This window comes from Salvia splendens, chromosome 5 (genome assembly GCF_004379255.2).
Source record: "Salvia splendens isolate huo1 chromosome 5, SspV2, whole genome shotgun sequence".
In the NCBI taxonomy this organism is placed as follows: Eukaryota; Viridiplantae; Streptophyta; class Magnoliopsida; order Lamiales; family Lamiaceae; genus Salvia; species Salvia splendens.
Window position 1 is genome coordinate 34,762,804 of NC_056036.1, and position 68,889 is coordinate 34,831,692.

At 40.0% G+C, this 68,889-nt stretch overlaps 9 protein-coding genes and 1 pseudogene across 10 annotated transcripts; 7 read left to right on the forward strand and 3 right to left on the reverse strand.

Annotated features, from left to right (window-relative positions):
• The first annotated feature begins 5,348 nt into the window (after nucleotides 1-5,348).
• LOC121802942 lies at nucleotides 5,349-6,079 on the forward strand. The gene has a single exon (XM_042202636.1). The coding sequence runs from the start codon at nucleotides 5,444-5,446 to the stop codon at nucleotides 5,975-5,977; it is 534 nt and encodes a 177-aa protein (XP_042058570.1). The 5' UTR covers nucleotides 5,349-5,443; the 3' UTR covers nucleotides 5,978-6,079.
• A 1,811-nt stretch (nucleotides 6,080-7,890) lies between these two features.
• On the forward strand, nucleotides 7,891-11,188 carry LOC121801811 (alkaline/neutral invertase A, mitochondrial-like). Its single transcript, XM_042201227.1, has 6 exons — nucleotides 7,891-8,695; nucleotides 9,167-9,326; nucleotides 9,493-9,704; nucleotides 9,901-10,394; nucleotides 10,488-10,536; nucleotides 10,626-11,188. The coding sequence occupies exons 1-6, from the start codon at nucleotides 8,009-8,011 to the stop codon at nucleotides 10,950-10,952; spliced, it is 1,929 nt and encodes a 642-aa protein (XP_042057161.1). The 5' UTR covers nucleotides 7,891-8,008; the 3' UTR covers nucleotides 10,953-11,188.
• Nucleotides 11,189-15,860: 4,672 nt separating this feature from the next.
• On the forward strand, nucleotides 15,861-18,499 carry LOC121802993 (putative pentatricopeptide repeat-containing protein At1g56570). The gene is made up of 2 exons (XM_042202692.1): nucleotides 15,861-16,516; nucleotides 16,609-18,499. The coding sequence occupies exons 1-2, from the start codon at nucleotides 15,929-15,931 to the stop codon at nucleotides 17,809-17,811; spliced, it is 1,791 nt and encodes a 596-aa protein (XP_042058626.1). The 5' UTR covers nucleotides 15,861-15,928; the 3' UTR covers nucleotides 17,812-18,499.
• A 3,139-nt stretch (nucleotides 18,500-21,638) lies between these two features.
• LOC121802707 (pentatricopeptide repeat-containing protein At3g62890-like) lies at nucleotides 21,639-24,454 on the reverse strand. The gene has a single exon (XM_042202385.1). The coding sequence runs from the start codon at nucleotides 24,311-24,313 to the stop codon at nucleotides 21,923-21,925; it is 2,391 nt and encodes a 796-aa protein (XP_042058319.1). The 5' UTR covers nucleotides 24,314-24,454; the 3' UTR covers nucleotides 21,639-21,922.
• A 364-nt stretch (nucleotides 24,455-24,818) lies between these two features.
• Nucleotides 24,819-31,140, reverse strand: LOC121802965 (AP-3 complex subunit mu-like). 2 transcript variants are annotated; one of them, XM_042202662.1, is made up of 8 exons: nucleotides 30,788-31,140; nucleotides 30,196-30,281; nucleotides 29,943-30,053; nucleotides 27,993-28,082; nucleotides 26,435-26,682; nucleotides 25,725-25,934; nucleotides 25,441-25,648; nucleotides 24,819-25,276 (listed from the first exon to the last, which is right to left on the reverse strand). In XM_042202662.1, the coding sequence occupies exons 1-8, from the start codon at nucleotides 30,870-30,872 to the stop codon at nucleotides 25,031-25,033; spliced, it is 1,284 nt and encodes a 427-aa protein (XP_042058596.1). In that variant the 5' UTR covers nucleotides 30,873-31,140; the 3' UTR covers nucleotides 24,819-25,030. The 2 variants fall into 2 exon arrangements, with proteins under 2 accessions (XP_042058596.1, XP_042058597.1); XM_042202663.1 differs by having other exon boundaries at nucleotides 30,182-30,281.
• Nucleotides 31,141-31,288: 148 nt separating this feature from the next.
• Nucleotides 31,289-34,774, forward strand: LOC121805567 (Golgi apparatus membrane protein-like protein ECHIDNA). Its single transcript, XM_042205474.1, has 6 exons — nucleotides 31,289-31,446; nucleotides 33,232-33,288; nucleotides 33,393-33,596; nucleotides 33,681-33,740; nucleotides 34,021-34,147; nucleotides 34,480-34,774. The coding sequence occupies exons 1-6, from the start codon at nucleotides 31,432-31,434 to the stop codon at nucleotides 34,566-34,568; spliced, it is 552 nt and encodes a 183-aa protein (XP_042061408.1). The 5' UTR covers nucleotides 31,289-31,431; the 3' UTR covers nucleotides 34,569-34,774.
• A 439-nt stretch (nucleotides 34,775-35,213) lies between these two features.
• On the forward strand, nucleotides 35,214-37,348 carry LOC121805733 (chloroplast stem-loop binding protein of 41 kDa b, chloroplastic-like). Its single transcript, XM_042205711.1, has 10 exons — nucleotides 35,214-35,374; nucleotides 35,575-35,709; nucleotides 35,789-35,875; nucleotides 35,947-36,037; nucleotides 36,124-36,178; nucleotides 36,257-36,317; nucleotides 36,394-36,615; nucleotides 36,707-36,823; nucleotides 36,911-37,000; nucleotides 37,073-37,348. The coding sequence occupies exons 1-10, from the start codon at nucleotides 35,273-35,275 to the stop codon at nucleotides 37,250-37,252; spliced, it is 1,140 nt and encodes a 379-aa protein (XP_042061645.1). The 5' UTR covers nucleotides 35,214-35,272; the 3' UTR covers nucleotides 37,253-37,348.
• Nucleotides 37,275-38,384, reverse strand: LOC121805734 (annotated as a pseudogene).
• Nucleotides 38,385-48,699: 10,315 nt separating this feature from the next.
• On the forward strand, nucleotides 48,700-50,777 carry LOC121804177 (galactinol synthase 2-like). Its single transcript, XM_042203710.1, has 3 exons — nucleotides 48,700-49,064; nucleotides 49,336-49,623; nucleotides 50,448-50,777. Exons 1-3 carry the CDS (start codon nucleotides 48,729-48,731, stop codon nucleotides 50,775-50,777), a joined length of 954 nt encoding a protein of 317 aa, XP_042059644.1. The 5' UTR covers nucleotides 48,700-48,728.
• A 2,131-nt stretch (nucleotides 50,778-52,908) lies between these two features.
• On the forward strand, nucleotides 52,909-54,620 carry LOC121804178 (galactinol synthase 2-like). Its single transcript, XM_042203711.1, has 3 exons — nucleotides 52,909-53,244; nucleotides 53,334-53,621; nucleotides 54,378-54,620. Exons 1-3 carry the CDS (start codon nucleotides 52,909-52,911, stop codon nucleotides 54,618-54,620), a joined length of 867 nt encoding a protein of 288 aa, XP_042059645.1.
• The last annotated feature ends 14,269 nt before the right edge of the window (nucleotides 54,621-68,889 follow it).

A 68,889-nucleotide genomic window follows, 5' to 3' on the forward strand; every position in this document is an offset into this window, starting at 1 on the left:
ATACTTATATATACAAGAATTTGTAAACTGAAATGCTTACCCATTTTAATTATCATATCCTTTATTATATTTTTTATGTATTTGTTTAATATTTTTGTATTTTACATTAACGTAAATATCTAATGTGATAAAATATTAATATAAATATAAAACATATAGTATGATATAAAAGAAACATATATATACAATAATACGTAAGATAACAAAACTATGCTTATAGAGAAAGAAAAAAAAAGATTGACTTAATTCATGCAACATTAATTGAATTTTAATATTATTATTTTTTATCTACAAATGAAATCTTAAATGTATTGCAAAATTCAACTAATAATTTATTATATCTTACATTGTTTGAGTTTTGATTTAATATAGAATTCTAATGAAATTATTGTTTGATTAAATATATAGTAGTATATATTTTAATTTACTTGAGTCTATTATCATAAAAAAATAAATAGATCAAACATCGAATTATTCTCATCAAATGATTTTGTCTGTAAAAGAGATCCTATGATCACATTAGTGTTTGATTAAATATATTTTTTACTATAGTTGATATTTACTGCAAAATAAATGAATTAATTAGTAAATTAAAAGCAATACTAAGGATGTTAGTCTTGACTGAGATCTAATGTTGAAAAATGATAAATCAGTTACTGATTTGATTAAATATTTTGTTAATTTGTAAATTATTCTCATCCAACTATTTAGTTTATAAGAAAAAATACTTATGACATTAGTCTCTATTTAGATTTAATGTTGCAAAATATATAGATCAGTTAGTGACCTGATTAAATAATTTTTTTAATATGCTCGAGATATAATATTTCAAAATTCAATTAACGATTTATTCTTATCCAATATTTTTGACTTATGGCATTATTATTTGATTTATTAATTTATTTAATTTACTTGAAGTTCTAATTAAAATATCATAAAAAATAAATAGATGAAATAATGAATTATTCTCATTTAACCATAATTTCTATAAAAGAAATCCTCTGATATTAGTGATTGATTAAATAGTTCTTATAAAAAGGTTGAGACTTGAGATCTAGTGTTGCAGAGTACGTAGATCAATTAGTGAATTAGTCCTATCTAATCATTTGGTTTGTAATATAAATAGTAGTAGTACTCATATTAGTCCTGATTCAGATCTAATAGTGCAAAATAGATTGGTCTAGTAATTTGATTAAATGATTTTTTAATGTGCTCGAGATCTAATATTGTAAAATTCAATTAGTGATCGAAGATCCTTTTCATTTTTTTTTACAAATTTTATATTCTTGTTTAAACACTCAAATAATACTCATTCCATTACAAAAAATATGCATTTTGGGTTTGTCACGGGTTCTAATGCAAAATTGGTAAAGTAAGAGGGATGTAGAAAGAAACAATAATTAAAGTATTGTTGGTGGAGAACGAGTCACGCCTCATAAGAGAGAAAATAGTTTCCAAATTTAGAAAGTACATATTATCGAGAGGGGGACTAAAAAAGAAAGAATTCACATTCTTGTGAGAAAGAGGGAGTATAAGTTTAATTAAATCAATAACTTAACATACTTTAATTACGACATCACAAATTAATTTTAGAATAAGTTGATTAGACTTGAGTATTTAACAAAAATAAATTTTTTAGAAAATAAAATTAAAATATTAACAAAAAAGTATAAAGTGTCAGATAAAATAAATTATAAACGAAAAAGAATATATACTTGAAGATATTGTAATAGGATTGTATAAGTATTTTAGCTTATAAATCTAATTGAATTTTAAAATATATTTGAGTGTTTAAATTTAAAAAGTGTACCATAGTAAAAATAATTATATCATAAAAAATAAAATAAATATATATAGTAATATTAAAAATGCAAAGAAATAAATATGTTGCATATTTGTTGGTATACTTTTTTATAAGCTTATAAATCTAAGTGAATTTTAAAATATATTTGAGTGAGTTTAAACTAAAAAGTGTTCCATAATGAAAATAATATCATAAAAAATATATATACATAATACCAAAATTAAGATATCACTAAAAATGAAAAGAAATAAACACGTTGCAAATTTTCTGGCATATTAAACTTATTGTTTAAAATTTGTCTATTGAAGATTTACTTTTTATTGGAACTATGAACGTGTAATTAATGCATAGCTTTTATTCAAATTTCAAAATTAAGAAGAGAGGGGATTCTTAGTTCTGATTTAATTAAACGAAAACAAAGAGAGGGTTAGAAAAGTCTTTTTAACTTGTCCACTAACTACCATTAATACTTTAATATATAATTAATATGTTAAATTACTTATATAATCTTGTGTGGTTGACTATAATATGGTTGTTTTGCATCACTCTTAAGAAAATTGAGGAGTTTTCCGGAAAAGAATTCTCCCAAATTAAGGAGCCATAAATGTGTACAGCAGTGCTAAACCGTCTATGTATTTATATATCATCCACCGTCACAGAATTTATGACAAAGTTTATGGAAAAAATGAACAGTTTACAGCTATAGAAAAACGACAACGTTTCAATATAATGAATTTAAACTTGCCCACAGTTAGATACGAGCCGACAAATATTGACTTTCTTGCCACGTTAATTAGACATTAATTCTGCAACTAATCTTCTAACTACCTTCATAATTAAGCAAAAATTACGAAATAAAAAAAAATTGAATTTACACAGTAAAATGGATAAATTGCGTACGTGTAGTGGAAAATTGTGATTTCTTTTCAAGGTGTCTTATGTAAAGACATGTTTATCCTCCCGCGGATGAGAAAAAAAAATTACTACTTCATCCGTCCCATAAAGATTGTCTCATTTCCTTTTCACACTCGTTTTACAAAAATAATAATAAATAATTAAAGTAGAGAGATAGTAAAGTAAAAAAAAGAATAACGTAGAGAATAATCTTACCTATATTATTCTTTCTCTTATTTTACTTTTTTCAACTTTACCTATTTATTATTATTTTTGTAAAACGAGTGCAAAAATATGAACTGGGACAATCTTTCTGGGACAGAGGGAGTATTAAGGTAAAGGTGAGGGTATTCTTCTAATGATTAATCCCGGCTTCTCCTCTTAGCCATGTTAAAAATTCATTTCAGACTCGGAGTTACAAGTGAGTGAGAAGATCCAAAACATAGCAATAATAGCAAATACCAACTACCCTCTAATGCATTTATCCAAATTAATAGAGAGAAGCATCAAACAAACACAGAAAAACCAAGGGAAAAGGAGCATCTCAACACATAGGAAGATACTGGCCAACAAGTACCTTACCCTTCGGTCCAACTTCTAAGGGTGTCCACAATAAGACGGACACCCCAATAGCCCTGCCCCAGTTTTTGTTCATAGCCCCAGTTTTTTTGTCCATAGCCCTAAAATTTTGTTTCCGCCCACTATAGTGGACACTTCCAATAACCCCTTAATTTTATAATCAATTTTCATTTTAAAATGTTTTTATCAATTGTTTGTATATTTTAAGTCAATTAGAATTAAAATTATCAGGCTGAAAATTACTCAAAAAACACATAATTTAATTAAAAAAATTAAAACCAAAGACCAATCTTGTTTATTAGCTTTTTAAATAGTACTAAATGGGTTAGACCAAATCATTTTAATTGGAGTAACTTGATCAAATTAATCAAAACCCATTTAAAAAAGCCCAATGCAATTCATATAAGCCCAATGCAATTGACCAAATTAATCATAAATTGGAGTCATCTTCTTCCTCGCGAGTATCTTCTTCCTCGCGGCTTCAGATTTGATCTGCATTTTTTAATTTAATTGAATTAAAAAAAATAAAAAATTCACCGACCCCCCCGCGCCGGACACCGCTGCACTATAGCAGCCCCGCCTATTCGCCGCGTGCCCCGCCTATTCGCCGCGTCCGCCCCGGAGTCGCCGCGTCCTCGCCCCAAACTCGCCGAATGCGCGTCCGCCGCCTACCGCCCCCATCTCCTCGTCCACCCTGGGGGCGAACATCTCCTCTACTATGGACCGCTCCGAGATCGCCGCGAGGCGCGGCTATAGCCGCGCCTAACCATTGTGGACACTCTAAGGTCACTCAAGTTGTTGGTGAAGGACTCTGTTTGGGTGGTGAAACTCGGACACCAACTTTTAATACACAATACTCCATCCGTCCGCCATTAGGAGTCTCATTTCTTGGCGATACGAGTTTTAAGAAATGTTAAGAAAAGTGGGTGGAAAAAAGTTAGTGGAATATGAATCCCACTTGTATATATTAGTTTTAAATAAAATGTGAGTGGAATGAGTTAGTGGAAGATGAGACTCTATTACCATTCACGGTAAAAGTGAACCGGGACTCCTATTCGCGGACGAACTACAATGAAAAAAAAAGGGACTCCTATTCGCGGACGAAGAGAGTATATCTTAGGCGTCAAATAAGTTTTTCTTGTTAACTTGATCAACGGAGTATTCTCCAAGAGATAAAAACCGTTATACTGCATTAAACATTATTTGTGTACGTACTGTTCTCATTTAATCCATGTTTATATACTCCCTCAGTCCGCCATTAGGAGTTCCGTTGACTTTTCTGTATTCGTTTTATAAAAATGATAATAAATAGTTAAATTGTAAAGTAAGAGAGAGAATAATACAGAGAAGAGCCTCAAACATATACTCTCTTCGTTCCACAAGAGTATACACCCATGTTTTTAGTCCGTCCTACAAGAGTATGCACTTTCTAATTTAAAAAACTTTTTTTCGTATCTAATGAGGTGAGACTCATTCTCCACTAATAATACTTTAATTACTTTTTCTTTCTATCTCTCTGTACTTTACCAATTGTGCATTAAAAACTCGTGTCTAATCAAAAGTGCATACTTTTGTAGGATGAAGGGAGTATTAATTTCACAAATTACATACAAACAAAAGCTTGATTTTATCCATTTTATTAAATAATTTCAAATTCATACATAAAAGAACAAACTAAACTTTAATGTTTATGTCATTTATCAAGGTATTAAAAAATAAATAACAATGAGAGCAGTGCTTATCGATGATACTCATATTTAGCAATATTTTTTCTAAAATGTGTAGTATATTATATATGTGTACATACGTGTATGTGTTTTTTGTTTAATAGCTGCCTAATCTATGCATAAACTTGAACTATGTGTGTATTACTAACTATCTTGTACTTACCCTTTTGTTGAAGAAATATGTACGTACCCTGGCCTTATTAATTCATGATCTCGTGTTAGCTATTTGATAATAGGTACATCTAAACCATAAAGTAGTTGGTAGGTATTGATAATATACATACAATTAATGCACCATGATAATGTATACTACACCACAATGAAGCTAAGCCATCCCTCCATCCATCTATATAACAGCTCAGCTACGTACCCCTTCATCTATCAACTGCATTCATTCATTCATTTACAAAACAAAATAAACAAGACAGTTAGAGAGAAGATGTCTCTAGTGACAGACGCGATCAGAGCGGCGGCGTCGGAGATGTACCACGGCGACGAAATCTGCAGGGAGAAATCGAAGCAGCTGCTGACGGAGATGGGGCTGCCCAACGGGCTTCTGCCGCTCAAGGACATCGTGGAAGTCGGGTACGTGAAGGAGACTGGCTTCGTGTGGCTGATTCAGAAGAACAAGTGCGAGCACCGCTTCGAGAAGATCGGGAAGCCAGTCCAGTACGCCATGGAGGTCACCGCCTACATCGAGCCCAACCGGATCACCAAGCTCACCGGCGTCAAGGCCAAGGAGCTCCTGCTCTGGGTCATGCTTAGGGAGATCTACGTCGACGTTCCTCCCACCGGCAAGATCACCTTCAAGACCCCCACTGGCCTCTTCCGCACTTATCCCGTCGACGCCTTCCAGCTTCAAGACGACGACAACAACCACAACAACAAGAACGAGAACGAGATCGAGAAGAAGCCCGCGATTAATGGACTCAAGGAGGAGCCCAAACCGGCCGTGGAAATCAAGGAGGTTTGAATCTGATTAGTGTCACAACTCAAAATATATTGTGACTTGTGCTAATTAATATGTATGTTAAAATATTACTTTTATATAACATGAATTCTCAATTTTCATATTTTTTTGAATGTGTTGGTTTAATTTATGGAAAATATATTTGTATGGATGTAACGGAAAAATTAACTTTATTCTAACTCCCAAGTCCTAACAAAGACCATGTACCAACTGCCCAATCTAATGACTCAAATTATGCCACGTGGAATTTTGAATATGAGGCACTCTTCTATATGGGTAGTATATACTTACCTGAAATCTCTCAAAGACTCAAACATTGACATATTTTCATCCTCCATATATTTAAACATATCTTCCAAATTAAAAGCTGTGGATGTGTGATTTATTACAACTTAATTGTTATTTTATTCCCTATATATTGATATCTCCGATGCATTAAGATCCACTCCATGCACAATTCGATTTTTGAATTATGTTGAAAAGGTTAAGATCAACAACCTTCATTAATTCCTGTTGCTTTCCTTTTTGTTTCATTTTTAAAATTTGGACAATATTATCCACATAGTTTTTTTCAAACTTCTAATCATCAAGTAGTCTATGCTTTTACATGTTTAATACATATATTATCACTCAAAGTAAGTTAGAAATAGAGAGAAAAAGTCATTTGAGGTAACAAAACTTCGACCTTAGCTTTAGCAACATTATCACTCAAAGTCACTTAATACACAATACTCCATCCGTCCATTATAATTTGCCACCATTTAACTCGACACACATTTTAAGAAATGTAATAGAAAGTGAGTTGAAAAATTAGTGATATATGAGTCATACTTTTATATATTAATTTTATAATAAAATGTGAGTGAAAATGAATTAGTGGAACGTGGAGTGCACTACCAAAAATGGTAGTAAAAGTGAAAGGTGATAAATTTTTAGAGATAGACGAAAATAGAAATAAGTGACAAATTTACATGGACGGATGGAGTAATAATTTTTAGCATATAGGTACAAGTAAATGAAGCAACGCCACCTTTTAGTAAGTAGTATTTGTCTATGATAAGAAATCATTCACAACTAACTACTCTCCACTCAAAGTAATACACAATGATAATTTTAACATGTACGAGTAAATGAGGGCTGAGCCGAGGCAATGCCTAAATTATAATAGCATTAGTAATGGTGATCTATTTCCGGAGCCTATCTCAGAGCCTATTTTCATTTCTTTTTCTTCCGCTTCATGTCGGACATTTTATTGCTGAAGTTCATATCACCGTAGAAAGAAGTAATAAAGTTGAAATTGAGATTGGAAAGGGATGAATGTGAATTGATGGAGAATGAGGTATATATAATGGATTAAAAATTAAATTAAATTTTAAAAATAAAAATAAAAAGTGGATTCGGCCCCATCATTGGCCCGAACCCCCGCAATGGAGGCCCATCGCAGGCCGATATGCCATCGGCTGGGGCGATCACTCGGCGCAGGGGCGGAGGAGTTGGGGGTGGAGATGGGCTCCCTCCCCATAATGGTGACCTATCCGAGCCGATAAGGGGGCCGATCGATCAGCCCTTGCGATCGGCCTCCATTGCTGGTGCTCTAAGTATATGTCCATGATAAAAATCATTCACAACAAACAATTTTCCAATGGTTTCTTTCCAGATTGTAACTAAATTTATTCCTAAATATTAGTGATCTCAACCACCCTTGATTTCTTGGAAAAAAAAAAAAACCATCCTTGATTTCTTTGCCGGTTGTAGCTAAATTTATTCGTAAATATTAGTGATAGAATTTGATTAGAATACAAGAATTGAAAATATGCGTCATAAAAAATGCGACATTAACTGCCGAATTCAGAATTTCCGTATATATATTATATACTTGATACTTCCCTCTTGATATTTGAATCCTCCCTCCGCAATCCCTTCCCCTCTTCCCATTTCTGGAATCCATTCCATTTTCTTTTACTTTTCTTCTAATCCGGATTAACTAAATCGTCTCTCCTCAACATCCCATTAATCTTCCCCACAACGAAAGAAATGGCCACCATTTTCAAATTCAAGAACATGAAGCCATGTTCCAGAATCCTGTCGCCCTCCAAGAACGTGGGCGTCCCTCTTCCCAAATCCTCCAATTTCTCATCCATTCCTAATCACTTCTCCGCTTCCCAATTTCGTAACATTCTTGGTCGGACCCAGAAGCGGAATTCGACATTGTCTTCGACATGGGGCCAATCGAGAATCTTCTCCAGCTCCGGCGGTTTCAATTTCAGCAAGAAGGCGAGGGCCCATTTCGCGGTTGCCAGAGCTGCGCCGCATTTGAGGAATTTCTCGGCGCCGGTGGAGAGGCACGTCAGCGACAAGAAATGCGATCGGATTTACGTGAAGGGAGGCATCAATGTGAAGCCTACGCCGGAGGATGAGGGAGTTGAAGAGGGCAGGGAGAATGTGCGGAAGAATGAGTGCTCGAGGGAGGCGATGCTTGCGGAGGCGGGGAAGGAGGAGACTGATGTGGAGAAGGAGGCTTGGAGGCTGCTGAGGAACGCCATCGTCACGTATTGCGGGAGCCCCGTGGGCACTGTGGCGGCAAATGATCCCGACGACAAGACGCCGCTTAACTACGATCAGGTGTTTATACGTGATTTTGTCCCTTCTGCCTTTGCTTTTTTGCTCAAGGGTGAGGGTGAGATCGTCAAGAACTTCTTGCTTCACACTCTGCAGCTGCAGGTACTCCCTCTTTCTCAATCATCCTGATCGACTCTTTGCAAAAGATGGATTGTGGATTACACTGCATTAGTTGAGTAGCTGATCGTTTGACTTAATCATTGATGTATGTGGCTACTTGATAAAAGAATGTTCCTTATCTTCCCTGGTTTTGTAGCATACTTGATTAATCATTGATGTGGCTACTTTACTGACGTTCCTTCGTTTTCTTATATCATCTTGATCGACTCTTTGCTTTTATTGCATTGTTTTGTGATACTCTACGATGAATCATCAGGACTTACTATATAGAGAAAGATGGATTGTGGATTACACTGCATTTGTTGAGTAGCTAATCTTTTACTACTAGTTTGACTTAATCATTGATGTGGCTACTTGATTCATTTTTCTTTATTGCCTGGTTTTGTAGAATACTTGATTAATCATTGATGTGGCTACTTGATTCATTTTCCTTTATTTCCTCGCTGTTTCAAGAGCTGGGAGAAAACGGTGGATTGCTATAGTCCTGGACAAGGCCTAATGCCAGCAAGTTTTAAAGTTAGATCTGTTGCCGTAGATGATGATAAGTCTCAGGAAGTTCTTGATCCAGATTTTGGGGAGTCGGCTATTGGACGTGTTGCTCCTGTAGATTCTGGTATGCAAGTTGTTTCTTTATTAGGTTCTTTTTCTTCTCTGTTTACTTTACCTGTGTTTAGCAGTGAACCTCAATGACGGATACATTTAAGCTGTTGGCTGAATTTAATGGCTTCATGTTTTAGTTTTCATTTCTGTGATGTTGCAACTGTTTTTAATTTATCTAGGACTCTGGTGGATTATCTTACTACGAGCTTATGGGAAGCTCACGGGGGACTACTCGTTGCAGGAAAGAGTGGATGTCCAGACAGGGATAAAACTTATTATAAACCTCTGTTTGTCAGATGGCTTTGATATGTTTCCTTCTTTACTTGTTACTGATGGTTCCTGTATGATAGATCGTCGAATGGGTATTCATGGTCATCCATTAGAGATTCAAGTAAGTTTGCTGCATATCCTCGTAAGAATTGTTTGTTTCTTAGCAGATTTATTATCTAGTTTATATTGTCAGAATGATAGTTTGTTATGGGATTCTTAAATTTTTTTGGAAGTTTAAGAACGATGAGTTTACTCATCGACTGCAAGTCAACTTTATACAAGTGTCATGAATGATTCATTTTAATTTTATTTTGCAGTCCTTATTTTACTCAGCTCTCCGGTGCTCTCGTGAGATGCTTGAAATAGAGGAGGGATCCATGAATTTGGTGAGGGCCATCAACAATAGACTGAGTGCATTGTCTTTTCACATCAGGGAGTATTATTGGGTCGATCTGAAGAAAATTAATGAGATCTATCGTTATAAGACTGAGGAGTACTCGACCGAAGCCACTAACAAGTTTAATATCTACCCTGATCAAATTCCTCATTGGTTAATGCACTGGATTCCTGAGACGGGCGGTTATCTCATTGGCAACCTGCAGCCGGCTCATATGGATTTTAGGTTCTTCACCCTCGGAAACCTCTGGTCTATCATTTCATCTCTGGGTACTCCAAGACAGAATGAGGCTGTACTGAATCTGATCGAAGCCAAATGGGATGATCTTATTGGTCAAATGCCACTTAAAGTGTGTTACCCTGCAGTCGAGTCAGAGGAGTGGCGAATAATCACTGGAAGCGATCCCAAGAATACGTAAGATCCCATAACTACATTACCATAAATTGCTTTCATGTAGATGTAGTTTTGTAGTATGTATATCTTATAAAATCTGAGTGATTATTGCAGACCTTGGTCGTATCATAATGGTGGATCCTGGCCAACACTTCTATGGCAGGTAAGAATATCTTATATAAAAATGACAGATCATGTGATGCTTAAATGTGTGTTTTGTGGTGTAGTTGATGAATTGATTTGTTTAAGCAGTTCACGCTGGCGTGCATGAAGATGCGTAGGACGGATATGGCGAAGAAGGCTCTGGACATAGTTGAGAAACGGCTTCCTATGGATGGGTGGCCTGAATACTACGACACAAAGAACGGGAAGTTCATAGGGAAGCAGGCGCGGTTGTACCAGACATGGTCTATTGCAGGATACCTGACATCGAAGATGCTGATGGAGAAGCCGGATGCAGCTGCCCTTTTGTTGTGGGAGGAAGACTACGATATTCTCGAAAACTGTGTTTGTGCTGTGAGCAACTCCAACCGGAAGAATTGCTCGCGCATGCTTGCCAAGTCTCAGATTTTGGTCTGATCTATTCTACTTTGGATCAAGAAAACACCATTCATATAATGGTGCTGTGCTGTACTGTACTGTACAGACGATAGGTTAGTAGTTGTTTTTTTACAATTGTGAAATGTTAGAGATGTCAAATGTTGTATACTAATATAGCAAGGAAAATAGGAGAGCCCCATATATTTTGTAATGGTGGCGTGGCCAGGATTAAATTCATATATGAATTTGAGTCACATTTCTCTTTTTTTCCATCATTACTACTTATCTAATTACAAACTGAAAACTAAAAAAATATTTTAAAAAGAAAATATTTCTCTTAGGCTGAATTATTGATGGTAGTAGAAATTATAAAATAGGTTGTGCGTCATGTATTTGGATGAAAGAGAATTATATTATTAAAAAAGTCTTCTAAAGGCGTCTACTTGTTAATTGATAATTACTGCTCCATAGACCATCCACAATGGATGCCCGATCTTACGCCCGATCGCCCGAGATCGAGCGTCCTCGAGCATCCACTATAAGCGCCCGAGCCCGAGCCGTGCGACCGAAAGATTGGTCGTCCCGATCTCTCGCCCGATCCATCGGGCGCCCGATCGGGCATCTATTGCAGCCCCGCGCCTGAGCCCGATCTCTTCGGTTTTTGTGTTTAACTTTTTTTTAATTCTTTAAACCCTAATTAAACCACTATAAATACCCAATCCTCATTCACTTTTCACACACCAATACTTTCTACTCTACTCACTTTATCTTCTCTTTTCTCATTTTTCACACTTTCAAGAATGGATCCGAGTCAATTCCCAAACCTTCATGGTGTCGACGACAATATGCTGATGTTTGGCGGTAGAGGCGGCGCCCGGCCACAAAGACTACCGGGTTGAGACGCCTGAATCTGTAGGGTCCACTTATGTTTCGGACTATGAGTTCGATCCGTTCTTCAACACCGACGCGTATCGGGTTGAGGACATGGTGCCTAGTTGTGGGCAACCTTTTTCCCCCCGAGCCGCCGATGAGGAAGAAGAAGATGGCGGGGAAGGAAAAGGCGCCATCCGTCCCAATCTCACTCCCATCCAACGAGCTCAACGAAGAGTACGCAACAGGGCGTACTGACTATAAGTTGGAGGAGTACGTGAAGGTGGCTTAGTGTTGGGTCGATATATTGGAGGATTCGATATGCGCCAACAACCAGACTTCGTCCAGGATGTGGGATCGCATTGAGGCCAAATACAACGAGGTGAAACGGATTTGGGAGTACAAGCAGACCAAGGTTCAGCTGCGCAAGTGTTGGGATCAGATCAAGCTCCACGTTAACAACTTCTGCTATATTTACAACATGAAAAGGGACCCAAGGGGCAGCGGTGAGAGTATGGAGGATGTCCTCAAGAAGTCGATGTCCGAGTACCATTCTCAGTTCAAGACGTACAATGTTTGGTTGATCTTGAAGGACAAGACGAAGTTCAACGGAGGGATACTGGTTGGATCCTCGGCTGCGAAGCGGACGAAGAACACCGCTAGTGGCGGTTACACGAGCAGCGGCCCATCTCCCGTGTGGATCTGAACGCTGAGCCGGAAGGGAGTTCCGGCACTCCTACGTCTACTTTTAGATGTCTCATTGGTACCAAGGATGCCAAAGCCCAGGCCAAAGGGAAGGCGAAGGCAGCCGCATCTGGATCGGCTCCCCCGCAGGCTGCGCCTCCTCCGTCTGCTCAGCTTATGGCCTCAGCGATCGAGGAGTTCAAAGGTTTTCGCGAGGTGGTTGAGTATAGGTTTATACTTAACGCCCAAAACAACCTTCATCAGGAAACCGATCCGGAAAAACGATAGAGGATTGAGAGGATGATTAAGAATTTGAGCCAGAAGTTAAATTTAGATGACTAGTTAGGTTTTTTTTAAATTCAGTACTCCCTCTGTCCCACTTTAGGAGTCCCGATTGAGTTCGGCACAAGTTTTAAGAAATATAAATGAAAGTTGGTGAAAAAAAGATAGTGGAAAGTGAGTTCTACTTTTTTATATTAGTTTTATAATAAAATGTGAGTGGAAAAAGGTTAGTGGAATGTGGGGCCTAATACCATTTATGGAATATTCCAACCGGGATTCCTAAAGTGGGACACCCAAAAATGGTAAACTGGGATTCCTAAAGTGGGACGGAGGGAACAATTTAGTTTAGCAATGTAGTTTTTTTTGTGGCTAAGTATGATGTAGTTTTTTTTTTTTAATTAAGTAATTGTTTTTTTTTTGCATTTGTGGTGTTTAATATACTCCCTCCGTCCCTTAAAATTTGGCATCATTTGACTCGGCACATGTTTTAAGAAATGTAATAGAAAATGGGTTGAAAAGTTTGTGGCATGTGGGTCCTACTTTTATATATTAGTTTTAAAATAAAATATGTGTGTAAATGAATTAGTGGAATGTGGGGTCTACTACCAAAAATGGTAAAAATGGAAGGTGACAAATTTTTAGGGACGAACGAAAAAGGAAATAAGTGACAAATTTTCAGAGACGGATGGAATAATATATTTTGGTATTTTAGTAATTAAAAACAAAATTAAAAAATAATAGTATTAAAAATTAAAAGCAAATTAAGTTTAATTGATAGGGTACCACTATGGCTCCACCATTACAGAAAGAAGGGGCATGCTGATGTGCCTCCCACTAGGGCATCCACTATGGATGCTCGTATAACCGTTGTGCAGGTTGCATGCATTTTAAATTTTCTAAGAGCATCCACAGTGGGACGGATGTCCCGACGGACTTCATAAAAACACCTCATGCCATGTCATAAGGACATCCAACTGCACTGCCACGTCATAAGGATATCCCAATGCACAATGGCGGACATCCCCAAGGACATCCCTACGAACTTCCCACAATAATAAAAATTCACAAATTCACCAAATTAAACAATTTACGGAATTAAAATTTCGACACGAATACGGAGAAAATGCAACCATTTTATTTAAAAAAAACATGCATAATTATTAAAAAAAATACATAGTTAAAAAAAATAACCTCAAGCTTCGACAAATGCGGCCCCCGTCTCACTCCTCATCGTCCCCGCTACCAGTCCCGTCATCACAATCGGGCAGGGGTGGCATCCCCAAATCGCATCGCATACTGTCGATGACATCCTTCAGCATAATCTTGTATAAGGGGTCAGTCGTTGAAAGCCACTTCTCCATGGTGATTAAAAGTAAATCATGCTGCTGTATGCGGGCGAGTGCGGGGAGCTCGGGATCGATCTGGGAAGGAGCTGCCGATTAGACCTCGGGTTCGGACCCGCTGGCGCTTCCCCTAGCCATCCGCATTGCGGACTTTTGCCCAACCGGGCAACGGCGGCAGGATTGAGGGGTCGGGAACTCTGCCTCGGCTTCAGGGAGTTCGTGGGAACCGACACTGCTGTTGTACTCCCCAGAGGAGTTGATCTTCATCCGCTTCGGCCAGCTAGCTTCAAGGCCAGCTGGCTTCAAGGCCAGCTAGCTTCAACCTCGGCTTCGGAAGTCTGCACCACAAGATAGACCTCCCAATATTTGAAATCCCTGAAACCCAATTTACTGTCGGGGTACTGCTGGTGAGACAGAAGCTTCACATCATCGGCGGACATGCCGTTGGTTGCTGTGCGGAGGTTGTTTTGGTAGATGCCGGCAAATCGGCTGAGCTGCCTCCTCAGCCGCTCCCACTGTTTCCGGCATTGCTCTCCATCGCGAGGCTTCCCACCGGGCGGTTTGAATTGGAGGTAGCTTCGGCTAATGCGCCACCAAATTCTGTCGATATGCTGGTTAGCCCCGACGTAGGGATCCTCGACTACACTGATCCAGGCCTTTGCCAGCTCGACGCACTCCTCTATGCTCCAGATGGTCCTCTTTCTCCTGCCGGCTTCCTCCCCCTCCCCCTCGGCCCCCGCCCCACCCTCGTTCCCCGAACGCGCAGACGAGGTAGTGGCCTTGCCCTTGCCCTTCCCTCTCCCTTGCCTCCGCGTCCTCCCTCCCGCCGATGGCATCTCAGTGGGAGAATCCCTGACCGGAGATAGCCCTAACTTCTCAAAAGAGAAAGTCTCGATGCCGGTGAATTGAGTCTCCAGAGAAGTACTCTGGGGGGAATCACCAGACAATAGATCCATGTAGGGGCGATAGACATTGTCCCCAGGTGATTGGGGGACCCCCTGCCTGCTCCCCCCACAGCGGTAGGCATGCCTTGCATCATTCCGGGCATCGCGACGCTCATCCCCGTCATTTGGGGAATCATCCTACACCAAGGGGGGTACATATTGTAGTACCTGGGCATCATCCCCGCCATTTGGGGTTGGGGCATCATCGGCGCCATTCTGGGCATCACCCCGGACATCAGTGCACTTCCGCCGGCATTTCCCCCAACTCTAACGGGAAAAGTCGGCATTTGTGACTCGCTCGTGGCGGGGGAATCACTATCGAAGTGCTCCATTTATCTTTTGAAGAAATGAAAGTAGAGAGAGAGACTCGTTAAAACAATTGGTGTGAATGAAATGAAGTTCAACAAGCCGTATATATAGAGTTTAAAAAAAATGAAAAATCGGGAAGTCCGCCGGGACGTCCGTCGTGTCACCGCAATGACGGACGTCCTCGGAATGCCGCGGAACTCCGGTGTCCGCATCGCACGTCCGCGTCCGCCTCTATGCTGCGTAATGGCGGACGTCCTGCACGCCGGTCGGACGTCCACTATCTCAAATGCATATTTTCATAAAAATAAAATAAAACAAAATACTAAACATATAAAAAGTAGTCTCATTTTCCACTATCTCACTTCAATTATTACACACTCTAACAATTTCTTAAAACTCGTGCTATGACTAAATTGCACTCCTAAACTGGGACGGAAGGAGTAAAATTCACCGTTTCTATCAATTTATTTTCCCTTATCTGTTTACCGTCTCTGTTGAGGCCTGAAGAGCAAAAAGTAAGTATAGTTTCTTTTGTTAAATAAGTTGTGTTTCTTTACATTGTCCATTTAAAACAACACAAGAAATGACATCAAGAAAGCTAATCCATAATATGAATCCCAGATTCCCAAACTTTCTTCCACTCTCCTCATCAACCCATTTCAGCTCACCGTTTGCCCCCAAACCCCCTTCAGTCCTTGCCACAAATGTCATCAAATCATACCTGGAGGCGGGCCTCGTCAATGACGCCCGCATCCTGTTCGACGAAATGCCTGACCGAGACGTGGTGGCTTGGTCCGCCATGATCAGCGGCTACACCTCGCGCAACCGCCCCGCCGATGCCTGGGCCGCCTTCCGCGACATGCTTCCTGACGTCCGCCCCAACGAGTTCACCTTCTCCAGTGTACTCAAGGCCTGCAAGATCATGAATTCTCTACCCCGTGGCGCCATGGCCCACGCGCTCGCTCTCCGGCATGGCTTCCTCGGGAGCATCTACGTTGCCAACGCGCTCATGGACATGTACGCTGCATGCTGCGATGATATGAACAGAGCCCGCGCTGTGTTTGAGGAGATTGGTGTTAAGAACTCGGTCACGTGGACTACTCTGATCGCTGGTTATACTCATATGGGAGACGGCCATGGCGGTCTTGATGTTTTTAGGAGAATGTTGTTGGTATGCACTCATCTCCATACGTGATCGTTCATTCCTTCGTTTGTAAATTCTTGCTTTTAGCTCTCATGTATATGTGTGCTTGCTGGCTGCAGGAGGAGGCTGAATTGAATCCTTTCAACGTTTCTATCGCTATTAGGGCTTGCACTTCGATTGGATCGCAAGCCTTTGGGAAGCAGATACATTCTACAGTGTTCAAACATGGATTCGAAACGAATATCCCTGTGATGAACTCTGTTCTAGACATGTACTGCCGGTGTATTGGTTTAAGTGATGCAGATCAAAGCTTTGGTGAGATGGTTGAAAGAGATATAATCACGTGGAACACCATGATTGCAGGGTACGAGAAGTCGGATCCGTACAAGGCCCTGGACCTCTACTCTAGATTGATGCTCGAAGGCCACGTGCCAAACTGTTTCACATTCACCTCTGTCGTAGCTGCAGTAGCTAACATTGCAATCCTGGGGCTTGGAGAGCAGGTTCGTGGTGGGGTCGTGAGAAGAGGCCTTGAAGACGACATGGGGGTGGCCAATGCCTTGATCGACATGTATGCCAAGTGCGGTAGCATTGTGAGCTCGTGCAAGATTTTCAAGGCGATGCGTTGCAAGAATGTTGTGTCTTGGACCTCTATGATGATCGGATATGGCAGCCACGGACATGGGAAGGAAGCTGTTGCATTGTTCAACAAGATGGTTGAGTCCGGAGTCAGACCTGATCGGATTGTGTTTGTTGCTGTTTTGAACGCTTGCAGCCACACGGGGCTTGTTGACGAGGGCCTGGAGTACTTCAAAGCAATGGTGTACAGGTACAACATAACTCCGGATCAGGAGATCTATGGGTGTGTCGTGGATTTGCTTGGTCGTGCAGGGAGGCTTCCGGAAGCGTACAAGCTGATAGAAGCTATGCCGTTTATGCCAGATGAATCTGTTTGGGGGGCGTTTCTTGGAGCCTGCAAAGCACATAAGCTTACAGAGCTGGGGAGCAAAGCTGCAAGAAGGGTGTTGGACTTGAGGCCTGGTGTTGCTGGGACGTATCTGGCACTGTCTAGCTTATATGCCGCTAACGGGAAGTGGGGGGATTTTGCGAGGATGAGAAAATTATTGAAAGGAATGGGGAGCAAGAAAGAGGCGGGGATGAGCTGGATCGAGGTGAAGAATCAGATCTGTAGTTTTGTTGCAGGAGATAAGATGGGATCCCATATCGATTGGGTTTATGAAGCTGTAGATACGTTGGGACTGCATATAAAAGATGCTCAATACAATCCTGATTTGCAATGCTTAGAAGATGATTTGGAGTGAAGGAGCTGACAGTCATTGGGAAGCAAGTGAATTCGAGGCAGTGTCTTTAAAAGCGGGGACTCGTAAAGGCACTGGTGAGATTCAAACACGAAACCTTTGGCCTCGAGCAGTTACATCAGATTTTGAAGCAAAGACTAATTCTTTCATTTATTTATTCAAGTGATGCCCAGAAATGAAGAAATCTCAGCATGAGATTTGGGATCACACCACTAATGACTGATTCTAACTACAGAGTTATGTTGTAAATGTGCCATGGTTTCCTGCGAAGCAGGTGCATATTTTGAATTGTTATGCTCACTTTTTGAGCAAAGAAATGGATACAATGATACAGATTAGAGGAGTGAAAATAGGGAAGTGGTTGGCCAACTAATTAAGTAGAGGAGATATCGCAGCAGCCAACTGAACCAGAGATTTTGGGGGAAGAGCTGGCTGAGTAAATCAACAATTCAATTTCGAATTTCTGTTACCTTTATTTCAGCACCTTAGTATCTATAAATAGGGAGTCTCTTATCAGTTTAGACATCTTTTGGAGAGATCAGTTTATTGGACGACTGAAGTCGTAGGCCTCTGCGGAGGATTATCTTGGGCCTCTTCGGAGGATTTCTTTTATCATTTGTTACTTCCATTCTTGTTCATTTCCTTCTATTTTAATAATATCAGCCAAAGTGTGAGTTAGATATTCTGTCAAGCTCTTTTCATGCTTGATTAATTGAGTGACAACCTTTACTTCTAACAATTGGTGCGGTGAACGATGGTGAACTCTCGAGGTGATTCTCGCCTTGACGCGGTGGAGAAGGCAAACGAGGAACTCAACGACCGGGTCACAACATTGGAATCCAAGCTCGACTCCTTGTTAGTTGAGATGCGCGCAGGGTTCGCGGCCCTCAACCACAAGTCCAGAGCAATGCCGGAGGACGATGCGTCCTCTGAAAATCGGGAATCTAATTCGGTGTCTGCCGGCATCAAATCAACGTCGCCAATGCCAACTTTTGATGGATCTGAGCCTCTCACGTGGCTCGCGCGGGCAAACCAATATTTCCTCCTCAACAAAACACCTTCGGATAGACGAGTCGACTTTGCCATGCCCGCCATAGACGGACCAGCCAAGCCTTGGAAGCAATTGCTCGTTCATCGCCGTCCCTCTTTATCGTGGGACAGATTTGTTCAAGAGCTCTTGAAACGTTTTGGTGATACCATCCCATCAGAAAGCCGCGTCACCAGCAATTCATCCAAGTACAACAGTGATGATATTGTTACTGTCCATGTTGCCAAAAACCAGCCAAAAATTCCACCCACATCCAGCAATAGTACTGCAACTATCCTACCCACCGTGACAGCACCATTGCTGCCCTCTAGTCCACCTACAACAGCCCGTCACGAGATAGCAGCTATTCAAACGTCTACAAACCCCCCTGATCTCAGCACCACTACGGACAATAGCGCGCCCCTGCCCCTTCCAGTACAGCACGCCTTTCTACCACCTTCTACCACACTGCCTACACCAGCCACGGTGACAGCATCGCTGCTGTCTGCCAGCCCTGATATTCTGCAGATTCGGTCTCCGTTCCCAGCCGTGCTGCGATGTTTAGTTCCTGCTGCGGGCCACCAGTCCACGCCCATGGTGGTTCCCTTTTCGGATTCCCTATTTTCATTAGCGGGCTCTCCATTCTCCTATCTGGCCATGCTGCGATTCCTACATATAGTTGGCAATCTTCTATGGTTCGATGCTCTGGCTACTACCTGAAAGCATGAGTTTGAACCTCCACCGGAGAGAGTGATGTGTTTTGAATTTTAACTGAGCCTTGAGGGCAAGGCTGTTTCGAGAGTGAGGCAGTTGATACAGATTAGAGGAGTGAAAATAGGGAAGTGGTTGGCCAACTAATTAAGTAGAGGAGATATCGCAGCAGCCAACTGAACCAGAGATTTTGGGGGAAGAGCTGGCTGAGTAAATCAACAATTCAATTTCGAATTTCTGTTACCTTTATTTCAGCACCTTAGTATCTATAAATAGGGAGTCTCTTATCAGTTTAGACATCTTTTGGAGAGATCAGTTTATTGGACGACTGAAGTCGTAGGCCTCTGCGGAGGATTATCTTGGGCCTCTTCGGAGGATTTCTTTTATCATTTGTTACTTCCATTCTTGTTCATTTCCTTCTATTTTAATAATATCAGCCAAAGTGTGAGTTAGATATTCTGTCAAGCTCTTTTCATGCTTGATTAATTGAGTGACAACCTTTACTTCTAACAATTGGTGCGGTGAACGATGGTGAACTCTCGAGGTGATTCTCGCCTTGACGCGGTGGAGAAGGCAAACGAGGAACTCAACGACCGGGTCACAACATTGGAATCCAAGCTCGACTCCTTGTTAGTTGAGATGCGCGCAGGGTTCGCGGCCCTCAACCACAAGTCCAGAGCAATGCCGGAGGACGATGCGTCCTCTGAAAATCGGGAATCTAATTCGGTGTCTGCCGGCATCAAATCAACGTCGCCAATGCCAACTTTTGATGGATCTGAGCCTCTCACGTGGCTCGCGCGGGCAAACCAATATTTCCTCCTCAACAAAACACCTTCGGATAGACGAGTCGACTTTGCCATGCCCGCCATAGACGGACCAGCCAAGCCTTGGAAGCAATTGCTCGTTCATCGCCGTCCCTCTTTATCGTGGGACAGATTTGTTCAAGAGCTCTTGAAACGTTTTGGTGATACCATCCCATCAGAAAGCCGCGTCACCAGCAATTCATCCAAGTACAACAGTGATGATATTGTTACTGTCCATGTTGCCAAAAACCAGCCAAAAATTCCACCCACATCCAGCAATAGTACTGCAACTATCCTACCCACCGTGACAGCACCATTGCTGCCCTCTAGTCCACCTACAACAGCCCGTCACGAGATAGCAGCTATTCAAACGTCTACAAACCCCCCTGATCTCAGCACCACTACGGACAATAGCGCGCCCCTGCCCCTTCCAGTACAGCACGCCTTTCTACCACCTTCTACCACACTGCCTACACCAGCCACGGTGACAGCATCGCTGCTGTCTGCCAGCCCTGATATTCTGCAGATTCGGTCTCCGTTCCCAGCCGTGCTGCGATGTTTAGTTCCTGCTGCGGGCCACCAGTCCACGCCCATGGTGGTTCCCTTTTCGGATTCCCTATTTTCATTAGCGGGCTCTCCATTCTCCTATCTGGCCATGCTGCGATTCCTACATATAGTTGGCAATCTTCTATGGTTCGATGCTCTGGCTACTACCTGAAAGCATGAGTTTGAACCTCCACCGGAGAGAGTGATGTGTTTTGAATTTTAACTGAGCCTTGAGGGCAAGGCTGTTTCGAGAGTGAGGCAGTTGATACAGATTAGAGGAGTGAAAATAGGGAAGTGGTTGGCCAACTAATTAAGTAGAGGAGATATCGCAGCAGCCAACTGAACCAGAGATTTTGGGGGAAGAGCTGGCTGAGTAAATCAACAATTCAATTTCGAATTTCTGTTACCTTTATTTCAGCACCTTAGTATCTATAAATAGGGAGTCTCTTATCAGTTTAGACATCTTTTGGAGAGATCAGTTTATTGGACGACTGAAGTCGTAGGCCTCTGCGGAGGATTATCTTGGGCCTCTTCGGAGGATTTCTTTTATCATTTGTTACTTCCATTCTTGTTCATTTCCTTCTATTTTAATAATATCAGCCAAAGTGTGAGTTAGATATTCTGTCAAGCTCTTTTCATGCTTGATTAATTGAGTGACAGCCTTTACTCCTAACATACAATGACACACCTTATGATTTATGAAATTATTTCAAAAAGTTAAGATTGTGCTAGACTTGGTGAAGAATAATTCAGAGCGCAATTGATACAATAACACACTACTTCTAAATTGATGCTACACCCAAATTATGATGAGCATTAAAGCAAAAATACATGTAACCTCGACTCAGTGGCCAGGCTCTTGTTCACTGCACAGCCTCGTATCTTCATGTTGTGTCATAATCTTGGCGATCCCAGCAATGTTCGTGCAGTATACTAAGAACGCGCTCCAACTATTCGGTCAGCTCGGAGAATGCTCCTTAAATCATAATCAATCCCTGCGTTTGGCATCACGCCATATAGGCATCTGCTACCAATAATCGTTGCAGGAACAAGAACCACAGATGAAATGGTGGAACCTGTGCCGATCCCTCACCACAATCTCACGATCAAAAGCTTTGGACACCAATTTTGCTGCCTCGTGACAATCACTGCAGATTCTCAAATTCTTAACTATTCTTATCGGTGCAGGAGCATTCGTTGCAAACAGGCCAAAGGCAATTGCCAGCTTCTCGCTATGTCTAAACAGATTTGTTTCCTTCTCTTCTTCATCTATATCAAGCAGAACCTCATCTGTACCCGGTGCATAACCTAGGCTCCTTAATCTCCTAACCATTTCAGCCAACATTGCCTCAATTTCCTTAATCCTTGGATGTGATGTGTCTCCAGCCATGAATTCATGCACAACACCACCGGCTTCGATTATACTGCAACCTGGGGTTTTAACCACACCTTGCCTCACCATGATGTCTCTTATCTCCTCCACATTCTCCCAGTTCCCTTTAGAGGCATAAATATTCGACAACAATACATGAAACCCATCGTGCTCAGGCTGAAGCTCGATAAGTTTCCGTCCTAATTTCTCTCCCATTTCCTTGTCACCATGTTTCTTGCAAGCTCCGAGCAGAGCGCCCCAAGTAGCAACATCGGCTGGCATAGGCATCGTGTCAATAACTTCCTCTGCTTCTTTCAGCAACCCCGCTCTCCCAAGAAGATCTACCAAGCATCCATAGTGTTTAATGCCAGGTTCAATGTCATAATCTTTCACCATCGAATCAAAATACTCACGGCCCTTCTCTACCAGACCTATATGCCGGCAAGCACCAAGAACAGCCACAAAAGTTATCTCATTCGGCACCATTCCACATCTTTTCATCTCCTCAAACCTCTCAAGTGACCTTTCTACTTGCCCGTTCATTGCCAGGCCGAGGATCAGAGCATTCCAAGAAGAAACTCCCTTTTCGTCCATCCCATCGAAAACCTCCATTGCATCCTCAACACTTCCACATTTCATGTACATATTAATAAGAGTTGTGCCAAGAATAATGTTCACCTTCATCCCATTCTTCCGTATGTAAGCATGAGCCCACTTTCCTTGGTCGAGGGCAGCAAGCTGAGCACACGCTGAAACGACACTCACGAGAGTGGTCTCATCAGGCTTAACACCTTGATGCAGCATCTCGTGGAATAACGCCAACGTCTCAGAGAAGTTACCATGTTGGGCATTGCCTGATATCATTGAACTCCACGATACAACATCCTTTTCAGACATCCTATCGAACAATTCTCTAGCCTTCTCAACCAATCCACATTTAATGTAGCCAGATATCATAGAATTCCAAGATATCAAGTCCAAAACACAACCAGCTTTGAACAACTTCTCCGCTGCTGAGACATCCTCACATCTTGAATACATGTGAATTAGAGCATTCTGTAGATTGATATAAGATTCAAAACCAACTTTTGCAACCAAACCATGAACTGATTCCCCCATTCTCACACTCGCCAAATGCGAACAAGCTGAAAGCACAGACACGATGACTACCTCATCAACACTAATTCCTTTCCCACACATTTTCAAGAACATATCTAAGGCCTCTTTATACATCATATTCTGCTCATAACAAGATATCATAGCAGTCCAAGATACCACATCCTTCTTATCCATCTCCTCAAACAATTGCTGCGCCTCACTCAACCTACCACTCCTCCCCAACAACACTATCATAGAGTTTGATGCAATAATGTTTCGTTCAGGCATTCGAGCATACAGCACCTTCGCATTTTCAACGCTCCCTGCTAAAACATATCCAGCCAACATTGAATTCCAGGAAACCAAATCCAAAACAGGACTTTCATCGAACACCTTTCGGGCATCTTCAACTCGCCCGCACACACTATACATGTTTATCAAATTATTTACAACGTAAACATCACCACAGAAACCCATCTTCACAACATGATCGTGCACCTCTTTCCCCTCGAATTCAGAGAAACGGAGAGAGCAGCCCTGAATCAAGATGGGGTAGGTATAGTTGTCCATGAACATATGACCATTCTTTAACATTGATTTGTACAGAAAGATTGCATCTTTTGCTCTGTTCCGTTGGACAAAAGCTTTCAGCATTGTATTCCAGATGAACCCATTTGAGTTGTCAATTTTGGCGAAGATTTTGTGAGAATGATCAAATGGAATAAACGATGAGTCGGTGGAAAATTTGAGAATTCTACTAGCAGCATAAGTGTCTTTAATAAGACCAGAGCAGATAGTTTGACAAAGAATCTGATTAAAGAAGCGCGGAGTATGGCAACGAGAGAAAAGAGTCTCCAATTCCGAGCAAGTTATTGTAGCTCTTGAAGTGGACTTGTGGTTGAGGGATGATCTAATTGCTGAAAATGAACTTAGCTTTGCAGAACTCATAAGAAAGATATCGCTGCACAAAGGCTTTCAGCAAAGAGAGAACGCGAGATTTAGAGAGAGAGAGATCAGATTTAAATCTCGCGCCACAATCCCATGGTTTAAAAGTTACAATCATATGAGTATGAATTTTGATTCAAGCTTTTCTGCAGATTTGCTGAACTGCTGTATGACTATAGCCCAATAAGGGCCCTTAATAGATAATCTCCAGCCTTATAAAGCCCATTAAGGTGCCTTATACAGTAATACATTTAAAATTGACCCTCTTTGTCGAATTTTTTTAACACGCATTAAATATATTAATCTTTTTATCTTAAAACTTTGATTCATAACTAATTGTTAAAAATTAATGGTCAGTTGCTTTTTGACCTGATCTCAAACAGTAAGTTTTGATCCATGATTTATTGTAAAAAATTAACAATCACATTTTTAGAGGAAGAGCTAACATATTTCACAACGGACTAATTGGTTTTTCAATGTGTGAATTCTATGTATTGTGTGTGTTCAATTTAGAGGGGCCAACTATGCAATCATTTCAGCCGAGTAAAATTCAAATCACAGAGATTGATGGAGTATTTGAAACAAAAAACTTCAAAAAATAATTACTTATGATTAAAAACTACACATAGGACCCAAGGGCTATTCATGCACCAATGCCCTCCGATGTATAAATGTACAACTGAAGATCACACTTGCTATTCAGTTTCTTGCATCGAGAAATCATGATCTCACTTCAAACTCGCCTCCTTTTGTAAGAGCTCGAAAACCCTTATGAGGCCGAGAAAGTGGATTCTTTAGGTCCAACTTATCGATTTTTAAGCCGGAGAGAGCAACTCCCATGATCCTGAAACCAACTTTGAAAGTTGGAAATACATGAAGCCGGTCCATGCCTGATTCAAGCACTAAGGTACCAGACATGGAAGGAGCTTTATCTTTTGGCATCCGCCCGATCGTCCACGAGCATGTCTGCAGAAACAGAAGATGTCGAAATGCACCAACATTAGTAATCCAATACTATAAACCACTTCAAATGCCACACTAATGCAAAATTCAAATTCAACTGAATGGCAATATAACGAATCCGATAACTATGATGAAATTCATTATTGCTGCACTGGAAAATTCTATACCTTGTCAGCAAGAACATTCACGGATCCATAATTTGACGAAAGATCAGATGATTTGACACAAGGTGGTAGTTTGAACTGAACTGCAATATTATCAATTGACTTCCCAGGATCATTCCGAATTCCAACCAAAACACTTACACGACATGTCCCTGAATCTGAGGTGAATTGTGGCTTCACATAGATTGGAGTACTCTTCAACTTCTTTACCCTAAAAGATAACATGTATTTAAACTACGGTGAAGAAGCTGTACTGATATGCATGAGCACAATGAAACTCAGCAAACCTGTAACTCATGAGGGTAAATTGTCCATCAGGTGGCACAAAGGATAAAATCTGGTTAGCTTCCCATGGGCGAAGTCTAACACAAGGGTGAAATCTCACATCGTTAAAAATCAAAGGGTTCGCAAACGACAGAGTGAGATCCGGGAGACCTGATAAATTTGAATTTACTTCAACTTCACCATATATCTCGCATTTCACCAGATTCCCATCTCTAAGCAGAAGCAAGATGAGAAGGGGCGACAAATCAGAACATGATAAACTATACAGATAAAATACATTTGCCAATTGCTTGGGATGTCTAAACCAAGAACTACCAGAAAACATAATTTTGAATTATGTTTGTCATTTTAGTCTTTTTAAAGATTCCAGCTAGTTTTCTATGAAACAGCCATTGCAATGGTGGTTTGTATTAGAAGATGAAAAGACGAAGATTCCATATCCACAAATACCAGGCATTTGAATCTGGATTTAGTCCTTTTGTTCTATCATCTATGAATACCCATCTATGCATACCGGACTACCAGAGCAAAGTTGACCAGAGTAGTGTAGAAAGAGAGAAAGGAAAACTGAAAAACCAGGGAGAACAAAACTGAAGAGCACAAACATGTGATGTTAGACCATGAGATGGAGCAGAGTTTTTAAGTAATAAAATGTCAGAAATCAATAAAAGAAAGGTAAATGCAAGACAAGTTTCTATGTTTATCCAAGCACCTGTTTATAGTGGCATCCATTTCTTCCACAAGATCAACATAAACTTCATTCGTGGCATGCTTAAGGTCTGTCTTTCTCCATGGAACACAAGAAGCAGTTGCCCCGGGAAGTGTATTGCTCACATTGGAGGTGCTACCAGTGACAACACTCAAAACCTTACTAACAATGTTTGGAGGAGCTATCATTTCCCTCAGGATATTAGGTTCTGTTGTTAGAGGGAAGCCATTGTCTATCATCTCATCTAGCAGCTGCATAGCAATTATTTGTGTCAGCTTTGGATTCTACAATAGCTTAGAAGTATATAAAACTAATTATAGATACAAAAAAATCTCCATAAGTTGAAAAATGATGTTTATTTAGAAACAAGAAAAGAACTGCTCATATAGGTAAATGGTTTTTTATGAATGTTTGTCCCCTTTATCTATTGTCTGACCAGAGCCAATGACACTACTGTAAAAAATTGTGACTAGTCACTAGCCATTTAAGAACTCAAAGAAATAAATGCTCCTCCATAGTAACACATACTGAATTTATTTAAATTCAAGAACAATCCCAGAAAAAACATTGCAAAAGATTCTTCAAAATGTTTCCTGTCTCATCACAGAATGACCCAATTTGTAACCCATATCAATAAGACCAACCAGATAGACAAATGAATATGCATAGGCCAAATTAGTAAGTATAACCCTGATATGGAGTGATAAGTGGAAGCACTGTAAGCATTTGCCAATATCTCAACATACAAAACATATGGTAAGATTGACATGATAAATAATTAAGAAACAATAGGAACAAGATAAAATAAATAAATAAAAGACAAATACTCCTCCTAAAACTAAGAAGCCATCCTCCGAAAAGGCCACGCAAAAACTAAACTTTATTTCTCGACACTTCAAAAGTAGGGAACAAACCCTATTTTGGCCATTTTATCAATATTGGGGAGAAAAATGGGCAAGGGTGTTGCTCCAGTTTTCAGTGGGTGCAAAGCTCAGCCCATATCTTGGCGAGGCAGCCTGGATGGCATGTTCATAGTATGCAACTGGTGGTGGAGGGGCGTTTGGTGCGGTCGGCAGCAGGTGAGGGGGCATTTGGTGGGTGGTAGGTTGGTTAATTAATGAACCAACCAATTGCCCAATCAATTAATTCTGAGTGAACTTGCCAGCCAAACAGCAACATCAAATCTGATACGAATTTAATCCTCTATTAAGTCCACCATCACTCTATCCCATACTATATCTCACTATTATTTTATCTAACCAACTGAACGGGCCCAAATCAATAAGAGTATCATGTAAAGATCCATTTGACACCTCTTTATAAAAGACTAATCAGAATTAAAGATAAAATTCTTGACTTATTGCCTTGTCATAGTTATAATCCTTAAACCTGGCATAATACTAGTATGAGAAATAAGAATTAAGTGTATGGTAGGATTCATGACAAATAAAAAAAGCAAGTAATTGACATAACGCGCTGGATTGGTATCGCAGAAATAAAGGGCCAACAAGGGAGTATCATTTTTACCAAAAATATAACCAGCCAGGAAAATCATATATACCTCATAAACAATAACAAAGTTATCCTTAATCACGTCTTCATTCAAGCCATCCAAATAATTTGAAAGAACATCAGCGACCCTGCAAAGGAACTAGAAATCAAACTGTCAACTGTTAAATAAGTAATTACATCTGCCCAGTCTATATTTAAATCCATACAATATCATATGGTGTGGTGGTATGGAAAAGAAAGGAATAAAATAATCATTATGAATGTTAAATGCAGAAACACTGGCATTTGATTATTTTGACATATGTGTTCTGTTTCTACAGTGCATGCTTCCATGCGTGAAATGTGAATACATTCTCAATATTAACATTTGAAACTCTTTGTGGCATGATCAGCATCAAACAATTATGCTATCACAGTTATAATAGATAAATAATAACAAAATGCGCATCGTCATATGTAAAATATACTCTCTTGTTGCATCAATGATTCTAGTATCATTCTTTATAATGGTTGTGGCATGTAAAATAGGTTAAGTTCATTTTATTATGAATATGAGTATCAAAGAAGAAACTATGCAGACAGTGGCATAAAAATACAGAGCATTCATCCAACTAGGGGTGTCGAAACGGGTATCCGTAGGGTACCCGCACCCGATTTCAGCCACAATGGCTGTCCCGATACCCGTCCCGCACTGAGTCGGGTATAACCCGATACCCGAGCCGGGTTACCCGCACCCGATGCCGCGGGTACCCGACCCTGACATGTTTTTTTTTTAAATCATATTTTTGTTCTTATTTGTACATTTCATACATATGCATTGATTCTTGTTTAACACTTTAACTACTAAAACAATCTGCAACATGGCAAAAATCGTGTTACTACATTTGTCAAGCAACGGCAATATGGCAAAGCATATACAGTATATAAGTTTATCACTTTCAAGTAGGAGCAGAATTGCAAAAATCAGATGTGGGTATCTATCTCTAACCTTTACTTCACAAATCACAATTCCTTCCCAAATTTTTTTGAAATCAATACAGAAAGTAAAATAGAATTCAAGAATTGGTACAGTGGAGACGTAGAGACGTTAGATGTAGAGTAGAAGAGAGGGGAAAAAGAAGAAGAAAAAAAACCCTAACTAAAAGTTAAAACAAGCTTAATACTAAAAAATAAGTACCCCATTGTATTAAAATTAAAAATTAAAAAATACTAGTAATAAAAATATCGGGTATCTCGGGACTAACGGGTATACCCGGTCGGGTTTCGGGTATACCCGATACCCGCAAAACCCAAAATATGAATACCCGATCCCGCCCCGTTTTCCGTTTCCGTTGGGTAGCGGGTACCCGATACCCGGCAGGTATCGGGTCGGGTTGGGAATTACCCGTTACCCGCTATCCGTTTCGACACCCCTACATCCAACTACTGATTTCACATGATGAATTCTGTGGCTACATTGAGATTTTTATTTTTTTTAACAACATATATATTTATTCGGCCTAAGCCATGCATTTGCTATTCAAGCCACAAAAAGATAGTGAAGTTTTTACAGGTGAGGTATCCTTTCTCAATTGCCTACACATTATTTTTTTAACCTTCTCTGTGAAGACTACCTGAGTCACAGTCTTTGTTGTCTTGTTCATTCATAAATTCTCAAAGCATCTGTAGACAAACACCGAAAGTCTAACAATTCTTGAAGAAAAAATGTCGATTCCATTTTCTTTGAGTAGTATATACTATATAGTTGATTGCTGATAAGTCTCAACAGAGAAGCAAACAAAACAAACAGTTCAAAAAATTGCACCTCAAATCAGGAATATGGATAGTTACTGCCTACAATTACATCTGCTCATCTCTTCTATATTATGCCAAAACAAAATAACACGTCGGCAACTCATTAATACTTCAAGGAACTTACATTGAAAATCCACAGTTCACTTTGGAGAACTGAAAGCGATGACTATAGTTAAATAAAAGAACTAGGACCGACGTTACCCACCTCAATTGCCATCAAAGGTGGCATCTCAACTTGGGTGCACGCCAAGAAGGTGATCCCCTCACGAACCACTTGAAACAGGTAGTGGGTGGGTGAAGCAATAACAGGTACAAGCTATTTTATCACAAGGGAAAGAAAATCATACACAGAAAATGCCAAATACTCAAATAGGCATAAAAAACATAAAAAATTGATATCCGTGCATAATCAATTCGAATCACAATTATAGTTGCTGGGGATACCTTCAAAGATTCACCTTGAGTAAGTATTTGGTCCCAGAACCAATCGCATATGGCGCGGTCAACCCGGTGACCAGTAAGCTGTTTCTCAAGCAACACTTCCCTGAAATTTCAGATCATTTCTGAATCGTCAGCCAATTTTCTTTTTCGATTCCGTAAATTCAATTACTGAAGAAAATTCCCATTAAGAAATCCAAGCATTCCTATTTGAAGCACAACTGATGTACTATCTCTCTTCACTGCAAAAACAGCTAGAGCCAATCCAAATCCTAGAACAGCCTACTATTTTGTTACCCAGTTGCAACAGAAATTGTATCCAGGAATTTTATGTTTTGGTCCCATCAACAATTTATCAAAGCTGAAAATATCCAGGTCTAATAAAATATGTAAACCCTTAAATACAGTAATTTTCAACAATTTATTACCATTCAATCTAATAACCATTTTAACAATATATTTCTGCTAGCAGGAAATGATTTTCAATTCTGACAGCTGAATATGTAAACCCTTAAATCTGAATATACCAAGGATTGAAATTTACATTTACCAGCAACAATTTCTTGACGCATATATCATGAAAATAGTTGGGGTGGGGATTTGAGATCATACCCGGAATCTGATAGAAGAAATATACACTGCAACATGCTTTCTCGATTTTGTTCCCAAATTGTGTAGAGGCTTCTCTGTTCCACATGTGTAGAGTATAAACAAAAATGACAAAGTTTAACTTCAATTCATTGAAATGAATCACTTAAGCTATTAAATTGGATTGTTTATTAAACAAATCAAGTTAGGGACGAGCATTCAGATTATTACATATTTAATTAAATACCTAAAATTCAAATTTAAAAATCCAAAAATTTTATGAATCTATCGAACAAAAAATTAGAACTATATTATAGTTTATATTTGCTGAAATCTCAAATAAAATATTACTCCTATTAGTTATATTTGACCCCAAAATCCAAATAACTCACAATTAGTTTGATTCGTTTATGTTAATTTTTATGTATTAAAAAACGTGATTGAATATAAAGTAGGGGTTAATTTTAGATATCACAAAATACCGGGGTCAATCTACGATTACCAAAAAATCGAAGTTCAGCACTCAGTTACCAAGATGGGAATGGAGGTCAGTATTTCTGAATTTGTATAACTGGAATAAACATAAGCAGACGCCCATCCACCACACCATAGAAAATTTCCCAAGGGTCGGAATTCAAGGAGATCTTGCAATCGTAAATCCCCAAAGCATGGATCTTCATCCAGTAAGTTGATTTCTTCCCCATTGTTCAGTCGTTTCTCAATTATTCAATTATTATGTAAAAATTTCCCTTGTCGGGACATGGATGATGAATGTTGTAATTCTCTTACGACTAATTAAACCTATTATATTGTAGCATGGATCGGTAAATTTAACTTATTTTTAATCTGCATTTCTTGTTCGCGGTAAGTTTCACTCCTGCCATTGGCAAGATCACCAATCCAATTTGGTTGATTTCAGAGGGTTTCCGTTCTAATACTTTGATGCGTTGGAAATCATGGTGTGTGGGTCTCGAGTCGGTGAAATGGCTGATTGACTTGGAAATACAAAGCGATCTTCATATGTTCATTGATTTGGGAGGCTTCAGATATCTGAAACTATCTGATGAAATTAATATGTTTCAGTGTCATGCAAAGCTATATTAACAGATTTATAGGAAATTTAGTTTATTCCATCCCCATCTCTTTTTGAAAAATGACCCATTGAGCTTTAGTATGATGGGTTTACATTTGTTAATTGCCAGCAATCAGCATTATGTCATAGGTATATATCTCTTTGAAACTCGCATTAGCTAGAGTCAACTTAAGAAACCTAACCAAATAACTTTTTTTTCTACTTCGCTGATCTTTAGGTAGCTTAACTAACTAAATCCAATGTCCACGACTCCCCTAATCTCCGTTAATTAACAGAGATTCATTTTGAAGTGCTTTTGTAATTTAATGGTTTGCAGGGGATTTTTTTTGCTTCATAAGTTGGAGCCTAAAGTTTTAAAAATCTGCTACGTAACCTTCTACTGTTTTAGTGTCTTTTAGGTAAAGAAGCATGATGTTTATCACTTTAATTTGTATTCAGATTTACAATAGCTCTTAGATTCCTGTCTGATTGAGTGCATCTGTGTACCTCATTTATCTTTCTCTGTTGATAATCGTGGGGTGGAAGATAATATGTTGGAGCCATGTAACCTTGTTGAAGATTCAGTGGTTAAGTGTTTTAGAGACACTGGTTATTCAAGAAAGGATAGTGAAATTTGTCAATTTGTGTGAGGTTCAGTTTTGAAATCTTACTCTAAGGCTATAATGGTTGTTGAGTTTAATTAGTCAATTTACTAGTGAACAGAGAAAATATTGTCTTTCTAGTTAATGTCACATTGCCACTGAAGGAATATTGAAACTTAAGCTTGTTGTCCAATACCATTCACTTAGCTTAACATTTGCTGAGAATATATGGAATCCTTAATTTCATTATCTTATTTGTCTTTGAGGAATGTGAATTAATCGATTCTTATCTTTCTATGCTCCCTACAACCACAAGTTTTCAGATTTTGTATTGTTATTTCAACCGCTTTTTGTTCAAGAATCTCTTGTATTAATTGTATTCCTTCTATTTTAGTGAAATAAGAACTACTTATATTCCATTCCATCTTGACTGAAAAATGCTATGGTAGCCTTTAAAATGCTTTGCATATCTATAATTCCTTTTGCATCCTTAAAGTGAAGGATTTGGAGATTGTTACGATGTTTGATGTACCCTTTTGTTTTCATGTATAAGTTCATCAATTTCTACAATTTGTTGGTTGCACATTCCACTATTTCTACAATTCTACAAAGTGGTACATTGAACTATAGGGCAGAAATTGTAGTCGATCTAAATGGAAAAGTTTAATCTGGTCCACTATGAGCATCATGATTTCATGAATTTAGATAAAAATATATAGAATGAAAATATTTTTTATCTACTCCACACTTGTATTCTTTCCACACTAATTTCTGACTCTTTTCTTTTTCTGCAGCCTCAAGGGGAGAATTATGCTCATCCACAAATATGCTTCTTCCATGTGCTTTTCAAGGTTTATTGCACTTTACCTATCTGACTTTTCAGTTTGGTCATAGTCTTGTGTTTTGCTTTTGAATTTGTCAATATTCTAACGCCACGAAAGTGATATCTTTCTAGGGGACTGCCTTGGCATTTTATATTCTTTCAGCTCTATTTGTGAATAATTTTGTCGTCATATTCGTGATCACCGTACTTCTAGCTGCACTTGATTTTTGGGTTGTCAAGAATGTAAGTGGACGCATCTTAGTGGGCCTCAGGTGGTGGAATGAAATCAATGACGATGGTGAGAGTGTGTGGAAATTTGAATGCCTTGACCAAGAGGTGAGGATCTATTGCCACTTTAATGCATCTTATCTGTTCTACTCTGCCATAACCATGTTTACTCATCATTTTCATTTTATTCAGTCAATGGCTCGAATGAACAAGAAGGATTCATGGCTGTTCTGGTGGACCTTATACCTTACGGTAAATAAAGAATCTTGATTTAAGATACCATACGGATATTATCTTTAGTTCAATTGGAAAGGAAAGGATAATGGTAGATAGATGATGTTCAAAAGGTTAGGCAAATGAGGAGTTGCATATGAATGATGGTGTGCGTTATTGTTGAATTATTAATTCTTTCGCAGCAATCATGTAGGAGTATTTTATTTTTGCATGTAAAGCCTTCTCCATTTGATGTCATCAGATCTTCCTTGAGCTATTTATTTTTCTAATTAATTAATTTTTTTTATTTTCTCACCAGGCTGTTGTATGGATCTTTTTTGCCATATTCTCTCTGATTAGGTTCCAAGCTGATTATCTTCTTGTTGTTGGCGTGTGCTTGACGCTTAGCATTGCTAATATCATCGGCTTCAGTAAATGTCGGAAAGGTTCGTTTACTATGGATGTTTATCCCAAGTGTCGGATTTTACAAATTCTACTCAAGTCTCAACTGTTTTTACTTGTTTTTCTGTATTGATGCTCATATTTTCCTGCTTAGTGCATAAATTTCTTTGACTGCTGCTGCTGGTTTTCTGTAGTGATTGATGCTCATACTTATTGTTGAATGTTGTTACTTATGGTAGCCTCCTGGATTCTGTTTTTTACTGTAGTGAATTATTCATGCAAATTAGAGTCCTCACTTTTAACCTAGGAAGTAAAAATAGTCATCTGATTATTTTCGTCCTTGATGTAACTGTATGTGGTTCAATTTTTCTTCCAGATGCTAAGAAGCAGCTTCAGGCATTTGCTTCCCAGACCATTGCTTCTCGTTTCCAATCCACCATTCAGTCAGCATTTAGTGTTGTTTGAGTTGCTTAACTCATTGAGAGGAACACGCGCAAGCTGCTGTCGAGCAGATTTTATTTTCCTATAGTGTAAATGAAAATTTAGAAGAGTTGCTCATATACATTCATGTAGACAGAAGAAGGTGCATGTCTATGTACCATTTTTTGATATCTAAAGATGGTTGTAATACGTAAAAAAATTCCTTGTTTATTAGGAAGGGGGTTTTATCATTTGTTCTCATTGTGTGTGATTACTGAATGTGGTTTAATTTTCAAGAATTTTTTTAATGATCATCAATATAAAGGATCGAGAGGATATTTGATTAAAGAAACATCAAGCAAGCAAGATGCACTTAATAACTTTTGTGGGATTCGTGGAATATTCTAAGGTATTCTTTAAAATTTCGTATTTCATGTATCCAAACACAAGCTTAACATGGTATATATTCTGAACAAAAAAATATTTATTCAATGTTTAGATGAAATTAAACTTTAAGGACAAAATTGTCTAAACACATTAGCAACCCAGTGGCCAGTGTAAAGGTTTCGATGTATTAGGAAAATATGGATATAATGAAGGTTGTGGTGAGAGTGTGACCTTGTCTTATCCCTATTGTAAGAATCACACGCTCTCAAATGATAACTCCATAAAATGTTAATTTCCCATTTCAGTTTTTCTCTCAACGAACTAACTGATCACGGTGGTGGTGGTGGTGGTTGATATTCAATATGGCAAGTCTGGTGGTGGTGCAGCACAGACAACCGTCTTCCACCGTCCTCTCATCTTCTCTCTCAGACTTCAACGGCGCCAGACTTACTTCCTCACTCCAGGTATTCCCAACACACAGATGTGCAGAAAATCAGCAAAATACACTTTACTACTATTATTGAATTCCATACAACTGTCTTGGCTTTTGAAGCAAATGATGCCTCAACTCAATGCAAGAAAAAAAAAAGTAGTATATGATCATGATTCATGCACGAAGCTTCAAATCTTTTTAGTGTGCAATCTAATCAAGATTTGGGTGCAGTTGAGGAGGAAAGTATGGCAGCCGAAAGGAGCATTACGCGTTAGTGCATCGAGTGCCAAGAAAATCCTTATAATGGGAGGCACTCGATTCATCGGCATATTCTTGTCCAGACTCCTCGTCAAAGAAGGCCACCAGGTTCACTCATTCTCCCCTGCTGCTGATTCTGTGTTGATGTTGTTCCTTGCCTTTGAAAACCCGAAACACCGAATGGCAGGTCACACTTTTCACTAGAGGGAAAGCTCCAATTGCTCAACAATTGCCTGGTGAATCTGAGGCTGAATTTTCTGATTTCTCCTCCAAGGTATGCTAGCTTCCACCTGATACGAACGCACAGGGTAATATAAGTTTCTTCAATTTTTGTGGTTCGTGTAGATCTTACACTTGAAGGGAGACAGACAAGATTTTGATTTTGTCAAGACCAGTCTTGCTGCAGAAGGATTTGATGTTGTATATGATATCAATGGTGTGTGTCAATCAATATATCTCTAACTTGTTTCATTTTCGTGTTGTAAAAAAGTTTCCCTCACATTTCTTGGCATTGTGGAATAGGGCGTGAGGCAGTTGAAGTTGAACCTATACTTGATGCTCTGCCAAATCTTGAACAGTTAGGATCTTTACCACTTGGATTGTATTGCACAATTCTATTGCTTTCTTTTTCTGAGTTGTGTGTGTGTTTTTACAGGTACATTTACTGCTCATCAGCAGGAGTTTACCTCAAAACTGATTATCCTCCACATTATGAGGTCAGCATTTATCTTGTTTAGAATCAAAATCACTTGCATACATATATCGGCATCTGATCTTCACGCTTCATTGAAGGTCGATGCAGTTGATCCGAAGAGCAGACACAAGGGCAAGCTCGAGACAGAGAGCTTGCTAGCATCAAGAGATGTGAACTGGACTTCTATAAGGCCAGTCTACATCTACGGGCCGCTGAACTACAACCCTGTTGAGGAATGGTTCTTCCACCGGCTGAAAGAAGGCCGGCCCATCCCCGTCCCCAACTCAGGCATACAGATCACACAGCTTGGTCATGTCAAGGTATCTCACTCGTAACACCATCTCCACTTCCCTATAATCTTGCCACTACTACTCAAGACACAACTTCATTCTCTTGTATCCAAACTTTCAGGACCTCGCCACGGCCTTCATCAAGGTGCTTGGCAATCCGAAAGCAAGCAAGGAAGTGTTCAACATCTCTGGAGATAAATATGTCACCTTTGATGGTCTAGCAAGAGCATGTGCTAAGGTAAATCCTCACAAAATGCACTTCCAAAAAAAAAGGTAAATCCTCACAGCTTGTAATAGCTTACTAAACACATAAAAAAATTGACAGGCTGGTGGCTTCCCTGAGCCCGAGATTGTTCATTACAACCCCAAAGAGTTCGATTTTGGCAAGAAGAAGGCCTTCCCTTTCCGAGACCAGGTACTGGAACGAGCAATGCGTTAGTATTTTTTTGCATTGCAAAGATTGCTTAGATGTTGTGTTTGAATGCAGCATTTCTTCGCCTCGATTGACAAGGCAAAGAGCTTACTGGGATGGACGCCGGAGTTTGATCTTGTGGCAGGCCTTACAGACTCCTACAACCTAGACTTTGGCAGAGGGACATTCAGGAAAGCAGCTGATTTCTCAACTGATGACATTATCCTGGGCAAGTCTCTTGTTACTCAGTCCTAGAACAATAATATAGCTTCATTTGTTGTTATTGCACAATCCAATGTAATACACTAGTTCCTTAATGATTATTAACAAAGGCCCTAACATCACGAACAAGAAATTGAAACTCACGCAATTCTTGAAAAGAATAGAAACCATGAAAGGCATTTGGGTACTCAACCAATTCCACTTGCTGAGCCACTGAGCATAACTTCTCTATCGATCTTGCAACAAATCATCCCCTTCCACCACCACCAACGCCCTCGGAAACTCCACGCTCTCCAAATCACCCTCACCGCCGCCGCATGGTCCCGGTCAGCCCCCACCGGCAGGAACATCCTCCACATCAGCATGGGCCCATTCGCCAGCCTCACATCCGACTCCGTCCGTCCTCCCCTCCAAAGAACGGCTGCACCGCCACCTTATCAAGCACGTGCCTTTCGCTCTCACTCCCTGCCCTGACCGCCACGTGGTGCGCTATATTCCCGCCAGGAAGCAGCGCTGCAAATCGATGCTTGGCGGCAGGACTTCATTGTTGAGGAAGCGGAGGGCGTCGAAGGCGTCGTGGTACTGGGAGGGGCACCTGTGCTCGGGGGCGACGGCGGCGGCGAGGGAGAGGCAGAGGTCGTGGCAGGGCTTGGAGTCGGGGGAGAAGAAGGAGAAGCCGCCGCCGTGGAAGTAGACAAGGAGGGGGAGTCTTTGGGAGTGGGAGGGTACGAAGAGGCGGAACCAGAGGTCGCGGGAGGGGTCGACGGAGATGTCGGAGAAGGAGACAGGGGAGGCCGGGATTTTGGGGTCGAGGAGGCGGCGGTTTATGGTTCCGTCGGAGCGGTAGAACAGGAATGAGCCGATGAAGAATTTGAGCCTCATCATGAGTGGGCGGGTGAGGGTTCTACTCCTATGGTTATTATCATCTTCATCGCCCATGCTTGCTGATGATTTTCTGTTTTCACCTCTGCAAATACTGCATTTATAATGGTTAGTTATACCTAAACAATTAAATACTCCTAACGGAAAACGAGGAACCTAACCAATAGTATCATAAAAATAATGTAAATTTAGAATGAACCATGAGTCCATGATGCATGTTTGTGATAATTTATAAAAATAAATTGAGGTAGATGTATAAACTAAAGTTTTAATTGAATCGTACTCTTTTATTTGTTAATATTATTTCTCTTTTGTAGTCTCTAACATTTTGTTACTTATTTTTATTTTTATCGGCCGCTAAAAAGTTGGCATTTTTCACTGTTATTATATTTATAGATTATTCAAAGAATCGACGATTGCTTGCGCATTCCCCACTTGAAAATTTTCTAATATGTATCCCGAACTCAGATTATGACCTTTGGGTGGCAAAACTTGTCAGAAACAAAAGGACTTAATTAGAGAAGAAGACAAAAATTCAGTTCTGGAGAGAACTGAAAAACTCGTTCAATCTGAGAGAGGAACGATTGAAATGATTGAATTATTTTTTTTAACTTGTCTTCTGTCTAATCTCATTTATATAGAGTTATGATAGGTCAGATTAGTGATCCATGGAAGTTGGACTTGGTCAAACCGGTTGGAGTTATACTTAAAATTGAGCCTCAATTTAATACAAGTCCAACATAATATTATTATCAGTCACTACAGTAAAATAATATTGACTGCCCGTCCAATCCCAAATTATGAGTAATCCGGACTTTACCTCTTTAATTTATTATTTCTCGTGTTTAAGATATAAATATCTATTAATTAATTTAAGTCAGCTATTTGACTTTAATTAATTAATATCTTATTCCAAGAGTTGTCTAGTTCAAAATCTTTATTTATTATTCAGGAATAAATTCCAACCGACCGAGTTTCTGAATAATAAAACCTTTTTCGAACACCTCTTGAGGATATTATCAAAATGGACTCACCTAACACACGATTCATTGGGATAACAATACTACAGACATTGATCACCACTACCCAAGATATCAGGTTCTTGGATTACGAAAAATCTGCACCATTTGATAAATCAAAGTAGTGCACAATCAATATCGTATGATCAATGTTATGTCAACAATGATTAATAAATAACAATCATTGAGACCTCGTCTTTCAGTAAATAGCAAAAAAGACTTATCTCAACTGTTAGATCCTTCAGTGTTATACCATACCAGTATCGTTTATTTCCTAAGTTAAGGAAACATACGGACTGACACTACAACCTTTACGATAGGTAGTTAAACTTTATCTAGGTTGTGAAATTTTATTTCTCTTCTACGAAGAACCGACTGTGTCATCTTCTGTGAACGTCCTTCACGACCAGTCTACTATGCAGAGGAGTTAGACTTGTTTGCTTCTTAACAATGATAATTAGTAGTAATATGGACCTTGCTATAATTAACTTCTAGAAGTAAAATTAATTGGGAATTAACTCCATGTCATTGAATATCCAACTCTTCCTATAATTAAAAACTGATAGCTAATGACTTTTTAGGTTTGGTATTTTAGTTTTTTTTTATATTTTATTTTGATATTCTATTACTCTTTATTTACTTATAATCAATTAAATTTTATCTTACAGTTGTAGGTATAATTTATAATTGAATATAATTAGTTTTATAGACTTACTATAATTAGTCTCATCATCATATTTAAAGGAATTCCATTAAGAGCATCCACAATAGTGGTGGGAGTGAAGGCCGCCGTCCGTGCCAGCGGCGAGGACGAGGACCGCCGCCGCTGCGCTCGCGCCGTGCCAGCGAGCAGGCGACGTGGCGGCTTATGATTGGGCAACGGCATAGCCGTTGCCTTTGAATTATTTATTTTTTATTTTAAATTTTTTTTTAAATTATATAAAATGATTAAAAAAAATTTCCAAATCCAAAAAATATGGCCGTTTTTTTCCCGTTTTTTCTGATTTTTTTTTATTTTTTTTTATATTTTTTATATTTTTTTCCCCAAAATCATCTATAAATACACACATTCATCATCCATTTATCACATCTATTCATCTCTCATTCTTAATTCTCATACAAACTATCAACACATTCATCCCTCATTCAAAACCTCAAATGGATTTCACCCATATTATGGCGGAAGCTCAACAGCGAGGTCTCCCCCACGCCGAGGCGAGCATACGACGGTCGGCCAAAGAATCGAGACAAGGCACACAATGCGCGATACCCGAATCCACAATCAACTACAAGAAGACCTAATCAAACACATGTGGGCGAAATTCGGCAACGCGTAGAGGTTTTTTTAATTTTTAGTATTTTAATTATGTAATTTTTAATTTTTTAGGATTTTAATTATGTCGTTTTTATTTTATTTGTCATTTGTAATATTATTTAGGTTTTTTTAATGAATTTTAGTATTATTGAAATGTTATTGTTTAATTGAATTTTAAATTAATTGTGCTCGTCCTTGCGGAAGAGCACAGCTGTGAGTGTTGTGCTCTTGCCAGAGAGCAGGCAGAAAAGTGGGGCCGGGCCCACAACCGTGCCGCTGGCAAGAGCACGGTTGTGGATGCTCTAACAAACAGTCTCCATTTTTATGGTTAGTTATACCTAAACAATTAAATACTCTTAACATATTTAACTAAAAACAAGAAACCTAACTAATAGTAGTATAATAAAAATGATGTAAATTCAATGAACCAGGAAGATATTTGTGATAGCAGTTTATAAAATTAATTGCGCTGGATGTATATAAACTATGGTCGGATGAAATTACCCACTATGGTCGTGTCTGATGAAAGTTGCGATCGGGAGTAGGGGAGGCTACTCCCATATAACCGGGAAACCAGCACCAGCACTGCCTGGAAGCAAGGAGTACGATGATTGGGAGGAGACGGATCTAATCGTCTTCTCGTGGATTGTGGGCAATATCGAAACCGATATCATTGCGAATTTCGCCCATCATCAGACGGCCAAGGCAATCTGGGATAACCTATCCACCACATACGAGAGTGAAGCCGATCTCTATCTCGTGTATGACTTGGAGGATAAGGCAAACACGATTAAGCAGGGGAACATGGATCTGGAAACATATTATCGAAAAATCCATGGAATGTGGATCAATATCGACCAGCATTAGAAACAACCGGTTGACTGTTGTGACAAGGAGTAAACCAATTTCGAGTTTACTCGAACACCAAGAGGCTGCTCCGATTTCTGGCAGGGCTGAACGAGGAGCACGAGGGAGTCCGGCATGACATCCTCCAGGAAGTGACCCCTCCCCCCGTAGAAACTGCCTATGGGTGGGTCAAAAGGGAGGCGGCTCGACGGAGACTCGGGCCACTGGATCCCTCCAACAAAGCCATTGACGGACGCGGGGGGAGGGGGGATTCGTCATCAGGAGGTATTGGCCATGGATTCACGGCACAGGGGCAGCGACAAGTCCATCGGAGCGGGACCGCGCGTTCAACCACCGCCACTCACGGGCCTGGAAACAAACCGGTGGACAAATCCAAACTTTGGTGCTCTCATTGTGGAATGCAAAAGCACACATGAGAGACGTGCTTTCAATTGCTGGGATATCCCGAATGGTGGGAGGAGAGGCAGACGACAAGAGCGAAAATGGCGGTCGGAGTTTCCACCGGGAATGAGGCGGCAAAATTGATCCCCAACACAGGAAATCGGGAGGTGATGAACAGATAGGGAAAATTGAGACAAGGACCGGAAACTTCCGGCGGAGGCGAGAGTGGCGGCGGTGTCATCGGTGCCGGGAATTTCACCGAGAGAACATGAAAGGAAAAGGGAGGCGGTGGCGGACATAATGAAGCTGGAGGTAAAGGGTTAGGGGATCAAAACCCTAACCCTAATTACTTTGATTTTTCGTAAAATGCACCCCAAACTTTGTTTAAATTGCGCCAGACACCCCATTCTTTGCATATGAGACCCCCAATTTATGATGAGTTACAGATTGATCCCTAGTTTATAGATTATTATGAAAAACCCCTAATTACTTGAAAACTGTGCAACTCAATCCTATTACACTTTAAAATCAATTGGAACCCTTGAACCGTATTTCCGCTGCATTTATTGTGAAGATTGATAATGGGGGTGATAAAAAGGGATGGATATTTGACTGTAGATCCACCGACATGATGACTCCCAATAAAGATGATTATGTTAGTTTTAGTAATATTACTAAAACTATATACAAGCTGCTAGTGGGGAATTGATTACTGTGGTCGGGGCGGGCACTATTGAAATATCCCCGACCTTGAAATTATCAAATTGTCTTTATGTTCCTACTCCGTCCCAGAGATTGATGTTTATAAGCCACGTGACGAAAGAGTTGAACTGTACTTTGCTGATGCACCCCGTCTTCTGTATTTTGCAGGATATTCGGGCGAGGAAGATACTTGGGCGTGGCACTGAGAGCCGAGGACTCTACTACATGGATGAGATAGCTCAACAAGGCAGTGTGATGCTGGCTCATGGGTCCACGAAACGGAAAATTTAGCTCTGGCACCAACGACTGGGACACCCTTCCCCTGGCTATTTTAGTTTACTTTTTCCTAAACTCTCTATTCCGAAAGATTTTTCTTGTGAGACTTGTGTTTTGGCCAAGAGCCATAGACAATTGTTTAAATCTACAAATACTCGTATGAATTCAGTTTTTTCCCTTATTCATGCTGATGTGTGGGGTCATGCACCTATTGTTGGGGAGAATGGTTTTTGATATTTTGTGATTTTTGTAGATGATTGCACTAGGATGGCTTCGATATAGTTTCTAAAACACAAGTCTGAGGTAATTGATAAATTCATCCTTTTCTTTAACCTTATCCAAACCCAGTTCCAAACCACTATAAAAACCTCTTGTCCTTATACACCTGAACAAAATGGGGTAGTAGAAAGAAAAAGCAGAACCATCCTCGAAATTACCCGAGCCTTGATGTTTGAATCCAAATTTCCTACCTACTTTTGGCCCAAAGCTGTTGCTACCTCTATCTACCTCAAAAACCAACTCCCCACAAAAATCCTAAACAAAAAAACACCCCTTGACATCATTTCCAAGCTCACCAAAATACCGAACATCTTAACCTTCAACCCAAAGTTTTTAGATGTACCGGTTATGTCCATATCCCTAAACATGAAAGAACAAAATTGTCCCCTTGTGCTACCAAATGTGTGTTTTTGGGTTCCGGGATTAACCAAAAGGGGTATAGATGTTATGATCCAACTACAAAAAGAGTAGTAACCACAATGAACTGCAATTTCCTGGAAACTGAATTTTATTACCATACCCACCTTAGTAGTCAGGGGGAGAGTAAGTCAGACAAAACATCGTACTACCTAAGTTCGTTTGTGCCTGGGCCAAATTTCTTCGATGAGGACTCAACAGAGAAGGTTAGCATTGCCACCGAGCATGTCCTAACCACACTAGAGTACTCTGAACTGCGTCCCAGTGTCCCTCCTCAACCGGTATCCGAAGCACCTGAGGTAATTTCTGATTCACCACAAGAAAATACTCCTACTGACCCTATTGATACAGAGACTGCAAATGAAGATATGACTCTAGATGAGAGCACATGTCGTTATATACTCCCACCAAGGAGTACTCGTGGCACCAAAGAGATTCTCCCCGGAAAAAATAGGTAGGAAGAGTCAGTATGCTGTGGTGAACTTTGTGAAAGGGAATTTAACCAAGATGGCAAGAGCTTTTGAGGCTGCTCTCTATGAGGAAGAGGAGATTCCCTATACAGCGGAAGAGGCCTGGAAAGTTAAACATTGAAGAGATGTTATGCTTGTAGAGATGGATACTCTGTTGAAGAATAAAACTTGGGAAGTTAGCAAACTACCCAAAAGAGCTACCACTGTGGGGTGCAGATGGGTATTCACAGTCAAGAGAAGACCCGACGGATCTATTGATCGATATAAAGCTAGGTTGGTGGCGAAAGGATATACCCAAACTTATGGCGTCGACTATGCGTAGACTTTTTCACCAGTTGCCAAAATCAACACAGTAAGAGTTTTGTTCTCGATAGCGGCTAACCGGGATTAGCCCATACACCAGTTTGATGTAACAAACGCCTTCCTACATGGGGAACTGACCAACTTGTTTATATGTTTGCAAGAAGACACTATATGGCCTCAAACAATCTCCTAGGGCATGGTTCGGGAGATTCACTGAAGTGATGAAGAAGTATGATTATCGGCAAAGCAACTCAGATCACACCTTGTTCCTCAAGAAGAAGAATGGTAAGATTACATGTCTTATTATTTATGTTGATGATGTGATTATTGCTGGGGATGACGAAGAAGAAATAAGCCAGTTGAGAAAAAATCTTTCCAAGGAATTGATGAGGCTCGTTTCATGCATGTGTTCCGTGATAAAACTACACCAAATTTTGTAATCTAACGTCCAATTGTGAGCCAGATGTTTGTGTGAAAGTCCGCCATATTCAGAAAACGAGTGGATCAGTTGGGCGGACAAACGGGTCAAGGAGAAGGAGTCAATTTGTTGTGCAAACGGTTCAAGTCAGACTACATGACATGCGGCAAGAGCACCCGATTAGGAGATGGAGCACAACACAAGAAAGATCCCCAAAGGCAAAGGGCAAGAGAGACTTTTCTAAGGGAAGTTGCCCTAGGGATCAAGACCCACGTCTTCCTATAAATGGAAATAGAGAAGGAGGAATGAGGTAGCACTCACTTAGACTTTAGCTCTCTTCTAGGGTTGAAATGGGGGCTCCTAACACTCCAAACTCCTGATTTTCGTCACATGCACACTTGGTTTTTAGTTTAGTTTTAGTTTAGCAGTGGTTGGGTGTTGGTTTCGCACTTCCGTCATTTTCGTTATGTAATTCCGTTCCGAGAAGGGACGATGAAACAATCTCTGATTTAGCTTTTCTTCTTTTGATTTACGTTGTGTTTTGTTGCAGACTCTGGATGTTTTTAATTCAGTAAATTTAGTGTTATGGCTTCTCTCATACTTAAATGTTCTGTTTACCATGCATAAAGTTCTTGATTCACCTTTGAGTGCCGATTTATGTTTCATGTTTGAGCTGAGTGTTTTTGCTATTGTTTAATCTACTAGATATGAGTTTTAACTTATGAATTCTGCCCGGTTGTGAAGAAATCTTGAAGGAAATATGCTAGGATGTTTAGATCTGGTTGTTGGCAGCATGGTAGAGTAGATCTGATTTCGTTTACGTAGATGAAGTTCAGAGCTTAGAGTATATTTTTGAGTCGTAAGTTTGTTTTAGTTTTGTTGGGTCACAAGTATTAGGAAATGTTCAGATCTGATTATGCTCTATTTTTCATGTTTATTTCGTAAAGAAGATGAAGTTGTTAGAAAAGTTTTACTTTATCGTACGTTTTGCAGGAGACTGACAGTCGCTCACTTTTATTCTGTTTGGTTTCAAGAAATTTTAGTGTGAGTTGATCAAGTAGTTCTAGTCCCGTTTAGCAAGTGGATCAGCTTAGTTAGTTTAGTCTTCCAGTTCGTAGTTTAACTTAGCCCACCCTGTGAAGCATGGCAGCAGTCATTCCCATTTTGTCCACAACAAATGTAAAACACATCGTCTCTATGGGATCGATCCTTACTTCCCTATACTAGCTAATAGTATTGTGGGTTAAGGTTTTGAAACGCTCTCAGTTCCCCCATTCATATCACTTAAGTCAACTTAAGTTAAGTTGATCAGTTTGAATTTCCACTGGACCCACTCACCAGCATTCGCAGGTAAAAGGGCATACAATTGGCCAGCTGGATCAGTTTGACAATCTAACTTGAGCAATTCACAACGATAACAACATGAAGGAGAAGACACAGTAAAGAAAAAAACCAGGACGTTTCAGGAATTCGAGATGAAAGATCTTGATCTCCTAAAGTACTTCTTAGGCATAGATGTACTTAGTTCAAAACAGGGGATCTTTATCAATCAGAGAAAATATGTACTTGATATCCTAGCAGAGACGAGGATGATAGATTGTAATCCAGCAGACACTTCAATTATCCAAAATCACGGGTTGCAGATTCGAGAGGGAGCTAAACTCGCTGAACGAGAGAGGTATCAACAGTTAGTCGGGAAACTCGTCTATTTGTCTCACACTAGGCCAGACCTTGCTTACGCCGTTGGAGTAGTAAGTTAATTCATGCATGCGCCACAAGAAGATCATTGGGAGGCAGTATTGAGAATAATGCGATACTTGAAGGGTACACCGGGGCATGGAGTGTTGTTCAAGAAACATGGGCACTTAGAGATACTTGGGTACACTGATGTAGATTGGGCAGGGAACCCAAATGATAGGAAGTCGTCGGCCGATTACTTTACCTTTGTAAGAGGTAACCTGGTGACATGGAGAAGTAAGAAACAGAAGGTGGTCGCACTTTCCAGTGCTGAGGCAGAATTCTGAGGAATCAAGAGTGGATTAACAGTTGTGCCTCGGGAAACTCATGACAGAGCTGGACCTTAAATCCACTCAACCGTGTTGGCTGTTGTGTGACAACAAGGCCGCTATTAGCATCTCTGAGAATCCAGTTCAGCATGACCGAACCAAGGATGTTGAGGTTTATCGACACTTCATAAAGGACACGATTGATGCGAAGGTGGGGGAGCTACCTAATGTCAAGTCAAAGGATCAACTGGCGGACATCTTGACGAAGGCTGTAAATTCACATTCTTTTCGAGGAGTATTGGACAAGTTAAGAATTGGTGATCCCATCACTGAACTTGAGGGGAGTATTGGAAGGAAGATTCTATGCAATCAAGAGACCAATTTCCTAACAACACATATTAGTAGGAAGATTAGTAATTGATTATAAATTGATTGTTTTTTCTTATATAGAATATTAGATCTAGAGTAATTAGACTTACCATTTACTGTAATCACCAAGGCTTATAAAAAGGTGCGTAAATCAGCATGCTCAATCAACGAAATAGAGAATGATTTCTCAGAAAACCTGTTTTATTAGTATTAAATATACCCCCAAAATAAATTTACTTTTAGTATCAAATAGTAGATTAGCTTGAGATGATAACGAAGTTAAATTTCTAGCTATATATGTTGCAATAAGGTCTATAACTATATCAGTGTTCTATTTCATAATATCTTATACTGTAATACGACAAATGATGAAACATTGTTATTCTCAAGCTACAAGAGTATACCATCAAATTGAATTCATCGATCTAGACACTTCTTTTATAGTTTTATGCAATATATTTTTTAGGGTATATCCCCTCAACTCAATTCAGACCTCAGTTATGTAATGGAATATTGTAATATAGGCGTCTTTTAGAACAAATTTAATTCGACAATGAATATATACGAAGATGATATAATATATACCTTCAAATCCCTCCTCCTAACAAAAAAATAAAAGAACACTACAAAGCAAAACAAACAAAAATTGGGAGGGAAGAAAAAAACGAACCTAATTGAAGAGTAGTACTTATCTTAGAGATAATGTGGATGGCAAGCTAGGAGTGAAATGTTCGAGTTTATCCATCACCAATAGATAAAGACGATCATAAGTGCGGCCTCGGTGCAGATTTTAGATTCTCTGTAAAATTTTAATAATAATTTACAGATTTTAGATTCTCTATTAAATAACCAGCTCTTAAAAACAAATTATTTTCAATTTAAATTGTCCCTTAAAATTAAAAATTTTAAATTTTCTATTTTATAACAAACTATTTTCAATTTAAATTGTCCCTTAAAATTAAAAATTTTAAATTTTCTATTTTATAACGTGAATCCCACAATCTACTAACACACTTTTTATTATTTTTTCTTCTCAATTCTCTTACTTTATTCATTTTTTTCATCTCTCACTTTATCAATTCTTTTTTCTTACTTTACCAATTGTGTATTAAAACTCGTGATGTTTCAAAAGTCTCTTTTATAGGACGGATGTAGTAATAATTTAGTGATTTGGATAATATAGTGTAGTATATTGCTATTATGTGTATAATTAATTAGTAGAAATTATTTTTAATTTTTTTCTCTTTTTTTATACACATTATATGGCAACATATCTAGACTATTAAATTTTAATTGTAAAACTTGGACAAAAATTAATACAAACTTATGTTTTTAGTAAGAAGACACTTCTTTTGTGCACAAATTTTAAAAAATGAAGTTTTATAAGTTAAATGAAGAAATAATAATATAAAAAATAAACTATCTAATAAAAGAAATAATTCACTTCCCTTGGGACTAGGGAGTATATACATCTACTATTAATAATTTTTCTCAGCGTTGCTTTATAGCATTATGTGGGACAAATTTACTTGTACTATTGTACGTTAGCTATATTTGTTTTGCAATACTATAACTATAGTGCAAGAACCGAAGGAAGAAGAAGCAAAGATGATATGTTTAAATGAAGAAGTTTTCCACGTGTCATACGATTCCCTCTGCGTTATTACACGTTATCATTTTTGCTGACTTAGCTTCAAAGTCATCCACCTTATTTATATTATCAAATCTCTTCATCCAAACACTGTCTTCCGAAACATATTCATAGGTCACAAAAAAGTTGTGATTGCAAATTAAACCAACCGAAAATGGCTCCCGAGATTGTCAAGTCAACAGCCGGAAACGCGGCGGCGCCGGTGGTTGGCGCTTCTAAGCATGCCTACGTGACTTTCTTGGCCGGCGCCGGTGACTATGTGAAAGGCGTCGTTGGGTTGGCTAAGGGTTTGAGGAAAGTCGGCGCTGCTTTCCCGCTTGTGGTGGCGATCCTGGCCGACGTGCCGGTGGAGCACCGCCGCATCCTGGTGGAGCAGGGATGTGTACTCCGTGAGATCGAGGCCGCGTTCCCGTGTGCCGGTGCCGATCAGAACCACGCATATGTTAGGAATTATTTCCTTCTCAACTACTGCAAGCTTCGCCTTTGGGAGGTATTTACTCTGTCACAAGTTAATAAATTAGTTGACTCATATTCTATTTTGAGTTATTCGAAATTACTTGAATTAATTTTTTTTGGCAAAAAATTGTTCAATTTCCTGTTTTACTTTTTTTGTCTATTTAATATTCGAACAGCAAATTTTTTTTGATCTCATACCGAAAAGAAAGGAACTAGGCAATTTGAGGGACTGAAGGAGTAACAATTTTACACATTAATCACATTTTTGTTGTGCATTGAATATGGTTTTGTATGATGATGTGTAGTTTGTGGAGTATGAGAGAATGATATACATGGATGCGGATGTGCAAGTGTTTGATAATGTAGATCACCTATTTGAGCTTCCGAGTGGGTATTTCTATGGGGTGGTGGATTGCGTGTGTGAGATGTCCGGCGATGTCTGCCCACAGAAGCTTCGATGGCCGCACGAACTCGGCCCTCAGCCTCCTTTCTACCTCAATGGTGGCATGTTTGTTTTCCAGCCTGATCTCACCACCTATCATCATCTCATTCACACCCTCAGCATCACTCCTCCCACCCCTTTTGCTGAGCAGGTACTCATTCATTGTTATAACTTATACATTTTGAATGAAATATTATAATTTTTAATATATAATAATGTTATGCATTTTGATCAAATTGATCAATCAAATAGTACTTATATTACATATTTTCAATTTTTCTGATTTTTATATAAAGTAATATAATTAAATTATAAATTTCGTTAAAAAAGTTTTTCTTTGATAAAAACTGTGACAGCAATCACTTGCGTTTAGAATTTTTTTAAAAAATCGTAGTTTAGGACAGTTTTCTTAAGTTGAAAGATAAATTATTTTAATCTTTTTACTTGTTTTAGGATATTTTTGTTTGTGTTCTTTACTTATGGTTGTGATACTAATAATGAGGATGCTTTATGCTTGCAATTCTGCTGATCCAACTGCAGTGCCCCTGAATAAGGATGCTCTAGGAGATGAGCGTTGATGGTATAGTTAGAAATAGTATCTTTAATTATATTAAAAAAATATTCTTAGCCATTATTGTTAGTATTAAATAAATTTTGATCAATACCATATCACAAATTTAATCATATTGTGATCCATTTCATAATATTTGAAACAATATTAAATCACAATTGAGATTTTCTCCGCCATTCTAAATGAGTAGAAAACAATGTTGTCTAGGTACAAAACGAATTGTTTTTATTTTTATTTGGAGAAATAATATCTGCTTTTTAGGCATCATAAAAAGACATTATTTCATTTTGATAAATGAATTGAGAAAAAAGTTTCTTAATTTAATAATTTATTTTAAAATTTGAAAGATGTAGTGCACAAAATTAGAAAAATCCTATTAACATGGGGTTGGAAACTTTTGTCAGGATTTCCTAAACATGTTCTTCAGAGAAAAGATGAAGGCAATTTCTCCGGAATACAATCTATTGGTGGCGATGTTGTGGCGACACCCTGAAGCTGTCGACGTCGAGAAGGCGAAGGTGGTTCACTACTGCGTGGCCGGGTCGAAGCCATGGAGATTCACGGGCGAGGAAGAGAATATGGAAAGAGAAGACATGAAGATGCTAGTGAACAAGTGGTGGGATATATACAACGATGCATCCTTGGATTTCAATGTAGCCCAACGCTTAACTAAGGGTTTGCCGTTGTCACGGGAGGTGGTGGTTCACTATAGGTCTGCTTCATCTGCGGCGTGATCGATGCCAAATGTTCTCAAAATTAAATAAGTGTTATGTAACTTTTGTATGAAAAATGTCTTGCAATGGCCTAGACATTATATAACTACCTTTTTTTTTCCTTTTTTACTTCCTTCTAGAAAAGTATACTCAATTTATCAATTCTTGCTTATTTTCTTTTCGAAACTACTCCCACCGTCTCTAAAGAATATAAACTATTCTCTTTCTCGTTCTGTTTGTACAAAGTATGAACATTCTTATTTTGAAAAAAATCAACAAACATATTATACGTACACATAAATTTATTTTAAAATTATACCATTAATAACTTATATCATTATAATAATATGGACCTCATATTTTATTAACATTATTTGCATTATCCTTTTTGTCTCTCTTACTTTTACCCTTATTTATTAAAATTTGTGCCGAACCTATTGTTCATGCTCTCTGGGACGCAAGGAGTAATTTTTTGCTTTTTTTTTATTTTTATTGAAAATATCAAATTCAGTCTTAGTTATATTAAAATTGAAATGAACTTTTCAAATTCGGTCTAATTTATAATAAAATAAAAAGAGGAATGTAAATTTTTGTAAATGTTTGTACTTTTTCGATACCTAATAAATATAGATATTATTTGAGTTTTTTTAGATGAGATTTAATTTTGTATGAACCTAATAAAAATAAATATAAGTATTTGAGTTTTTTAGATAAGACTTAATTTTGTGTGAAGTATTTTTGCACTATTTTTGAACAGTTATTTTTCTTTATTTTTTGCATTAAGGTTATTTTAGTTATTTGTCATCATTTTTTTTAGTATACCACTTTTGTATATTTTTGCTACTTCATGAATTAATTGCATTATAAATAGAGTGAATACAAGAGTGTACTTTTGTATATTTTTGCTACTACATGAGATGAATTGCATTACAAATTCCTAAAGTCATTTGAGATATTTTTAAATTTTTATTACTATTTCTTTCTCATTTTGTCCTTTCTAACTTCAAAGAAGAACCGTTTCTTATTTTATATTTCTCTCTTCTTTTATCTCTCTGTTACCATTTCATTTATATCTCTATCTAATTAATAATCTTACTTTATGCTAAAAGTCAACTTATGTTTTTTTATTGGAATAATGTTTTATGTTGATGCTTGAACCGATACTTAATTATATCTATACCTATAATAAATCGGGACTAATTATCCTAAGAACTGTGACTATTTTTCATTGTAATACTATTGTTCGTATAATAAATTGGACTAACCTATAAGCACATTCATTTAAGTAGTGGCAACCTTTCGTTTCAAGTGTTACATTTATCAATATGGGCAACATAATACTCCTGCAACAAAGCATTTCTTATCAATATGGATAATTTATGCACTTAAATTCGGTTTATTACTATGTTCAATGAAGAAAAAATAGATAAGAGAAAATAAAACTAAGAGAGTAAGTTTCGTCTCAATTATAACGAAACATTTATGTTAATGTGTATTAACTATTTATGCAATGTTGTTTGTGAGTGAAATGAAAGAATAAATAGAGAGAATAATATCTAGCAGTATAATGTTGTTATGCATTAAATGTGGAGAGACAATAACGTGTAATGTCAAAGCTGGTTTCAGTAAATCTAATAAATTTGTTTTTCCCTCTTATAACCTGTATTTGTATATAGATATAATTATATCGTTGTCGGAATGTGTATCACATCTCGTTACATTATTTTCCAACAAATTTTAGTACTCTACTTTTTTTTGCTCTTAGTGTATAGATATAAGTTTATCACTGTTGTTGTCGGCATCAGTAAAAGATTTAAGACTGTATAAAATCGTGTTATATAAACGTTTTAAGTATTCATAACCTTCAAAAGTACTAATTTTAATACCCATTTGTCTAAAGATAGTTGAATCACGTTCATTATCTGGTCGTTCCAAGATAGTTGAGCATTTTCTTTATTAACAAAATTCTTTATTTACTTTGTAGTATTTACTTTATCTTTCACTGTCTATTTTTCTCTCCACTCTACCTTAAAATAAATAAAGTATTTTTTTCTTTTCGTAAAAATGTATATATTGATGAAGTTTAAATCTTCTAGCACAACATAATTATAAATAAAACAAAGAATTCTCTCCAAAATCTGTCTTCCAAAAAATGGATACCGAGATTCTCAAGTCAACAGCCGGAAACGAGGCGACGCCGGTGGTGGGAGCTTCTAAGAATGCCTACGTGACGTTCTTGGCCGGCGCCGGCGACTATGTGAAAGGCGTCGTTGGATTGGCCAAGGGTTTGAGGAAGGTCGGCGCTGCTTTCCCGCTTGTGGTGGCGCTCCTGGCCGATGTGCCGGTGGAGCACCGCCGCATCCTGGTGGAGCAGGGCTGTATACTCCGTGAGATCGAGCCGGCATTCCCTTCTTCGGATGCCGATCAGAACCACACATATGTTAGGAATTATTTCCTTCTCAACTACTGCAAACTTCGCCTTTGGAAGGTATGTATCTATTTTACACATTTAATCACTTTTTTATTTGGTCACATTTTTGTGGTGCATTTAATATGATTTTGTATAATGAAGTGTAGTTTGTGGAGTATGAGAGAATGATATATATGGATGCGGATGTACAAGTGTTTGATAACATAGATCACCTGTTTGAGCTTCCGAGTGGCTATTTCTATGGGGTGGTCGACTGCGTGTGTGAGATGTCCGGCGATGTCTGCCCACAGAAGCTCGGGTGGCCGCAGGAACTCGGCCCTCAGCCCCCTTTCTACCTCAATGGCGGCATGTTTGTTTTCGAGCCTGATCTCATCACCTATCATCATCTCATTCACACCCTCAGCCTCACCCCTCCCACCCCTTTCGCCGAGCAGGTACTCTAATTATTACAGGGATAAATAATACTCCCTCCGTCCCCTAATAGGAGTCGCTCTTTGACCGGGCACGAGTTTTAAGAAATGTAGAGAAAAGTTGGTTGAAAAAGTTAGTGGAATGTGGGATCCACATTTTTATATTAATTTTATAATAAAATGTGAGTGTAGTGAGTTAGTGGAATGTGAAGCCTACTACCATTTATGGTAAAAATGAAGAGTGACTCTTAATGGGGGACGGCCCAAAATGGAAATTAGCGACTCTTATTCGGGGACGGATGGAGTACTTTAAATCACGGAATATGGTTTGAATGGTTTCATAAAGTTTGGAAATGAAATATTAAATCCCGAGATTTTAAATTTTAATAACTGTCTCGTATATATACAAATGTTTGTTGGTTATTCTCAAAATGACGTGTATTATTTCTTTTTCGTTTTTTCTTCCTTATTTTTGGGAAAACGATATTGTTTGAGCACGAACAAAAGACGTCGTTTTCAATGTGAATGAAACAATTGGCAAATTTTGAAACTTCATAATTTAGTATTCCCTTTTTAAAAATTATATAGTAGTATATTCTATTTTTAACCTTATGAGTGAGACTCCCTAAATTTTTACCAAATGTAGTGATTTAATGAAAATTATTTTTATATTACTATATGTTTAAAGGGATGTAGAATGCGCATTCTCAAAGTCTTGTTAACATGGAGTTGGAAACTTGTTAGGATTTCCTGAACATGTTCTTTAGAGAAAAGATGAAGGTGATTTCTCCGGAGTACAACCTATTGGTGGCAATGTTGTGGCGGCATCCAGAGGCTGTGGACGCGGAGAAGGCGAAGGTGGTTCACTACTGCATGGAGGGGTCGAAGCCGTGGAGATTCACCGGTGAGGAAGAGAATATGGACAGAGTAGACATGAAGATGTTGGTAAGCAAGTGGTGGGATATATACAATGATGCCTCCTTGGATTTCAATGCCGCCGGCGAAGGTGGTGGTTCATTATAGGTCCCCTTATCAATTATAATCATGAAAATTAAATAAGTTGTTGTAATGGCGTACAATGTTTTATGAACTGGACCAACAAGTGAATTGGTCAGATTATCGATTCATGGTTCAACCGATTATCTATTAGAAAGTTTTTCAAATGAGATTTTTGTATTTGGTTTGAACTTTTAATCATTATTTTCAAATTTTAAATTTTGATTATGTTTTTTAATTTTCTATCATAGTTCCTTTTTTAATTGAGTTCTCTTTCTTCAGGTTATGAAATTATGGAAATAGTTTTATAAGAGTATTTGTGCTTATGTTTGTTATTGGGTAACTGTGGACCTGTATTGAAGCTAATATTTATATTTCTCTTGCTTATTCTTATATGAATATCTGTTAAGACACTTCAATTACTACACATAGGATGATAGAGATACTGCAGTATTTTAATTTAAATTATTTTTCTCGATTGTATTATCTGCTTTCTTCCTGTTAAAGCAACTCTACACTCAACTAATTGTTTGCCTTTCAAAAGAAATAAAACAGACACTTATGTTTTGGCACCAAGATCTTGTTAGTTTATAACAAGGCAGTTTGAATACTCAACTTCAGAAAGTAAGAAGTTCATTACAAGGCAAGAGAAGCTAAAGATGGGAAGCCATCAGTTGACTGGTTTACAGAAACGCGATTGTCAGAGATGGATTCACACCGTTGCCGTAGGCCACCGGATAGTTTCTGGTGAGGAGTGTATCAGTAAACAAAATAGAGTTAAACAGTGCTTCATATGAAATAAATTGCCAAATTTTGTCTATTTTATGTTCAACTTCCTTTGAAAGAAATAGTATACAAGATTTCAAACATATGGGAGCTAGACGTCACCACGGTTCGTGAACCGCCGGTTCACGGTTCGGAACCGGCGGTTCCGGTTCAAGATTTGTTGGAACCGGAACCGGCCCGTCGAAGACCGCACGGTTCCGGTTTATGAACCGTGAACCGCCGGTTCACTTGAACCGGCCTAACCGTCGGTTGTTACCCGGTTCCGGGCCGGTTCGGCGGTTTATCCGATTTTTTTTTTTTTTTTTTTTTGCATTTTGTAAATTGTAATTCAAGTTTAAAATGTAAAAAAACTTGCGTAAATAACATTAGAATGAAGCGATGTACAAATGTAATTTTATTGATACAAATTACAACTTCAAAATTACAAATTACAACTTTAAAATTACAAATTACAAGTTAAAATTTACAAATTACAACATAAAAATTAGAAATTACAACTTCAAAACATATTAAAACTTACTAAAACATATTAAAACTTACTAAAACATATTAAAACATACTAACATATTATAACATATTAAAACATATTAAAACATACTAACATATTAAAACATACTAACATATTATAACATATTAAAACATATTAAAACATACTAACATATTAAAACTTACTAAAACATATTAAAACATATAAAACTTACTAAAACATATTAAAACATATTAAAACATATTAACATATTAAAACGTACTAAAACATATTAAAACATACTAACATATAAATCAAAGGAAGGACCACGCTGAGGCATTCCACAATAGGCCATCTTGCACAAGCATATAAGAAAAGGCGGTAGTCCGCACATAATCTTTTTCCGAGCAAGTATACCAAATGGTGCTCTCAAATTAAAGACTTATCATATAACATATTAAAACATACTAACATATAAATCAAAGGAAGGACCACGCTGAGTCATTCCACAATAGGCCATCTTGCACAAGGATATAAGAAAAGGCGGTAGTCCGCACATAATCTTTTTCCGAGCAAGTATACCAAATGGTGCTCTCAAATTAAAGACTTATCATATAACATATTAAAACATATTAAAACTTACTAACATATTAAAACTTATATCATATAACATAATAAAACATATTAAAAAACTACTAACATATTAAAACTTATTATAACATATTAACATAGTAAAACATTTAATTTAGAAGTTTAGAACTTACTTGTAATCGAAGAGCGGCTCGCCTTCCCACCTCCTCCGCAACTTGTGCTCTAGAAGGGGCACGACGACGCCGAGAGTCACTTTGATCTTGAGCAATGCCCTTGCCCCGATCACCACCACGACGAGATGAAGACATGATATTATGGAAATTGGAAGTAGAGAATAGATAGTAGTGTTTATGTGAATATGACTATATGATAACGTGAACAAGAACAACGTGAGTAAATTATGAGCGCAAACAACGTACACAACTTGAGAGAATGAGGATGGAGAATAGAGAAATTGAGATTGAGAGAGAAATTCTTATTAACACAAGAATGGGGTGAGTAGAAATGGAAGAGGAGGGGGTATTTATAGGGGAAAATTGTGATTAAAAATTAAAAAAAAAAATCAAATTTTGAAAAATAACGCCGAAACCGCCGGTTCGCCGCCGAAACCGCCGGTTTTCGGTGGAACCGGCGGTTTACGGACCGTTTGAATTTTCAAATTTTGAAAATTGCGGTGGGAAACCGCCGGTTTAGGCCCAGAACCGCCGGTTTAGGCCCGGAACCTGAATTCCAAGGAAGGTGTTACAACCCACAAACACTATCGGAAAGCTAAATGTGAACCCCAGCGCGAACCCGAGATCCTCCGCGAATTAGAACCAAGTATGTGAAAAGTGAACTGAGCAACAGGCTGTTCGTGAGGCCTCCACCGAGAAGGTCCCTCCAGCTTGCATGCTTCTTCCTTTTATAGATGCGGACATAGCCTTCTAGAGTCTTCGTAGAAATCCCTATTCTACCCTTCAACTCCGAGGCTTCCTCCGTCAAGTAATTTCTTTCATAATGTCCGCTCTTTCGCCAGTTTCCTATGACTATGCAAGCGTCCTCTTCTTTTCCTGGATCTAGCGAAAACCTTCACACACCTGGCTTAAAACATGCGTTAGACCCAGTAATTTCACGAAATAAAACCCCTAGACCGATGCATGAAATTAGCCTTATCAAACTGCTCACACTTAAACCATGCTTGTCCTAAAGTATGAAAGACAAGAGAAAGAAATAAGGCGAATTTCAATGGACGGTCCCTAAGAACGACTCTACAAACAAAAACAAAAACAGACTCCTGGACCTAGACAACTGGCAAAATAAAAAAAAACAGACTTATAAAAGAAAACAACACAAAGAATCAAAACACAAACAAGCATGAACTAGGTTCGACTTTTAGGCAACCGTCCCCACAAGCTTAAGTTCAATCCGATCGTCTACAGTCTTCAAATCTTCCCCCTTCCCTCTTCTACCTAAACAGTCCGTCAGTTCGTCAAGATAGCCTATTGACACCCCAGCAGTTAGGTTCGCTCGATCACTCATTCCTCACCAGGTATGTTAGGATCAAAACGCTCCCCAGTTAAAGTTATGCCACCGATGCGTTGGGTTATGAGAGTTTTACCCTTCTTACTTCTCTTTTTTTTCCCATTGATTTTCCTGGGTCAGGTTGAAATTGCTTCCTGCCCTTGAGGATACTGATATTATATTTATTTATTTTTTTATTTTTTTTCCTATATTATATCCCCTTTTCCCCTGGACTTCGTCCAGCTTATACCTCCAAAATTTTTTTTTACTCCTTCCCTAGACTTCGTCCAGCTTATTCCACCTTTCCTGGACTTCGTCCAGCTTATACCTCCGAAACCCATTTTTTTCTCCTTCATACTCTACTCCCTAAGCATCAAGTGGCAGCTCAATTTACATGTTAGCACAAAAAAGTGTTTAGGCTTATAACTCGCTCTTATAGTAGGGCTGCACAGCTGGGTTATCTAAGGCTTTTTCCATCGTCCCAACTTCATTCAGACCGCCTTTGGTTTATTAAGGAAGAAGGTGTCAAAGTTGACATGTATTCTCTCTTCAATCGCTCTCACTAAGGGAATCCTGCCTTATTATCTCACTAGCTCATGCGAAACACACATCCTAAAGACTCTTAAAACAGAAAGAACACAAACACCATACTTACTCCCCCCCCTCCCACTTCACTCAAGCTTGTCCCCAAGCTATCCTAGTGAATGGGGGAAAAGGAAGTAAGAACAGTAGACAACAGACACAAACGCAAACAAAGCACAAAAACAAAATAAACTTCTCACACTTAGACCGAACATCGGGCTAAGTGGGAGAAAGCGCAACATACGAAACCAAAACAAAACAACCCCTTCTAACACTTGGACCAAAAATTGGGCTAAGTGTAGGAAGGTATAACACATATATACAGAACGATGCATGCGGGCACATAAAAACACAAGCGAAAGAAAAACGAAAAGTAAAAGATAGAAAAGTAAAAGTTACTTGGTTCTGGGGGAAATTCAATTCGGGTTCTGGCCCCCGCGGGAGCCAGACTTGGGTGGCACTGTCTGTTGGGTCACTTTAACTTTCTTTCTTGCCGGTGACTCCGGCGTCTCCTTCTGATCTTCTATGGGTCGGGGTACAATTTTCTTCAAAAGCACGGGCCTGGAGGAAGACGGGGTGGTCTGAGGCCTTTGGGCTTGTGGCGGCTTCTGCACAGCTAGACTCCCTTGACCCGGCGTCTTGGAACCGCCGCTAGGTTCAGGAAGTCCCTTCGGTGTCTCGGGGAACTTCGCTTGAAGCCAATTCGTCATCTTCATCATCAGTGCGACGGCCTCCGCCATCTTGTCGGAACGCCTTGACGATTCTGCCACTAGGTCGGTGATTTGCCCCTTCAGGGCTACGACCTCCTCTCTACTTCTCCCCATTTCCCTCCGTATCTCTGTCACTTCTTTTCGTACACCGATTACCTCCTTCCTCACATTCTCTACTTCGTTTCTCACTTCCTCAACTAACTTTCTGACTTCTGCATCCTCAGCACTGTCCCTTCCTTTACCCCGTAGGGCCACAATCCCCTCCAAAACCATTTTCATCTCTGACCTCATCCATCCGACCTCTTTCCTTACTTCTTTTACTTCTATCCTAGCTCCGGCTTCCATGTCAGCAGTATCCTTCGCCTCCACCATCTCAGGCTCCTGCTTCGTCTGCGCCTCCGACTGACCAACCTCATAAAAGCACATGTCCCTTCCCTGTGTAATGAGCATCCCCTTATTGAAAAAGTAGTCCACGTTGAACACCTCCGGGGGTAGACACATCTTCACTTCTCTGCAGGACTTGTGGATTTTCATAATAACGTTGCGTTGCAGGTAAGCCCCTAGAAGGTGGCATGTGTAAAGATGTCGGGAAGGGTTGGCTGTCACTTGATGGCAGGCTTAGGCTAACCAATAGCCCAAGTGAACACGGACTCCCTTGGCCATGCACCAAGTAAAGTACAAGTCGGGGGTCGTCAGAGCGTTGTTGGCTGTGCCCATCAGGTTGTAGCTAATGAAGGTCTGGGCGAATCGCAGGACCATGTTCTCAATATGGTGGGCCTTTGACCAGCTGGTTTTGAACTGACCTACCCTAGGGTGAGCCACAAACTCCCATGCGTTCTGCGTCTTGAATCCCGGCGTCAGCTTCGGCGGACCAATCATTCTCTCGCTCCACAAACCCTCATCATCCTCTGTGCGCGTAAGCAGTCCCATCCGTAGAGTCCATTCACGGATGCTCATCACATGCTCTTCATTGAAGAGCCGGAATTTGATGGAGTCAGCATTCAGATCGGTGGTGGACTTAAATCGGAAGGTGGAGAAGAATTCCCTTGCCAGGTCGATTGGAACTTCGGCGGTGCTGTGCTTGAGCAACCAATCAAAGCCGATTGCGTCGATATAAGTTCGGAATTCATCATTGCAAGCGATATGCTTGAGCTCCGATGAGCTGTACATTTTTCCAGACTTAGCGTACTTGCCCTGGGCACTCTTTTCCTTGTGGATGGTTGCGCGTTTCGGGTCGTCAAACTTTCTCATCTCGTCCAGGAGCTCTCTTGTAATCCAGATCTCAGTTGGCTCAAAGTTGAGCTCCTCTTCTTGTTCTTCTTCAGAGTCACTAGACCCAGCAGAATCCTCGGGCTCTGCAGCGTATGGTACCTTGGCAGGTCGAGGAAGTGGGGAGTCAGTGGATTTCCCTTTCGCCTTCTTGGTCTTGGAAGGAGCAATTTGTTTCCCCTTCCTTTTCTTCTCGGCCGCGTGGCGGCGTTCCTCTGCATCACTCTCCCCTTTGCTCGGTCTGGGAGATTCTGCCTGCTCAGGTGCTGTGGCTTCTGGACCCAGCATTTCTTCCTCCGTCTGTTGGACGGTTTCATCTATCTCATCAAGCAGGCTCCGACGAGCCTGTCTCCGCGCTTCCCTTGCGTTAACCGGTGAATCGGTCCCTTCGGGGACATCAGTCAGATCCACTATCAAATCCAACCCGACATCGACGGGTTCTTGGACATTCTCAGCACCGAGGGCTTCTCCTTCCTTGTTCAACAATGGGGTTGCCCCTGAAAAATAAACAGGGGTCTCTATCCCCTCCAAACCTTCTCCAACGTGGGTTTCTGTACCCGCAGACTTCTCAGGGGTTTCCCCCTCTCTGACATCTTCCTCAGTAATTAGGGCTTCGTCGCCCCCAACCACTTCTGGGGTTTCCCCCTCCACATCTCTTTCAGCATCTAGGGCTTCGTTGCCCTCTGGAATTTCAACTCTATCAACAGGGGTTTCCCCCTCAACAAACTCCTCCAAAACGGGGGTTTCCCCCTCAACACGGCTATCAGTAACAGGGGTTTCCCCCTCAGAAACACCAACCACTCTATCCTCTAAAACAGGGGTTTCCCCCTCAGTGGCAGATCCTAACCTGGGTGCACTTACGACCAACAACTCCAACCCCGCGGCCAGATCTGCTTCGTCTTCACGAGTTTCTGCAGCGGTTGGTTCTGAAACGGCGGCAGTGGGTTCTGCGACGGCCTCCGGCTCAGCGGTGGTTTCTTGAACGGTATCTGGTGGTGGTGCGGAGGATGTTGAGGCGGTTGGTACGGATTTCCCCATTACAGCCGCGAACATGGCAAACGCCTCCATCGCCTTTTCTGGTCCCCCAAATTTTTGTAGCATGTCTGCCATAAACGCCGCCGCACTTGAATCGGCGGATCCTGAGGTGTTCCTGGCACTTTGCTTGTTATCCATGGAGAATTCTGCAGAATTTTTTTTTTTTTTTTTACAAAGACTTGGACGGAAACTTCTTTGATTAGGGTTAGAAAAGAAAACCTAGAGAGAATTTGGGATGTAGAGAGAGAGAGTAAGTAAGTAAAAATAAAAGAACACGGTTATTATCCGATAAGTATGGGCGAGGACTGTTTTTGCAGGCGGATTGCAGGCATGACGCCAGCGACTGTACGCCTCCCATAAAGGTGTCTTTTGAAATCCGAACCGGTGCCAACTCCCTCCAAAATTTTACTTCTCAATTCCCTGCCCAAGTAACTTCCTTCTGCAAAATCACACTTAGAGAAAAACATTAAACTAAAAAAATGAAACGCCAGACTCCCCGGGTCTAGGGTATGACAGTATCAAAAACTTTCCTTAAGGAGTCTAGTATTTCGAAAATATTTTTGGAAGATTATTTTTTTTCTGATTTGTTTGGGTTTTTCTTGATTTTAAAGAAAGCGATTAAATATTTACATTTTATGTTCAAGTGTTCTCAAGATTCCCTAGGTCAGGACATGTTAAAACTTCTTGAATGCTGGACCTAGGAAATTCTCTAAGAACACTCACTTCCCAGACCGATTAGGCGATATCAGGGAGTGCGCGTAGTGGCATTTCGTCCACTACACACATCTCCGAATTATCCCTAAATACCTTCACCCTATGGCCATTGACAAGAAATGGAGTAGAGTTTGGAATACTTCCCTGGATCTCTACTGCTCCATTTGCACGAAGACTCACAACAGTGTATGGTCCGACCCATTTGGACTTCAGCTTACCAGGCATCAACTTGAGCAGGGATTGGAATAGGAGAACTTTCTGCCCAACTTACAATTCCTTGACTCGGAGGTTCTTGTCATGCCAAAGTCTTGTTTTCTCTTTGTACCACATTGCCGATTCATATGACTCCAGCCTTAGCTCCTCCAACTTCTGCAGCTGCAATTTCCTCTCTTCCTCGCAAGATTCGGGTCTCATGTTTATCTCCTTGACCGCCCAATATGCTCGGTGTTCTACTCCCACGGGCAAGTGACACATTTTGCCGAACACAAGCCTATATGGTGACATCCCGATAGGCGTCTTGTACGCCGTCCGGTAAGCCCATAGTGCGTCTCCAAGCCTCTTACTCCAGTCTTTTCTAGACGGATTAACCGTCTTTTCCAGTATCGCCTTTATCTCTCTGTTGGATATTTCTGCCTGACCGTTAGATTGAGGATGATAAGGTGTAGACAGTCTGTGGTGGACGCCATACTTTCTCATCAAAGCTTCAATAGTCCGGTTGCGGAAATGCGTCCCATTGTCAGATATTATAGCTCTGGGCACTCCGTACCGATTGAAGATATTAGCTCTAAGAAACTTCGATACCTCCTTAGCTTCGCAAGATGTGGTCGCCTTGGCTTCTATCCATTTCGAAACATAATCCACTGCCACTAGTATGTATGTATTCCCGTATGAAGATGGAAATGGACCCATGAAGTCCATTCCCCAAACATCGAAAATTTCACAAACGATCACCGGGACTTGCGGCATTTCATCTCTTCTGGAGATTCCCCCAGTCTGTTGACACCTCTCACAATTCTGACAAAACTCGAACGCATCCTTATGCAATGTAGGCCAGTAAAAACCACTATATAACACATTCCTTGCGGTCTTCCTAGGTCCAAAGTGACCTCCACAAGCTAGGGCATGGCAATGATTCAGCACATCCCTCTGTTCCCACTCCGGAATACACCTCCAGATTACTTGGTCGGCTCCCATTCGCCACAAATATGGGTCATCCCAGAAATAGTTCTTGGCCTCGCTTTTCAATTTCATCTTCTGGGCCCGAGAAATTACTTGCGAACTGGGCACCTCTCCAGTGACTAAGTAATTTGCCAGGTCTGCGAACCATGGCTCAACGTTTTGATGACATTTCCCTTTTTCGGCATCCCCTGGACCTGTTAACACCATAATCTCTTCCCAGCTGATAGGTCGAGGAATTTTTTTTACGTAGTACAAATGTTCCTCTGGGAATGCATCCGGTATTGCTTCCTCGGTCTCCCCTTGAAATATCCTGCTCAGATGATCGGCTACTTTATTTTCTGTTCCCTTTTTGTCTCTGACTTCCCAATCGAATTCCTGCAAAAGCAACACCCATCGGATTAATCTCGGCTTGGATTCTTTCTTTGCAAATAGGTATTTTATAGCCGCGTGGTCGGTGAAGACTATCACCCTCGACCCAAGCAAGTACGGGCGAAATTTCTCAAATGAGTATACTACCGCCAGCATTTCTTTTTCAGTAGTGTCATAATTTCTCTTAGCTTGATTCAGCGTTTTTGAAGCATAAAAGATCGCATAGCTTTTCCCATCAACTCTTTGACCTAGCACCGCTCCCACGGCATAATCGCTTGCGTCACACATAATCTCAAAGGGTAGATTCCAGTCGGGCGCTCTAATAATAGGCGCAGATACTAGCTGTCTTTTAACAACTGAAAAGCCTTTTTGCATTCCTCATCAAAGACAAAATCAACATCGTTATGCAACAAGTGGGTGAGTGGCAGAGCAATTTTTGCGAAATCTTTTATGAACCTCCTATAGAATCCTGCATGCCCTAGGAATCCTTTCACCTCCTTCTGATTGGTCGGGTAAGGCAGTTTTGAGATCACCTCAATCTTTGCCTGGTCTACTTGTATACCTCTTTCCGAGACTACGTGCCCAAGGACAATTCCCTCAGGGACCATAAAGTGGCATTTCTCGAAGTTCAAAACCAAATGTTTTTCCTGGCACCTTCTCAATACTATATCCAAACTAGCCAAACATGAGTCAAATGAATTCCCGTACACAGTGAAGTCGTCCATAAAAATCTCGATGCAGTCCTCCAAAAGATCCGAGAAGATACTCATCATACACCGCTGAAAAGTGCCTGGCGCATTGCACAGGCCAAACGGCATCCTCCTGTAAGCATACGTGCCGAAAGGACACGTGAAAGTTGTCTTCTCCTGGTCCTCGGGATCCACATAGATTTGAAAATACCCACTATACCCGTCTAGGAAACAGAAGTATTGCTTGCCTGCTAGCCTCTCCAGCATCTGGTCAATGAAAGGTAGAGGGAAATGGTCTTTCTTGGTCGCTTCATTTAACTTCCTATAATCGATGCACATCCTCCACCTCGTAACTAGTCTGGTGGGCACCAATTCATTCTTGTCGTTCTTGACCACCTGTATTCCTGACTTCTTGGGTACCATATGGACTGGACTCACCCATTCACTGTCTGGTATGGAATAAATGATTCCTAGGGAGAGTAGTTTCAATACTTCTTTCAGCACTTCCTCCCTCATGTTAGAATTCAATTTGCATTGAGGATCTCTGCAGGCTTTTGCTCCTTCCTCCAAGCGGATGTGATGCATGCACAAATCTGGACTAATTCCTACTAGGTCAGAGAGTGTCCACCCAATAGCCTTCTTGTTTCTTCGGATTACCTTCAACAGTCCCTCTTCTTGTCCCTCGGTCAAGCTGTTGTTGATAATCACAGGGAAAGTTTCGTTCTCCTCTAGATAAGCATACTTCAGGCCTGGTGGAAGTGTTTTCAACTCTTTCTTGGGAACATCTTTGTCCTGGGGCAAGGGATTTTTCTCTGTTACTTCCGTTGTCATTCCCTTCCTCGACCCAGCAGAACCTTCCACACTCGCCACATAAGGTGTATTCCTTGACCTAGCTAGCTCCGGATTTGCACAGAATTTTAGAATTGCTTCAGCTAGCTCCTCATCTGATAACTCGCTTGTGTTCATTGCTTGACACCAACTGGCCACTTCTCTATCAATGGCATGACTCATCCCGGAGTTCTCAATCTGTTCCTGCATTAATTCCGTCTCAAGGTATTCTTGGACCAAAGGGTTAATAACATCTATAGCATGCAAATTTTCAACGTCAAGAGGTTTCTTCATTGCCTCATCAATGCTGAATGTGTATTTCTCCCCATTATAATCAAGGCAAATTGTTCCATCAAAAACATCAATGATAGTCTTAGCGGTACGTAGGAAGGGTCTCCCTAAAAGTACTCCGCCCGACTCTGCAGACTCATCATCACTCATCTTAATCACATGGAAATCAGCAGGGTACAAGAAGTCATGTACCTTGACTATCACATTCTCAAGCACCCCTTCAGGACAGATGCATGACCTGTCCGCCAGTTGAATCACAACCCTCGTGTCTACCATGCCTACCCCCACTAATTTCTTGTATATGGAAAGTGGTAACACATTTATCGACGCACCCAAATCACACATAGCGTGCTCGATTCTCACATCACCAATAGAGATGGGCAAGGTGAACATACCTGGGTCATTGCATTTTGAAGGCATCTTCCTCTTCTGAATCACTGCAGAGACGTTCTCACCTATCAGAATTTTCCCACTGGGCCTAGCCTTCCCAGCTATAAATTCCTTGATGAACTTGCTAAAGACTGGCATCTTCAGGGCCTGTAAGAATGGCAGATTGATTTCCAACTTCCCAAAAATGTCCATGAAGTCTACCGGTTCCTCCGTCTGTTTCTTGGCTTCCCCCCGACTCGGAAAGGGTTTCAGTCGCTTCCCTGCTCCGGTAGAACTTTCAGCTGATAACTCTCCAATTTCTTTTCCCACTGCCTCATCTTCCAACTCCGGCTCTGGATCGAGGAAGAATGGTTCAGTTGATCTAGGCAAAGGTTTCTCTAAATCTCTTGTCTTAAGGTCATCCTTGACCAAGGGACTTCCCCCCTCCAAGTGTCTTGGCCTAGGAATTGTATCTTCTTCTTCCCTGTCTTCCTTGGGATCTGTCACCTCCTTTGTTCTTACCACTGGCCCATCATACCCTTTCCCGGATCTCAAGGTAATCTGACTTATATTAGCTCTGTCCGGTGGCCTTACGGAGGCGGGAATCTTCCCTTCATTTCCCCTCATATCACGCAAAGAAGTAGCTATCTGGGACAATTGCTTAGCCAGCATATCCATGCCTGCTTTCTGCTCCTGTTGAGCATCTTGAAGCTTGTGCACTACGTCATTGTTCGATTGCAGGTTGTTTTGCATATGTTGCTGAGAACTGACGAGGTCGTGCACCATATAATCGATACTTTTTGGTGGTATCGGTGGCTGACTGGGTCCTGGGCCGATACTTAGAGTCGGTCCACTTGCTTGATTCTGACGAGCGTTTCCTTGACCGCCTGAAGAGTTATTGTATTGATTTCCTTGGCCCTGGTAATTGTTCTGAAAATTCTTTTGGTGTGGGGGTACATAAGAGTTCCCTTGACTGCTCTGATTCCTGTTTCCCCAGCTCGAGTGGTCTCCTTGGTTCCGATTAATCCAGTTGCCCTGCCCCTCTTGATTTCTTCCTGACCAGTTACCTTGTCTTTCGGGCTGAGGTGCAAACTGCTGACTTTGTTGCGGTGCCGGCTGATTCTGTTCATTGTCAGTCCATCTGAAATTTGGATGGTTTCTCCAGGGCGCATCTCTCTGTCTCCCTGGATTCCAGCTCCCATCGGGATTCCAACTTCCCATTGCATTGACCTGGGCCTGATAATCTCCTTCCTGGGTCCCGTAATATTGTTGAATTTGATTATCTCCTGGACCAGGAGATTTCTCCTTCCCTTGTGAAGCCAGTGGAATCGCCTTTTCAATCGCGTTCAAAAGAGCCTTCTCGAGCCTATCCATCCTTGCTTCGACTTTGTCATCTTCTTGTTCTCTCACAGCATGCACCGATCCTCTTCTCACTGCATTCCTAGGGTCATCGTACGCCTTCTTAGCGTCAATCAACTTCCCTAGGATCTCTCTTGCCTCACTTCCCCTTTTTCTTGTGAAATTTTCCCCACTCGAGGAGTTCATTAAGTCCTTTGACTCGGGAGTGGCTCCTTCGTAAAACAGAGAGTAGGTCTCTGCCTCTATCATTCGGTGATTCGGGCATGCATCCAACAACCCCTTAAATCTCGACCAATACGGACTCAACGATTCATCGTAATCTTGCTTACACTCTAGTATTTCTTTCTTAAGTGCATTCGTCTTGTTGGATGGGAAGAAATAATCTAAGAATTCTAACTTGAAGTCCCTCCACGTGCGGATAGAATCCGGAGGCAACCTCAATAACCACGTATTAGCTTCCCCCTTCAAGGTAAACGGAATCGCTCGTAGGCGATAATCCTCCTCTGTTGCATCATTCGGCCTCTTCTGAATACCACATAACTTACTGAATTCATTTAAGAACTCATACGGACACTCATTTCTACGCCCAGAGAACGTCGGCAAGATGCCGAGTACGTTTGTCTTGATCTCGATAGTCCTCTGGCGTGGATTCATCACTATAGCTTGAGCTGGTTCTCCATCTAAATGGGTAGTGAGAGAGCCGATTTCTGGATCTGGGTCTACCACCTGCGCCATGACTACTTCCTCTGTTTCCCCTATTTCTGACTCTGTTTCTGATTCGGGTGGTGATTCTGGATCTTCGCGTCCTGATGACGTCCAAGATTCATCGCTAGTGGATTCACTCGGAAACGGACCTCCCGTGGTGAACCCTGATCTGGTGGTCACAGTAGAGACTGTACCCTTAACCCGCCAATCAAACTGGTCGTGTTTCCACCCAGATGAGTTGCTCCAGTAGGTAGATCTTGAGCCTCTGCTCATAAACTGCAAACAAAAGAGAAAGAAAATAAATCAAAACTATTTACACCACAGACTCTGAACACTAACACTAAGCACGCCATCCATCCCCGGCAACGGCGCCATTTGAAGTGAGTCTCTTCGCTCGACTCTAATGTCGAATGACTAGACTCAGGAGTAAGCGAGTGTGCACATATGAGAATTAATGCAAAGCTCGGTCCAGACACAACGCTCTTTAAATCCACTGGAACACTGGGTCCAGGAACTCTAGAGAACTACAGTGTTTTTGTCGTTGGACACACTCGACTCCCCTTCAAAAATAAATCCCTCAACCCGAATACTATGAATTAGTATAGGGAAGTGGGGTCGATCCCACAGAGATGGATTCGCAAAGTAGTGCTAAGAGACTATGGAAACAAACGGCTGCTGCCACACAAAGGGGTTGAGATTTAAACTACCACTAGATCTAGGCAAGAAATGTAAACGCTAGACCTAGGACACAGAAAACTTACTAGAATCAGACATCAATACCGACAGACACAATTACTCCCTAGACTAAGTAAACGACTACCTAATCTAGCTAAACTGTAAGCAACTACAGTGGG

Coding starts and splice junctions, on each gene's coding strand:
- LOC121802942 (XM_042202636.1), top strand. CDS start 5,444: ATGTCTCTAGTGACAGACGCGATCAGAGCGGCGGCGTCGGAGATGTAC.
- LOC121801811 (XM_042201227.1), top strand. CDS start 8,009: ATGGCCACCATTTTCAAATTCAAGAACATGAAGCCATGTTCCAGAATC. Junction 9,327..9,492: donor TGTTGCTCCTGTAGATTCTG/GTATGCAAGTTG, acceptor TAATTTATCTAG/GACTCTGGTGGATTATCTTA. Junction 10,537..10,625: donor GGCCAACACTTCTATGGCAG/GTAAGAATATCT, acceptor TTGTTTAAGCAG/TTCACGCTGGCGTGCATGAA.
- LOC121802993 (XM_042202692.1), top strand. CDS start 15,929: ATGACATCAAGAAAGCTAATCCATAATATGAATCCCAGATTCCCAAAC. Junction 16,517..16,608: donor TTTTTAGGAGAATGTTGTTG/GTATGCACTCAT, acceptor TGCTGGCTGCAG/GAGGAGGCTGAATTGAATCC.
- LOC121802707 (XM_042202385.1), bottom strand. CDS start 24,313: ATGAGTTCTGCAAAGCTAAGTTCATTTTCAGCAATTAGATCATCCCTC.
- LOC121802965 (XM_042202662.1), bottom strand. CDS start 30,872: ATGTGGAACAGAGAAGCCTCTACACAATTTGGGAACAAAATCGAGAAA. Junction 30,054..30,195: donor GGACCAAATACTTACTCAAG/GTGAATCTTTGA, acceptor GTGATAAAATAG/CTTGTACCTGTTATTGCTTC. Junction 25,277..25,440: donor TGAATGTTCTTGCTGACAAG/GTATAGAATTTT, acceptor CTGTTTCTGCAG/ACATGCTCGTGGACGATCGG.
- LOC121805567 (XM_042205474.1), top strand. Junction 33,741..34,020: donor GGTGGACCTTATACCTTACG/GTAAATAAAGAA, acceptor TTTTCTCACCAG/GCTGTTGTATGGATCTTTTT. Junction 34,148..34,479: donor CTTCAGTAAATGTCGGAAAG/GTTCGTTTACTA, acceptor TTTTTCTTCCAG/ATGCTAAGAAGCAGCTTCAG.
- LOC121805733 (XM_042205711.1), top strand. CDS start 35,273: ATGGCAAGTCTGGTGGTGGTGCAGCACAGACAACCGTCTTCCACCGTC. Junction 35,876..35,946: donor TTTCTGATTTCTCCTCCAAG/GTATGCTAGCTT, acceptor TGGTTCGTGTAG/ATCTTACACTTGAAGGGAGA. Junction 36,824..36,910: donor TAGCAAGAGCATGTGCTAAG/GTAAATCCTCAC, acceptor AAAAATTGACAG/GCTGGTGGCTTCCCTGAGCC.
- LOC121804177 (XM_042203710.1), top strand. CDS start 48,729: ATGGCTCCCGAGATTGTCAAGTCAACAGCCGGAAACGCGGCGGCGCCG. Junction 49,065..49,335: donor GCAAGCTTCGCCTTTGGGAG/GTATTTACTCTG, acceptor GATGATGTGTAG/TTTGTGGAGTATGAGAGAAT. Junction 49,624..50,447: donor CCACCCCTTTTGCTGAGCAG/GTACTCATTCAT, acceptor AACTTTTGTCAG/GATTTCCTAAACATGTTCTT.
- LOC121804178 (XM_042203711.1), top strand. CDS start 52,909: ATGGATACCGAGATTCTCAAGTCAACAGCCGGAAACGAGGCGACGCCG. Junction 53,245..53,333: donor GCAAACTTCGCCTTTGGAAG/GTATGTATCTAT, acceptor AATGAAGTGTAG/TTTGTGGAGTATGAGAGAAT. Junction 53,622..54,377: donor CCACCCCTTTCGCCGAGCAG/GTACTCTAATTA, acceptor GAAAAGATGAAG/GTGATTTCTCCGGAGTACAA.